General features: G+C 42.3%; 1 long non-coding RNA gene across 1 annotated transcript; it reads right to left on the bottom strand.

The window, feature by feature from the left end:
- Positions 1–26,763: 26,763 nt before the first annotated feature.
- Positions 26,764–34,854, bottom strand: LOC115486959. Its single transcript, XR_003947590.1, has 3 exons — positions 34,357–34,854; positions 32,729–32,808; positions 26,764–28,560 (listed from the first exon to the last, which is right to left on the bottom strand). It is a non-coding gene; the product is annotated as an uncharacterized LOC115486959 (long non-coding RNA).
- Between the last annotated feature and the right edge of the window lie 34,759 nt (positions 34,855–69,613).

Raw genomic sequence — 69,613 nt, 5'->3', positions numbered from 1 at the left:
CTATTTAATCATTCATTTACTCCTTCAAAACTGTACATGTGCTGGGCCACTGGGAAGTTTGGCAGGCCAAGCACACAGTCTTTGTCCTCAGAGAGTTTGAATCTTTAATTCATTTTCTATGAGAACAAGTATATTTTTAGGCTTGACAGATACTAATTTAAAAGCAAACTAATAGATAAAAGAAAACTAATAGTGAAGCTTTTACATGGAAGACAGAATGCAACTAGGGGAGGGGTTTATTGTAAACAGATGTAGGACTGGGGGAAGCCTATTCCTTAGGGAGGTAAGTATAGAAGGCACTATTCTGTGGGGAAGTGTAAAATTCCTAGATAAGCAAGAGACTAGTGAGCCATCAAGCAGAGTTTCTCTGTGATTCCTATTTTAAGTTCTTGCCTTTAGGATCTTCTGTCAACTATGTACTGTAACCTATAAGCTGAAACAAACCTTTTTGTCCATTAACTTGCTTTTGCTCAGGGTATTTTATCACAGCAAAAGAAATGAACCTGTAGCAGCCACCCTGCTTCCTGCTGTGTGTGCTCTGATATTCATCAGAAAGAAACTCAAGCATTGATAGGACCTCTATGCCTCAGGAGTCAGTCCCCAGAGGGAAAGGACCATCTCTGGAAGGTACAATAATGCTGCTGGCATCAACACTTATAACAAAAGGTAGTCCTATGTTTAATTATATTATTAATCTGAAATTCCAAAGAACAAAACAGAGCCAGGTGTAGTGGTGGCTGTCTTTAATTCTAGAACCTGGGAGGTAGAGGCAGGCAAACTCTGTAAGTTTGCAGTCAACATGGTCTACAAAGTAAGCTCTAGGATAGCCATAAATACACAGTGAAAACTCTCATCTGGCATCAGTGGGAGGGGAGGTGCTTGGTCAAGGCTCGATGGCCCAGAGAAGGGGGATGCTAGAGTGGGTGGGTGGGTGGGTGAGCGCCCTCTTAGAGGCAAAGGGGAGGGGGAAAAGATAGAGTTCATGGAAGGGAGACTGGAAATTTGTTTACATTTGAAATGTAAACAAATAAAAAGATTAATAAATAAAATATAAAAATAAAAAATAAACAAAACCCCAATCCCCGAAACAAACAAACAAACAAACAAACAACACAGAAACAATCCCCTAAAAAGGGGAAAAAATGAAAAGAAAAGAAAACAGCAAAACAAATAGAATGCTTTGTTCTTACTGCATTAATGGAAAGCCCCCTGCCACAGGGTAGCAATTGTATGTGGTACAACTGGGCAATGTCTATTTGGGAGAGGAAGTAAGTATGTGGGCACTGAACACACAGGATGCTTGAAAAGATGCAAGAAGTTAGAAACCAAAACACTATGGAAAACATTTTGCAAACAGCAACCATCAAATGAACTGGTATTGAAAAATAGTGCTTGGTGATACAGGGAAAACTGCAAGGAACTCTCGCTTATGTCATAAGATGAGGGGATCAGCTACCCAAAGTAAAGACAGAGATGATCAGATGGTCGACCAGATGACTAGGCTCAATATGAAAGCCTGTCCTGAACGGACTTTTCTTCTCTTCCTTCCCATCCACTCTCCTATCTTTTGCTCCCTCCTGTCTTCACTATCTTTCTTCCAAGAGATATGAATTAAGTGTTTTTCTCATAATGCTGCAAAGGAAAGGATAAGAGAAAGGAAAGAAAATCAGAGAAGAGATGTGATTTACATCAATTTTAGATTTTATTTTTTTTTTGAACACAAGGTCTCACTGTAGTCTACACTGGCACTCACTACATGGTCTGTGATGGTGTCAAAGTCTGGATGAGCTTTCTGCTTCAGCTTACCAAGGGCTCCATTTGCAGGAGTTTACCTCCATGCCCTGCTTTAATTTTAGGCACTCTTGAAGATGAAGAAGGAATAGTTGGAAGAAAAAAACCACTATCAAGAGTGTCATTTTTCTTGCATAAGGCTGGAAAGAAGATTAAAAAAACAAGAAGACTAAAACCGCCATTGTACTATAATGGAAGGTAATAAGGATTCACAAACAGAAGTATGTGGTATATGTTAGAACATGCAACAGCGTGTATGGGGTCTTCACAGGAAAACATGCAACCAAAACCACTTTCAATCAGCTACCTACTAAGGTTTGAATATGTTTTCCCATTCCCCCCCTAATTTCATGCATTGGAAAGTTAATTTCAACATTCAGATATTAAAGGTATTTGGAGGTGAGGCTTTTTGTAAATCATTGCGTCGTGAGAATCCATGCTCATGAATGCATTAAGGCACTCAGTGTTAGTGGGTTATCACTGGACTGGTTCTGTTGTAGAAACAAGATTGTACTGGCTCTTATTGTGTTAAGGTGGGAACTACATGTCTGTGCCCTGGAGACATAAGCAGGACCTTTCCAAGGGGTGGGAAGATGCTAACATCATGTGAATGGTCTTCGTAGTTTTTAGAAATATAAGCTAATAAGCCTTTGCCATTGAATTATCCAATCTCTGCTAGCTATAACAATGAATGTGAACTATGCTACTGCTGTTTCAGTATAAAATGTCTCTCAGAGGTTCATGTAGATGATCAAGGAGTTCTCCCGCCAGTGGCACTAATTTAGAAGGTGGTGGAAAGTTTAGGGTGAAGAGCCTTGCTGGACGACATGCACCACCAGGAAGGACCTTGAGTTTTCTCACCGAGATGCACTTTATGTCCATCTTGCTTCCAGACTAGAGACACCACCTCTGGTTCCTATTTCTATGACTTCCCTGCCGTGACAGACAGTATTCCCTCAACCAGTAAGACAGCTTGAATCTCTCATTCCTTACACATTTCCTTTGCCAGAGGTTTGGTCACAGTGATAAGTAACTACCAAAGAGTCATTATAGGTAAAACACACACATACCACACACACACACACACACACACACACACACACACACACATTTCACACACACTACACACATGCACACACACATATACACACATTACACAAACACATGCACACACATAGACATACATGACACACACTTTCGAACACACATTATAAATACACTACACACATATGCACACATACACTCACACATACACACACATTACACAAACACATGCACACACATAGACATACATGACACACACTTTCGAACACACATTATAAATACACTACACACATATGCACACATACACTCACACATACACACACATTACACAATACTATACACATGTACTCATACATACACACACACATTACCCATACACATGCATACACACATTACACACACAAGTACCACACGTGCCCAGACATTGCTCACACACCCATTACACACATAGACACCACACTTTGAAAGCAGCATCTTGAAAAACTTGCCATCTTCTTGAGTTCTTTATATATATTGAATATTAGTCCCCTATCTGATTTAGGATTGGTAAAAATCCTTTCCCAATCTATTGGTGGTCGTTTTCCTAGTCAAATTGATGGATCTGGAGGGTATCATCCTGAGTGAGGTAACCCAATCACAAAAGAACTCACAGGATATGCATTCACTGATAAGTTGATATTAGTCCAGAAACTTAGAATACCCAAGATACAATTTACAAACACATGAAACTCAAGAAGAAGGAAGACCAAAGTGTGGATACTTAACCCCTTCTTAGAAATGGGAACAAAATACCCATGGAAGGAGTTACAGAGACAAAGTTTGGAGGTGAGACGAAAGGATAAACCATCCAGAGACTGCCCCACCCAGGGGTCCATCCCATAATCAGGCATGAAACGCATACACTACTGCATATGCCAGCAAGATTTTGCTGAAAGGATCCTGATATAGCTGTCTCTCGTGAGGTTATCTCAGTGCCTGGCAAACACAGAAGTGGATGCTCACAGTCAGCTATTGGATGGAACACAGGGCCCCCAATGGAGGAGCTAGAGAAAGTACCCAAGGAGCTGAAGGGTTCTGCAACCCTATAGGTGGAACAACAATATGAACTAACCAGCACCCCCAGAGCTTGTGTCTCTAGCTGCATATGTAGCAGAAGATGGCCTAGTTGGCCATCATTGGGAAGAGAGGTTCCTTGGTCTTGCAAACTTTATATGCCCCAGTACAGAGGAATGCCAGGGCCAAGAAGTGGGAGTGGGTGGGTAGGGGAGCAGGGTGGGGGAGGGTATAGGGGACTAGCATTTGAAATGTAAATGAAGAAAATACCTAATAAAAATTGGGGGAAAAAGAAAAAAGAAAAACTTGCCAAGTAGGATATCAATCAGCACTTATTTGAAGGAGACAGAATCTCCTATGAGCTAGCCATGATAAGGATAAGGATTCAAATGAGTGATTTGAAAATGGAGACTATGGTATGAGGAGTTCTTCCAAGAAAATCACACAGTGAGCAAAATGGTAAATATTCATCCAGTTGGAATGCTAGTGGCTAGATAATTCTCGAGAGATGGTGCTCAATCATACACTGACACAAAATGAGATGAGAGATAGGGTACCAAACCAGCAGCCTCTTAAATACTCATCTTCATGAGTTAATAGCAACTCTGTCAAAAACAGAGAATTACAATTTCAATATAAAATAACTAATCCAGTGTCCAACTTTTAAAGAGGTACATTTCTTACAGATGACTGGAAAATGTAGATCAGAATATAAACATAGAATATATAATTATGAGAGAAGATGGTCAAACTAGATGGATGACAGCAGTCAGTAGCAACACTAACTTTTGCACTGGGAGCTATGTGTCAAGAGATTGTCCCTAGTTTTTCCTCATGTGCTCTGTAACCTCAGCCTTTAATTAATAAAAGAAGAACCAAGGCACATGTGGTTAGCATACATAGATAGCATGTGCTTGGTGCAGATCTGTTCATATGTGACAAAGGCATTGGGCTCAGAGTCCTTGTCTAAACCTTCATTGCACAAGAGGATGCATCTAAAGTCTATAATATGGGTTTCTTAGTTTTTCACAATAGATCCTTTTAACATCCCATTGTTATACAAAGAAAAACAAAACAAATAGAAACACATGTGACAGATATTACTTACTCTTCCAGGTGCCAAGATTGTACAGGGTTAGGGCCTCTTACGGGTCTTTTGAGTATTCTCAGAATACTTCTGTCTGTACAGTCTGGAGGCCAAGCTTCACTGAGGCTTTCCACACTGTACCAGAAGTGATATAGACCAAGAGCTGCGGTTCAAGCTCTGCTACCCAGAGGAAGCCCTGCAGATATGGTGCTCTGGCAGCCAATTCTAGGCTATACTTTAAAATTCTGATAGTATTTCCTAACAACTAGATATCTCAAGATTTCTATATTGTGTTCAGTATTAAATACTAGCACTGAATAAAACTAAAGGACAGAGGAAGCAGGATTTAAAATGTTATCAAAGAAATGCAAGAACACGGGAAACAGGGCTGGAAACATTAGTTTAGACTTTATTCCAAGCCAAATAATATTAAAGGAGACAAAGGATGTCATTTTACAATTCTCAGTGAGGATCAAACAGTCATGAAAATTTATGTGCTGAATAGTACTACATCAAAATATATAACTCCAGAAATGTTAGAAATAAAAGGGGGTATTTACAGAAACATGTTTACTTTAGGAATGAAGCAATCCTCCAACTGCAGCAAGTAGGAGAGATTGGAAGTCATAAATATGTGAGTCAATCTATTGTTTATTTATTCTTTTTTATATAAAGTCTAAGTATATAGCCCAGGTTAGCCTCTATTTCACAATCCTCCTTGCCTTAGCCTTCCAAGTGTTGGGATTATAGATGTGTGTTTTACTAAAATAATAAACTAGATTTATATAAGATAAAATGTTCTTTAAACTCTCGTCAGCAATTTAGAAAAGTCTACCTTATTCTAAGCTACAGAATAAGCATAATACATTTTTGCTGTTGTTGTTGTTTGTTTATTTTTGAGCAAGTTTTTCTGTGTAGCCCTGGATGTCCTAGAACTCACTCTGTAGACAAGGCTGGCCTCAAACTTAGAAGTCTGCTTGCCTTTGCCTTCAGAGTGCTGACAATAAAGGCATGCACCACCATGCCTGGCTGCATAACACATTCTTTAAAGTAAACAGTTTACAAGATGAACGATGTAAATAACTAAAAGTAAAAGCAAGGAACATAAAAAATTCACTCAAAGCAAAACTCTAGTGAAAGAATAGTGGTGTCCACACTAATGGTTGTTCAGATCTAAGATGAAGATAAGGATATTTTTCTAGTGATACATGTGGTATTGTATGTGCAGCTCTTCAAGGAGAAAAGCAAGTCAGTTCCTTATTAAGTAGGAAGCAACAAAAGTAAACTGTTCAGTCAATTTGAGACTGAGAACCCAACACCAACTCAGGGGAACAGATAAATGCAAATGGAGGAGATAAGAACAGAAATAAATTGAAATAGAAAATAATTAGTGAAGAGACTAAAGAGATAATTATTGCAGGAACTGGTATGTAATTTCTCTGACACACACACACACACACACACACACACAGACACTCAAGGGTGTTAATCAGGAATGGGGGAGGGAGGCCAACTGAGGAAGAGAGAGGGAGAAAGATATTAATAATATTAAGTATATCTAAAAAAGTTGTAGGAGCATATATTATTTTATAAAATTACTTTAAAATATGTATAAGAACAGAAGACATATTAAAAATTATAGTAGATTTTCAAATTTGCATTGGAACTAATAAAGAACAGAAAAGATATTACAGGAGATAGGATCAAAGATGTGCAGAGGGAAACAAGAAAGGCTTTGGGATCTTTCACACCTTCCTTACTAGAGTATTTGGGACATTTATTTTTGATGATTCAGAATCCCATTTTAATCCATGCTCCCCACCTTTCTCTCTCTCTTCCCATGTAATGATCCCTTTAGAAGCTACTGAGCATGAACAGGCTAGCTTTGTTTACAAATAGCCTAGCCTGCTGCACAGTTCTTACATCAACCTTAAAGCATAAATAAATATTCTCCCTCCCTAACCTCTGTGGTTTCTTTTTAAGCTACCTCTGCCCCTCTTCTTCCCTGCCAAGCATTACCCTTTCAACAGGACTCTTCTGATGGAATACCGAATGAAAGGCACTAAAATGACAGAGCTTAAAATGTGACACTCCCCACCTCCACGCCCCAAAGAAAGTTTAGCCTCTCCTGCTGTCCAACAGGTCACAACTGTTTTAGTTAAAGTTTATACCTCTTATGAACCTTAACTGAAGCTACAGAAGGAAAGTCTATAATGAGACCTCCTACTCTTTGGGTCATAAGAAAGAAAATAATTGTCTCATACTGTCTCATACTCAGGTCCTCAGCCTGGGATATATGTTCTTAGAAAGCAGGTGATGAGAATGCAAAATTGCAGATTCCTCCATACAAGGAGCACCTAGCAGCTTGTCTTCGGATGACCCACATTATAATACTCACTAAAAAGCAACCAACAAATTTCATTGGAAGCATATAAAAACTGATTGAGGGCAGATATTAAGTTTTAAAAACGGTGCTGTCACAGGCTGTGAAGAATTCTTTTTTTCTTTTCTTTTTTTTTTTAATGAGCATCAGTTAAGACTTGACAAACCTTACTCTAATACTTTAAGGGTATTTTCCTCTGTTTCTTTATCATTATTCACTCTCTTTTTACATGGTAGTTTGATTTAGTTATTTAAGTATTCCTGTATGTAAAATCACCATCATGAGTATCGACATCCACACAGCCAACTTTGAGATGTTTGGTAGAATATCAATGTGGTGCAGTCACTGGGTTTCTTCTGGAACAGATCATGAAAAATGGCTAAATATTATTTTCAACCACTAGCACTAATGGTCTATTTAAAGGGATAGCTGGAGCAGCTATGGATGAGAAAAGAAGACACTTATTTGTAATTCTCGGGAGCTAATATGAGTTCTCCAAGTCAAGGAAAGCCTGTGTTTGGACCTTCTGCCAAACTACTTTTCCTACAGCAGAGAATCTGGTCCATGGATCCTGGAGGCCTGACATCTCTGTTTGGTACTTTCCATGACAGAAATGGCAGTCGGGAGGAAGAATAGGATGACTTCTGAATAGAAAATGGCAGTTACTCAGAAGAAACAGTTATCTGAAGCCAGACTGCTGGACTTCTTTTGAGAGGGACTCTTCAACTTTTCATTTCAACTGCTTGCTTTCTAAAGCCATAGACCAGGTTGAGGATATGAGTATGGGGGAACTGGGAACTTGACCTTTTACAACACAAGAAGTGCTTTAGTTCCTGCCACCGGGTTAACTGTCTTGAGCTTCTGCCCCGACTTCCCTGCAGGATGAAATAACGTTTCCCCTCCCCAAGTTGTTTGTGTTCATGGACTTTACCACAAAAAGCAAACAAAGAGAAAGATGCATGTTGCTTTGGGGGGTAGTTTTGATGCAAGGACACATGATGATCTGACACACAGCCAGAGTCTTGTTTTATGGCTTAGGCAAAAATTGAAAAAAAAACAAAACATGAAGCAACACGACATAAAACCAGAGTTAGCAAGTTTCCTTGTCTTTGGGTTAGGAGGGATAGCGCACCAATTTCTGAGGCATGAGGCTCAAGGAACGTGACACACAGCACCAACATTATAAATTAGGATGGGTTTTGAGAAACTTTTAAGTTTAATTCCAATTCTATGTTAAAGAAAACTCGAACTTCCCCAGTTGTTTCAATCTGAAAGAGTCGATGCTCTCTATGTATGTCAACCTTTCCATAAAAGGGCAACAGCAATGAGAATTGGAGCTTGGGATGGGTTTAATATCTATTTTATAGATCAACATTAAAGTCTCATGGAAGTTTAGTGTTTGGTAAGACTTTGAGCTTCCAATGTCATGAACTGTAGAGAAGTTTTTCTCCAGCAACATGGTTGCTCTGGCAAGGTATAATCACATCAAAAATTATGATTTGGCCAGAATGCAGAGATGCTCTGAATTTCAGTATGATCTGGCTGGAATACATATAAGCCCTTAGTATACACCTTTAATCCCTCACAATGGAGGTGAAAGTCGTTTGGAGAAGGACGCAGCCATGTTTTAAAGTGATGAATCAGTGGAACAGCAGACAATGTGATGAATCGCTGAAAGAATTAACAGAATGAGTCAGAAATAGGCTATGCCCAACTCTCAGAAGAACAAGACAGGAAAGAAAGGCAAATTAAAAAGACCGGCATAGAAAGCAAGAGAAGGAGGAGGAAGTTTTACAGGTTACAGCTTAATGCAGAAAGAGCCAGGGAGTAAGAAGGAGCCGGTAGCTTAAACAAACTGCCAGAGTTAGTTTGAGGTGAAACAGAGCAATATGGTGAGAATCTAAGAGAAGCCAGTTTGAGTCAGTCATCTTGGAGAGGAGTTTGAGCCAGAACAGCTGAGTTGACCCAGTCAGCTGGAGATCAGAAAGAACTAGAAAGGGTGCGCTTATTCAGCAATAACCCTCTGAGACGACAATTACATCTGTCGAATAAAAGTTACATTTACAACCTTCCAACCACTGGAATGGTGAGAGGAACCAGAGGAGGGAGCCAAAGTTCTGATTTCTGGCTTGTGTACAAGAACAGTGAGAAAGGAACAGTGGGCCCCAACACCGTGCTTCCTAAAAGCCATCAACCCATTGAGAAAGCTCTCTCCAGGTATAATCTACCCACTGGGTAAGAGATGTCCCTGTTTCAGGACAGCCTGGAAGCATATTTCTCAGAACCACTGGTAACACGTTGCCTTTACAGCGCCTCAGTGATAGCTCACAAAAGCCCATCTGGCTATGCTGCACGTCACCCAAATCATGGCACTCTCCATCATTTGGTTCTGGTTTCAAATACTAGAAATCTGTCTTCGTGTGTCTAAAATGAGTGGCTATTAACTGTGTGGAAGCTGTCTCCAACAATAGGTCAATTAAAGGCTGCATTTTAAACAGCTTCTTTTAAAACAGCAATTAATTTCACACTGCATTTTGGATATTTCTCCCATGTACCTTATCTATTTGAAATCGCTGTTATTCTGGGAAGATATGGAGACTATTATTTCTGAAGGCTTTACAGATCATATTCTGTTTTTTTTTTCCGTAATGAATGCAGAGATAGAATTAGGCTTTAATTATTGCTGGCACCTTTTCACTAGTGGAAACAGACTTTAAAAGGCTGAAAATGAGAAGAATCCGTCCTGAAAGGAGAGTTGATAAATGCTCAGAAAGACTATTTATCCAAACATATCTTCAAATCCAAATGCTATCTGATCAGAAAAAAAAAAAAAAAGAACAGACTCCAAATACAACATGAGCTATTTCTGTTTACTTATTAATATTCCTTGCACTTTCTTAGTCTAATGGGTTCAGACTATCATAAGCCCTTTTTCTCTGGTGAAAGAGAAAAAAAAATCAAGGAGACTATTTTCACCCGTTCTTTAGGCATTACCTCAGCTGTAGCAACATTATCTTTGACAGGCGTCAGCTCTTCTGCCCTCCTATTTATTTTCTCCAACAAGCTGCAGAGAGAACGTGAGCTACGTTGGTCCAAAGGGCAGTGAGCAATAATTTCTCACTGCTTATATTATCTGAGTTTAGGAACTGGGCAAATGTGAGGTTCAGAGAACAAACGTTAAGTTGGGTTCTTTATGCTGACCTTGCCAGGACCTTCCTGGAGATATCTGATTCCATGTAATTCCTATACGTATGATCTAAGGCATTTGACTCTCAGTGCTTCTACCATTTGGACTGGGCAAATCCTTGGCTCTGCAGGGCTGTGCTGTGCACTGCAGAGTATTAACAGCATTGGCCTCTGCCCACTAAATGCCAGAAGTATCCCTCTTCCTTCAGTTTAGATGACCCAAAATGTTTCCAGACATTGCTAAACATATCCCCCAAGGAACAAACTTACTTTCAGTTAAGAATTAGTCATATATACACAACTAGTTGAGGCAGTAGATAATACCATGATAGTTAGGAAGGCACATGAGCAGGGAGCCTTAAATTTAACTATTTATGTATAACTAGATGTAAGAAGTAAAATGGCCGGGAAAGAGACTATGTATGCTTTAAATTTTAATTATAATTGTCAGTTTGCAGATAAATGTGGATAAAGCCATTTCAAGTGCTCCCAGCCTTCTGTATCGCCAGGCTAAATTTATTGTTGGCTAAACTAATAAAAAGAAAAGCAACAATTTCTTGCTTAAATTTGCATTCCACTGATATCTGTTAAGATGAATATGTTTTTTTCTGCTTCTTGACTTTTTTTTTTTTAAGATTTTTCACCTCTTTTCTTCTGACTCTTTCCTTTTCTTTATTGACTTTTCTATTTGGTAATTTCTGCATACAAATATGCTACGTTGTTACAGGAGAATATTCCTGGGAAAGTATATATTCCAGGAGCTTTTGGACCTTAGTATGTGTCTCTACCCACATCTAGATTTCAGACCAAGGGTTGTTTGTTTGTTTCCCAAGCAAACTTATGCATCCTCATCTACAGACTGGACTGACCCTGAACTTGGAAAGTATCCTGCACTAAGTCTGGTATACAGCATATACTTTAGCACAAATGGCTTTCCCCCCTCACATGCGGCTTGGCTGGTACTACGTGCGAAGCTTAGGACCCCTTTCAGCCATTCACAGATGTTCTACTCTCTTTATTTCCTGTCGGCTGAAAGACAAGTCTGACTCTGCTACACCATATACTGATTTACTGCTTCACTTAAAATTGCTTTGCTTTATAAATCATCTTAGCACATACAAAGATGCTCTCGTTAGAGAGCTTCAAGTATCAAAGATAAACTGTGGGTCTTCCTTGATGCCTTAACTCCAAAGCTGCTCCATCCCGAGGCAGTTTCCGACATGAAAGGCTTTCCCTCCAGTCTTTTTCTAGTGATTTGACACAACCATTACTTTGTGTATAAACACATGTTTGGGTCTCTTAAATGGTGATTTGTTATTGGGTCTCTCTGCAGTTTTAGGAAATGCATACCTGAAAGCCAAGCATTTAAATGGTCATTTGGCACATCACTGTATACGAATTTTGGGTCAGCTTTGATTTAGGATAATCACAAGCAATGCTGAGGGGAACATCTCTTCTTGATTGGTTCTTGAATGTTTCTCCAGATGCCATGTTCAAGAGACCGGTCCTTCAGTGTGCAGTGCTATAGGAAGTAGTGAAAGTGGTACCTCAAAGAAGTCAGACCATCTGAGGTATGCATTTAAAGAAGGTATTTGTACCCAGACATTATCCCATCATGCTTTGCTTTCCAGCTATGATGATGAGTGCCTTGCCTCCCTTTGAGTTCCCTGAAATGACCTTCCTGGTCATGGGTCAAAGAGCAACAGATCCAAGGACCATGAGCTGAAACCTGTAAAAGGGTAAGCCAAAATAATTGTTTCTTCTTTAAATTTGATTTATCTCAAATATTTTGTTACAATAATGCAAAAGTAAGACAACAGCCTTACACCTCACGGTCCATTTGCCTACAATACAACTGAACAAGTGAAACTTTTCGAACGGAAGTGCTTCATTCATTTTACATTTTAATGAGCACATTATTCTCTGAAATGGCTACATAGAACATCTTACAACGCTACCAGTATTCAGTAGCATGCCAGTCAGAATTACTTATAGCTGGGACAAAATACCTGGGGACAAGAATCTCAGGATTTTCAGAGATTCTGGTTCATCCTGGTTGTACCAAACGTGGTAGATCCAGGCAACTCCCGTCATGGTGTGGAAAACATGGTAAGCAGGACAGCTTCTACCGTGGTATAGAAAGCATGGTAGAGCCAGGCAGCAACCATCATAGTGTGAAAAGCATGGTAGATGGATTGGGCAGCTCCCATCAGGGGCATCCAGGAAGCAGAGAGAGAAGGCAAGCACGGTCAGGCTTTATCTTTTCTCTGGGTTATTTTCTCCCATCTCCCAGGCCATGGAGCGAAGCTACTTTTCACTCACAGCTGGTGGTCTCCCTTTAGTGCGTCTCTGGGCATGCTCACATAAATGCATGCAGAGGTGTACCAAACTCACCTCCTGGTGTTTCTTGATGCAGTCAGGATAACTATGAAGACTCACCTTCACCAAGTTAGAGTTCTAGATAATTCAATGGAAATATTAAAAAAAATACTTTAGTTTACACTCCAGTGGTTATTGTCAAGATGGGTATATTTTCTATATTTCCTGTGCTTGGCTTTTTGTCTCCACTTTGAGATTGGCTCCCTCCTTCCTTGTTCCCACTGCTGCATCAGTTGTTTTTCTTATTGATCTGTATGAGTTTTTAATATGCCCTGCTTATTAATTCTTCATCAGTTATCCATGTTGACGGAGACTCGAAGATGCTGCGCAGCGAGCATTTCAAAGGGCATCAGGTTAAAAAGCTTCTGTCTGAGATAATTAGTGAGCCTTTCCCAGCTGCACTGTTCCTGTCTCCTTGTCTCTGTTCTCTCCATTAGGATCTGGACATCCAATTACATGATGACATCACCCCTCCTCAGTGATGGGGTGGCCCTCTGAACTTCAGGATTTCCAGCATCCCAGAGTGTGCCCCACCTCCCTGCCTCTGAGCTCAGAGATCATGGCCTCTGTCTGCTCAAAAGAAAGACAACAATGGCCTTTCTTCTGTCCCACCCAAGTCTCTCCTTCCCCAGGGAAATAACTCTGAGTATGTAATACAAAACACTGTGTGTACAGAATATTAATAAATGTTGTAAGCTGAAAAAAGGTGGACACATAAGTTTGCAGCACGCTTAACTGAAACAAATCAAATAACTTTTTGCATAGCATGCCATTGTTTTTCTCTAAGTGCCTTTGTTATGCCAACCTGCTAAGTGACCCTCCAAGAGGGGCTAGCATCAGTACATCTCCCAAATGCATTTGACAAGACAGGACTTTTCCCTGGAGCATCTCTTAAGACCAATCACCGTGGAAGATGCTTCAGGGCATTTTGTTGTGATGCATGCAACAAGAATACACTTTGACAGCTGTCTTGTGTGCTCTCTGGAATGTGTTTAGGGAGAGAAGGGCATTCCGTGTTGTATTTGCCTTCTGTGTGCACGGGGTATGATGGATAATTTCGAGGGGTTTTTGTATGTGTTTATATGTGGATGTAGTGTGTGTGTGTGTGTGTGTGTTTTGAGAGTGTGTGTGTGTGTGTGTGTTTTGAGAGTGTGTGTGTGTGTGTGTGTGTGTGTGTGTGTGTGTGTGTGTGTGTGTATTCGCGCCCATGTATGCATAAGTCTAAGTCTGTGGACACCAGATATTGATAGCAGATATATTCCTCAATTGCTCTCTGTTTTATGTATCGAGGCAGGGTCTTTTAGTTAGTTGAACCCAGAACTCACTAGATTTTCTTGCTCTTGGGAATCTTGTCTCTTTTTTTCCTGAGCACAGGGCTGTCACCTGGGCTGCCTTGCCCACTTGGCACTTACATGGATGCTGAGTATCTGAACTCAGGATTGACTATCTACTACTGAACCATCTCTTCAGCCAGGTTTGCAAAGCCCTGGATTGGATTTAGAAATCTGAGTGTGCCAGGGCGGACCTCTCCAGAAAGCATTAACTAAAAGGGAGAGAAGACCCACCTTGTATGTAGGTGATGCTGTCAGATAGGTTGGAAACTCTAAATATAAAAAGGGCAAAAAGGAGAAAGCTAGACCATGCAGTGAACCCCCTCCCTCTACGTTCTGTCTGTCAAGAGGTAAAGGACTTGCCTCCTTTACCTGCTCCATAGTGTGTTTTACTGAATAATATGGCTTCAAAATACCATGGACTGAACTCTCTAAGTCTGTGAGCTGAACTGAATGCTTCTTCCTTTAAGTTGTTCTTTCAGATGTTTTGGTCACAGTCACAGACAACTAACTGACCCAGGAGCCCTGGAGCATCACCCATCGTAGACATTTCCTGGTAAGTGCCAAGTGTCAACTTCTGTTAAGACTCATGTGTGAACTGGGGTGAGGACTTCCTGAAGATGGGAAGAGATAGTTATATGACCCTCGGCAGTCTTAGGCACCTCCCCTCTCAGGGGGAAGTTGACAGATGACACTAGAATAGAATGATCCTCAAGGGCTTGGAGAAAAGCTGGATAAGCCAATAGGTGTGTCGGCACAGAGCAGGTAGTAGGATGTGCAAAAGCCGAATGGTTTGTTTGTGATTTCAGACTTGGCACACTGCAGAGTGTCAGAGAAAACCCAAATCCCAAGTGTTCACTGATGCCCCAGACAGTTTTCAGAGAAACAGACAACAAACACTGAATGTGGAAATGCTGCAGGAGAAGAGACTCCAGTGCTGTACTCTGCCCTTTCTCTGGGCTTCCTGTCAGCTCCTGGTCCCATGTGCGGTTCCATGTGCCACACCCTCCCCTGATGGAACAGCTCCTCCCCCATCAGTCCTAAACACCATGCAGTTTCTTTAGTATTTTCAGCATTGCTCCCATCACTGACTCTTGAGATGCCTGTCCCAGGAGGTAAGTATCAGTATCGCCTCTTCAGTCTGGAGCTTTGGGGTCCTCCTGCCTCTTCTCTCTCTCACCTCTTGCAGTAACAACTGCTTTCTGCAGCTGAATCAATTTGTTACTGGCTTTGTTCCCAGTGTTAAACCCTCCCTGTTCGAACAAGTAGTGCTACAGTTCAGATCTTCACTCTCTCTAGTGACCCATGGACTTAAGGCTTGGAGGCCAGCCTGCAGCACTGCTGGGATGTGATGGAATCCTTAGGAGAAGGGTTGCAGTGGAAGGAAGTTAGGCAACTGGGGAACACAGCTTTGAAGGGCTTATTGTGACCTTACTGCATTGTTAGCTGCTCTTGATTTCCTGACTGCCATAATGGAAGTTGTCCTCTTCTCCCTCATGGTAGGTGGAGCCATCAATGGCCCAGAGCAATGAAGTCAGTTGGCCATGGACTGAAATTCCAAGACTGTTATCCATACAATCTTTTTTTTTTCTTTTCTTTTCAAGATGATTATTTGAGACATGTTTGCCACAATTATGGAAAGCTGAGCAGAACAAAAATTGAGGGGGAGAGAGAGAGAGAGAGAGAGAAAGAGAGAGAGAGAGGACAGATGGACAGACAGATAAAACCAAGCTGGCTTCTGTCTTATGATTGGCTCTTTATTGTTAAATGAGAGGACAGAAATGGCCTTGGGGAAAGGAAAAGATTGGTGACAGTCTTCTGAACCCAGATACTGGTTCAGCCAGGCAGGCCATGTGTGACCTGCACAGTAAGTCTGAGCTCAGAGAGGATGGAGATAACCCTTCCCCAAGCATACTAACCTATTTACACTGATTGATTTATTAATCATGATACCTCTCTTCTGTGTCCTCCTGGGATTGGCTGTTGAGATGTGTTTTCCTTTAAGGCAATGGAAAGTCATCAGCAATTCATTAACGTGTTCAGGTGATGTTGATTGCTGTTCTAATGATCATTACATTATAACATTAGCTTATAGGTATTAACATTGTCTGTTTTATGGGATGTTGTTAATCAACCACACACAGTTGCAGAAGAAACTAAACCCAGTATCTTGATGCTTGGTGTCTGCTTGCTTTATTAGGAGTTTAGATGGAAAAAGAGGACTTTCCCAGGGTAGGGCTCAATAATGAGAAATTAGACACTTGGCTCATCTTTTACTTACAGTAAGCCCCTGGACCATTTCATTAAGCTCCCTGATCATGATCCCCAGTTCTCTGAACTGTGCATAGTAATACTGCTTCCTCATAGCTGCTTGACTGACTAAACAAGATAATAGAACTTAGGACACTATTTTTGAGAAATACCTACCATTGTGCCCATAAACAGTTCCAGATGCAACACATTTCCATGAGCTCTTTATTTATGCCCAAGTCCCAACTTTTTTTTTCCTTTTGGCTCCTATCCTAATTGGTATCTAGAGAAACAAGGGGGTAGAATTCAGCTTGGTGTGACGATATGAGCCTGAACCATTCTTGGCCCTGTGGAAGTACTTCATATTATCTGCATAAATCTATTGGTTGACTCACAGGTTTGTGAATAATAAAGACTGGAAACTGGGCGAGATGGTAGTGTTCCATGGCCCCCTCTAGTCAGCTATAGGCAGGGACAGCAACCTCCATCTTACTGTAGTGGATCCCCAGTAAGAATCTCTGGGAAGCTTCTTTTCTAATAACCATAGTCTGATGTCTGTCCCTTGGGGTTCCCTCCCGTCCAACAGGTCTGGGATGGGATCTTATAATTGTGTTTCACGAAGCTCCCAGGGAGCCTGGGTACTACATAGGTGTCCTGAAGAACACTCTTTAAGAACTGCTGTATTTGTATTCATTAGATCATGGTTGTGTGTGCAAGGCGTATGGCTAGAATTCAGTCAAGTGTGATTCATCCACTGGAAGGCCTTTGTGTTGTTATCCCAAATCAACATATGATTGATTTGATGTCAAGAAATTTAGGCCTGAATTGGGGGCTTCCTAAAAGCCCCAGTTGTGGGAGGTTAGAGTCATAACGTCATTCTTTTCTTCTGTGTATATCTGTTTTGTTTTGGTTTGACTTTTGAGGGTTTTAGTTCATGTACAAGTGTGTTTTTCTAAATGTATGCCTGCATATATGAACCTTCATGCTGCCCTCTGAGGCCAGAAGAATGATGCCGGATTTAGAATTACAGATGGTTTGGAGATGTTTTGTAGGTGCTGGGAATTGAACCTAAGTCTCCTGGAAGAGCAGCCAGTGCTCTTAGCCACCAAATCATCTCTCCAGCTCCTATATCCGGGTTTTAAGGGAACATTTTAGGAGTGTCTTATGAGAAACACCTTGCAAACCTTCAAATATCTTCTGAATGCTACCATTTAAAAGTAATGTATTGGTCTTTACATTGGTTTTACAACCATCTCCTCATTTAATGTTTAACAAGAATTTCTTCCAAATAAAAGGTAATTCATAGAGGGTTAGAATTAAGGGAGCCTACTCTAGGAACCACTGTAACCTACAAAGCCAGCCCTGATAAGGAGCACCGGTACTAAGGTTCATTTTAAGCCCTGAGGTGACAGATGTGAGGTCTGAGGTCTGAGTCCTGGTCCCTTAAGTCCCAGGCTCTGATATCTTCATGAGCCTCCACCCTCCCATCCCTACTCTCTAGAATGAGTCAGGAAGTGTTTCCCAGCCTTCTCTTGTGCCATTGCTACATGAGTCCCTGTGATGGGAACCACTGTTCAACCTTTCTAGAGCTGAAGCCTTGGAAACTGCCTTGTGTTTTTAAAGGGGTGGATAACAGGAAAAGCCCACAGTCTACATCAGACAGAAAAGCTCAACATTTCAGCACTTCTGTCCTTAGTAAATCGTCATAGTCTATCACCTTCTCCTACTTCCTTGTCTCGAAATGGTGCTAAAGAGAATATGTTTACATGGGTGATGTAATAAATGCATGTGACCAAGGAGTAGAAGAAACAGACATCAATTAAACACCTGTGTGTTCCGGCCCTTTGGCTATGTTAGTTTATAGGATCATGGAAGCCCAGTCTATGAAGGTTCTTGGTGTCTTCATCTTACTAAATCTAAGGATTACAAATTCAGGAATGCCCTTTCCTCACTGGAGGACTCTGAACCCCCAAAACAGGCAGACGTGCAGCAATGTTGTCTCCCACTGTCTAGGAACTCATCTTACTGGAAATGATGGGTGTGAGATGACCACCCACCAAACAAAGCTCATATGGTTTAGAAAAGAGAGAGCAGGAAACTGGGCCCTGCCTTCCTGATTCTACAGTCTATTCAGACCACACTTGCATGTGGGTAGCTTTGTTCTTCTTGCAGGGACCAGTTGAGCCTCACTGGCCTGCAGGAAGAGACCTGGTATTAATGGCTGCTCCCTGCCTTGCTTTCCTTTGCTTTGCTCTCTCCCTTCTGACTGTCTCTGGGACTTTACAGTCTCCTCATTAGAATGCAATTGCATGATTCATCAACATTATTGGAGAAAGCAGTTAGATACAATCAGGGGGGATTAGTATTTGCAAAGACAAGTGGTATTGAGCTTTCTACCTCATCAAGGGGCTAAATGCACACATGTTAGCCACACGCCCTGACTTCCAGAAATCCCCTGGAGTTAAGACTGGGTGGTGGGTTTTTCTTCCCATTCTCTTATATGATCTTTACATTTTGCCCACAGTTGTGAAAGCTAATGGCATCATTTTCATGCATGGACATGGGCCTGCCAGCTGACAGTGGTTAGCAATTCTTATTACAAATATATCTTCTAATTCTCAAGCTAGAATTGTAAAGCTTTTCTATAGTGACACTGAACCAAAATATCGAAATTGCTGAAGCCTTTGAAGAAAGCCGGCTAAAGGTTGCAGAATGCCTTTTCAGTAATGCTGCAGAGAGACTCTGCAGAATACAGATAGATGTCTTCCTGCCTTTGCCTGTCACCTCGGATCACCCGGGGACTCAGACTCCAAACTTCCACTGCCCTTGGCAGGGATTGATCCAGGAGCAAAAGAAACGAGGAAAAAAGAGATGGGGGTGGGAGAGAGGAACAGAGGCTTCTTTGAAAAGAAACTTCACTGTTTTGATGGCTTCTACTCTTTGGGTATGGCAAAGACTTTGTAGAATGGAAATGGAAGTGATAAGGAAGGCAGGTGTGTATCAGAAGCAATCTATGGGTCTCTTTGATTGATTGGTTAGCTGTTTGCAACAATAGGGATTGAGCCCAGGACCTCAAGCATGTACTATGAACTGCACCTACAGCGCTAGGCCCCTCCCTCTTTGGTCTCCCTCTCTCCCTCTCCCTTTTCCTCCCTTTCTTTCTCTAGCATCTTCATTTCCTGGTCCTGCTCACTGTGGTATCTTCTTCAAGATACTGTTCAATAGCTCACTATAACCAATAGCTCACTATTCAAAGCCAATACCTCACTATTCATAACCAATACCTCACTATTCATAACCAATACCTCACTATTCATAACCAATGCCTTTCTATTTATAACTAATATCCCACTAATCATAAAGAGCATCTCTTCCTCTACTTGTCTCCTTTGGGCATCCACTGCTAACTCCCAAAAGTCTATCAAAGGAAAATAGATGCAGGAAAGTGACACAACCTGGCTTTGAGGTTGGCCTAGGACTTAGAATTTGGGGCATGACATTTTTGCTCTTAAAGGATCACTTGTTTCACCCATCGAATGGGCAAATGGTGTGGGTGTGTTTCCTTTTTTTTTTTTTTTTTTTTGAACTGTTTGTGAGTTAAATGGACTGACAAAATAAAGATAAATAAATAAGTGTTATTTATTTGGTCTAAGAATTGAATCTTGGACCTTACATTGTGATAAAGTACATCCACAGTTCATTTTTTTAAAATTACTGCTACCATTATTATTTTAGAGATAAGATCTTGCTGTGTAGCCCAGGCTGCCCCAAATTTGTGAATCTCTTCTTTCAACTTTCTTGGTTTTGGGACAATGCAGGGTGTTACCACGCTCAGCTGCCATTTGCATTTATAACAACTGCATTGTGTGCCACCTTTGATGGCTGTCTTCTTTGAAGATGGCACTTGGGTCCATGGATTTGGGGGAGGGAAGATCAGTTAAGTGCATGCTGGAATAGCTACTTCCAATGTTTCCACTCTACTCTAAGTAGGGGTGGGAAATGGGTGCTGGTCCCCCTTGAACTCCAGAAAGTAGAAAAAGTGTTGCTAACTCTAAGATAGAATGAGATGCTAACACTTGCAAGTGGGGGTGATTCTTGGGAACTTAAAACCAAAAGCTATGCAATGCAAGGCAAATGATGGCATAACAAATGAATTAAAAGGCTAGCAGATAGATGATAGTGGATTTTTGCAACCTAAATGTGAGGATAGGGAGAATCAAGTTCATGTCCCAATGTCTCTATAAATGTAGACGACTTTATATAGCTTTTGACTTTGTCTGTCTGGGCTGGATGTCCCTCCTGGGCCATAGAATGTTCTGGTTGGATTAGAAGATCTCCAAGGCCCCTTCCAACTTTACATGCCTATTATCTCATGCTTCTGCTCATTAAAAAAAGAATTGTAAGCTAATTGAAACAGGACTCTTTTGACGGGCTCTGGAGGAAACAGTATAGATATCTATAGGTTAAATAGAAGGGAGAGCAACGGCAGGCTTTCCCCAGCTTATGACAACTGTAGATCAGAGAATGGAAAATAAGAAAGACTAGCCATTCTGCTCACTACTGTTCTGTGTAGTCTTTGGGAGACAGAAAGGGAGAGACATTCTGCAAATTGGCTGTGTGAGGATCAGCTTATTCTATAGGAAGGATGAGCTAGAGATGCTAGAGACAAGGATAGGCAGAGAGAGTATGCATTGGTTCTAATCAGGATTAAACTGTCCATATAACCCTGCATTTTGTTGACCATGAAGAAAACACCACTTAAAAAATAAAGGAACTTGGTTTGACATTGGTGTCTAGGATCATAAACCATTGTGATTCCTTTTAATGGTCTGGGCAGTGCATGCTATACCAAATATTTGCCTTGGAACATGGATGGGCCAATCTGAAGTTGGACAGCCAGAGTTTGGTCACACCATGTTTAATGTCCATCTTGAAAATGGACAGCTAATGCTTGGTCACTCTGTGTTCAATGTCCAACCTGAAGATGGACAGCCAGTGTTTGGTCACTCAATGTTCAATGTCCAAGCAAGAGGAAGGGTAGGGCTAGGATCTCACAGGTGGAATAGAGAGGTTGTCTTCAGAAGCTCAGTGTTCAGTCTCCTGTCCCTGCAGCCTTTGCATACTTGGTGTGTTACCTGGAGTGTCATAGCAGAGCTAAGTATCTGAGGATTTCAACAGATTTGAGTCTATGAGGATGAAGATATTCACAGCCCAAGTGGAATATGAAGGCTGTGGAGGTTTAAAGCCCCAGGGAGGGCTGAGGTCACATACTAGCTTTTCTAAATGATTTCCTGGTTCTGGGTACCTTCTCTTTCTCCCTTTGTCTCTCTTCTCTCTCATCCCAGGTCCACCTTATTCATTTTTGATTTACCTCTTGTGATTCTGTTTGTCTTTCAGTTTCTCCTTCTCTAACCCTGTCTATGTTTCTTTCCCTTCCTATCTTCTACTCTCCCACATTCCTGCTTCCTCTTGTCCATTGCTGTGACTGCTCTCTGTCTGATTTGTTCCGTCCTTTGTTTGGAGCAGCTGGCTCCACTCAGCTCTCCCTGCCAGGCCCATAACCATCCCTAGCTTAGGACAGCTGTGCTGTGATCTCTAAGCCCCATGGTAGCTGCTGCCTGACATCTCAGATATGGACATCAGAAGAGAGCTTTCAGATCTGTGGTTGGCCATTAACCAAGCCCCACCCCCTACACACCACACACCACACACCACACACACAGCCCTGCATGAGGTCCACTGAGCCCAGAAACATTGATGTTGCTATCATTCCCAAAGTGGCACATTGGAAAGTCATGGAAACTGAGGGGCAAGAAGCTTAGATCTGTGGGCTGAACTCCCTTGATTTCCAGGCCTTTTCTCTCCAGGGACCAACTTCCTTCTGCTGCCACCTCCCATGGTGCATGTGAGAGCCACAGTGGCCATCATCCATAATAGGGTTCTTAGTGGATGCCATTCTTGTGTACCCCAATACCAATTTCTTCCAGGGACACCCCTTTGTCACTCTATCCATTCTTGCTCGCTGCATTCAGAGAGCACTTGGTAAGCACTTGCTGTGCACTTGAGATAGTGTTATTGCTATCTAAAGACCAAGACTGTGGAAATAGGCTTTCAGTACTGTGCTCTGTTCCCTTGGTAAGATCATACAGGCAAGGGTCATTGACGATACCAAGGGATGTGTAGGCTATGACATGGGTATCATGATCAGGGCCAGGTGCCCACCCAGAGCCAAGTCTGAGAAGATTTCCTTTCAAGCAATGAAGTCAAAGGAGGCATTTGATATCCCGTTAAAGAAGTGGATGTATCCAAGGGTTAATGGGGAAGGTCAAGAATGTTACTCCCTTCCCTTTCCTCCTGAGAGAATACAACTTTATCCTTCGGAACCCAGCCTAGTCTTAAGCCTCCCTTTTCTACCCTTCCAGGAAGAGCTTTCATCTGTCAGAAGCTTGGTTCCCTTCCTTGGACAGAGGCTGTCTCATCTTTGACATCCCATAGCCTCAAACTTGAATTACTATCAACTATCAGTAGGGGTTATTTATTTATTTATTGGAGTGCCTGGAATCCAACCACGTGCCAGTCAGAGTTTCTACCACTGGGTGCTAAGAAACTCACAGTGGGAATTGTTAAGCTCTGATAGGTAGGTAGATGAATAAGAATAAATATATGAAAAATACACCAGGGATTATCTGAGCTCTAAGGCTCCGAAGCTTTCTTTACCCACCCAAGTTCCCTTAAGAAAACTATGTCCACACAATGTTCTGGGAACATGTTCCGTCATTCTCTCAGACTGGAAGGAGCTCCTTTTTCTCTGAAAAAAAAAAAAAAATCAAACCAACCCTCAAAAGTTGGGTGTGTTTTGTCTATGTTTCCTGCAAGCTAAGGCCCACATTTTGAGACATAATCAATTCCAATTGATTGGCAAAATCTGACTCGTATTCTCTGGGCCAACTTTGGATGGTAAAGTTCATTAAAAGCAGGCCTCTGGCAAGCCCGACACCCCTCAATGCTGCAGTAATCAGGGCTTCTTCATGCCAAGTAGCAGGATCTGCCCTAAAGAGTCCCTGGCACAGTTTTGTAGGGACTTACCCATCTGCAGCAGCACTTTTTGTAAATGAGTAATTTGACCATGATGGAAACCCATGAGGAGCTTTCCAAGCTTGGCTGGAACTGGATAGAGGGAACCGGCCGACGGAACAGATAGCTCTTGCCTGTGGGATGTGGAGACCTTCTTGCTTCTCCTTCCTGTGCAAATGTTGCTCTCTTGAGCAGAGTTATTTCTCTTGGCATTACTCTGAGGAATGCACTTTGGCCTCTGGCAGGCAAAGGGACTCCTTGGGAACGAACCTTAAGATCCCTTAAAGGGGAGATATACATATCTTTTGCACGGTTGTTTGCTTTCAGAGGCTCCAAGGAGCCAGGAAGGTATAAATTTTCTGAATCTGCATGGAGCAGCAACTTCTGGAAGTCATCAGCTCTGGAAGCAACTGACACGGGGCTCCTGCCTGTGCTTGCCAATCCCAAAGCAAGAGGCTAATTTTAACCACTATTTATGGGGTGCCCATCATGTGGCAAACACTGTACAGTATCATCAATGCATGGGGGCACTGTCACCTGCTTCCCAGCAACAACCAGAGCTGGCAAACACTGAAACCATGCTTTAAAAGCAAAACACACTTAATGAAGTGTCTTGAAAGTCCTAAATGGAAAATGTCAAAGTTTATACTTTTAAGAGACAAGGTTAGGGGCTTGGGAGGAATTTTCACAGCACTGACTCATAAATTTAAAGGGTGATATTAAAATAGTACTTTAAGAAATTATAGAAAATAAAGGTAAGAAAGAAAAACTAGTACCAATTCGATATGATTAAGATTTACATTTTTATCCATAAAGCTATGTTACATGACAAGCATGGATTTGTCCTAGAGTAGGTAGTACTTTCTGCCCTACTAGCATTTCTGAAGCCATGTTCCGTATAAGCCTGGTCCTGGAATGTCTGTTAGATGGAATGAGGGGATCCAAGTTTAGCAGAGGCTCAGCTATGGCATATGGTGAGCCTTCCAGAACTGATGGTTTACAGTCAGCTTATACAGGATGTTTATGTGCTTACTAAAGACTCTGAGAACTTGAGCTATCTTACAGAAACATGTGAACCATCTATATCTCCTTCCCTTTTAAATGACCTTGGGAAATCCATCCCACTAAGGTTATTAGGGGAAATAAATACTTCTTGTTTTCACTCGGTTTTCTCTAATTCATGCGACTCTCAGGACCCAGATGGGCAGGTTCAGTCCTGTAGTGGGAGGCAAGGGAGGAGGGACGATTAGAATTATATAGGAATTGTGTTTTAAGATTGAACGCCTCCATACACATATACACACACACACACACTTTTTAAAACAAATAAACAGGATTGAAAATGAAAGTACTTAGATGTGTAACAGCAAAAGTAAATGCAGGATCATAATTTGACAAAAGACCTCCAGGAACAGGATGTGGGTCATTTACCAGATATGGTTTTGATGTGGTTTTATTGTTATTGTTGGTGGTTGGTTGGTGTTTTGTTTTGTTTTGTTTATTATTTTTTGTTTTGTTTTTTGTTTTTTCAGTTGCCTGACTCAGGAGTGGCTCTGGTATAAGGCAGTGCCCAGATGGTCTGGATAGGAAGGCTTCGTTACTGGTGTGAGTAGGATTTCAGTGTTGACCCAGTGTAGAAACCATCTCTGACCCTGAAAGGTTTTTGTTATGTTTCTGCCCAGGCTTTCTGTCACCTGCCCGCTTTCCCCATGGTGTGTTAAGGCTCATTGCAGCAGAAGGAGTAGCTCTGTAACTTTCTGCATGCTAACTTCCATATGCAGGGTTCCCTCTTAATCTACCTGATAGCCCCAAGAGACCAACAATCAATCTTTCACACTCCAGAGAGGTTCCTCTCTGTACTTTCACAGTCAGGAGTCCAGGTCCTGGGGGCTCTTCTATATTATTCAAACCAGGCCTGACCGTTATCTTTGGTTTGTATCTTTAACCTCCCAATGCCTTTAGCTGCCCGAAGAATTAAAAATCTCAAACTGCAGGTTTCTTCTTCTGCCTTTCACTGAGTATGAACCAGATTTTAGGAAGCATCTAGACATTGTGTTGCTTGCGACCCAGATCAAGACCCTTGGAGGGGTGGGGGTAAGAAGATGCAGAGTCAACTGGACAGCACAAAATCTGAGAGTCGGGCAAGTGGCAGAAGCAGGCTCTTTCATTGCAGGAACTGGGCAAACCTTTATACCCAGCATCCCATTGGCTCTCAAGTACCCAGATGTGGCATTGTCTCTTTCTCATTGGATTGCTCCATCACCTGATTCAGCATCAGCAGCCCTAGCTATGCTGGCAGATGCTAGGTTGGCTCAGTGAAGAAGTGTCAGAGGTGCGTGTGCCAGCATTGTGGCTGGGCCTGCTTAGCTAAGTTCCTTCTACATTACATAGGGATCTCAAGGTGGTGAAACATCTAGCATTCCAGGGATATAGGTAGTTAGTTGAGCGAGGTAGAGATGCCCACAGCATAGATCTGAGGTATTAGAGATCTCAGGGCACTCCAGGGAAGAAGCAGTGAAGATGGGGTTTGTAGAATGATGATGGGTTACCATGACACACATAGGTATATTGATTTGCAATAGAAACCGTTCAGCTCAGCAGGTGGTTGTGGTTGTACTGAACCTCTGGGGCCCAATAAGATTGTCTATCTGGGGGAATCTATGGAATGGGTTGGATTCAAAGTCACAGTAAGATGAAAGCTGAGTGATGGGCTGGGGTTAGAGACTGAGGAAATGGCATGAGTAAATGCAGACACCAAAGTTTCTCCCTCTGCAGTGTGGGAGCATGGGCTGAGGTTCCCAGGGAATGAGGAAGATCTTGGTATAAGACAACTGCTCAACCAGAGGATTCTTGGGATTATGGAGTACTGCTGAGACTGCCCTGGGACAGGACATGCCTGGTTACTGGCCCTGTAGACTTGGACAGGGCACTATGACAGGGGAATCATGTGATAGAGTAGGTTTTTAAACTCGTAGCAGACAGAAAACAGAGAATACAAGAAGCAGGGAGGTCATGATACAGCCTCCCATGGACATGCAGCTCCAGTGACCTGCTTCTTCCAGTCAGGTGCCACTCCCTACTCCTCACTCACTGCCCGCCCCCCAGCACTGCCACCATCTTTTATTTCTATAAAGAACCATAGACTGATTAGATAAGAGTCTGCTGGACCTAGTGGTGTTTAGAAAGGCCTTGAGCTACCCCTAAAGCTGTGTTTTATTAATGTCCCAGGTGCTTCTTAATCCAATCAAGTTGGCAGATCAATGAGCAGACCACAACATCCTTTGAAGTCTTGTCTCATCTGTTAAATAAATGGTGGTTTTATTGTGTTCTGTTTTAAAACCGAGTCTCAAAAGGAAGAAATGAAGTACAGGACAGTCAGAGTAACTCACTGTCAGTACAGACTAGAGAACACTGTATCCATAGAGAATTTAGCATCAGTAGCAACAGAATGTTCTTGTCAGTAAAATGGGTTTAAACATTCAGCCACCAAGCTTTCTGACTAATGAAGACTATTGCTGTTTGGAGAGCAAGCATGTTACTACTTGTATTGCCTCTCTTTGAGTGATCTGCTTAGCACAGATTTGAAGGCATCTGAGCTACTTCCTTACGAACATCTTTAAGGTCTTCAGTACCTTCTTGCCCAAATACCCTCATTCCTGGCCTGAATCTTCAGATTCCAGAATAAATTGCTTTGCAGTTTGGAGAGAGCCTTGCAGCTTTTTGCCAGCCAATCTTCCAGCACATAATTGTCCAGGCCTCTAGCCAGGAGGAGACATAGCTTCTCTGCACCAGAGGGAAGGCACTCCTAGGCTCTAAATAAACTTCATAAGTCATGCAAGGCTCCTTGACGGAGCCTGGAATGCTTGGCCTTTCTCAGGGATAGCAACACTAGCTCCTGCAGAAGATAAAGTACGGCTCCTGTGGGTGCTGTGTCAGGGCCTCTGGGTGTTCAGGCCCTGTAATGAATGGAAGGGGATTGGGAGAGCAAGTAAGGGCAGTCCTTGCTGAAAGTACCATTAGACCAACTTCCTCCAGGTTGAGCATAGAACCTGGCAGTTAGCCCACACAGAACTCAGGGACAAGGATTTTCTCAGCAAGGGCTCTGAGGTTGGACTAGAAATTGCCAGATACTCAGGCAGTGTGAGGGGCTAGCAACAATGGCTTCACTATGCTGACAGCTGCAGGCCTCCTGCCTTCTACTGAATCACTCAGATCCTGATTTTGTCTTTAGTATAGGGATGGTGGTGAATGAGATTGGGAAGGCATGCAGACACAGCACAGACACCCAGTGATATGGTACCCACCGGGAAAACATTCCAGTGCTCTTCCTCTGTGTACTGGCTGGTGTTGCGTGTCAACTTGACACAAGCTGGAGTTACCACAGAGAAAGGAGCCTCCCTTGAGGAAATGCCTCCATGAGATCCAGCTGCAAGGCATTTTCTCAATTACTGATCAATTGGGGAGGGCCCATTGTGGGTGGTGCTATCCTGGGCTGGTAGTCTTGGGTTCTATAAGAAAGCAAGCTGAGCAAAACAGGTGAAGCAAGCCAGTAACATCCCTCCATGGCCTCTGCATCAGCTCCTGCCTCCTGACCTGCTTGAGTTCCAGTCCTGACTTCCTTTGGTAATGAACAGCAATATGAGAAGTGTAAGCTGAATAAACCCTTTCCTCCCCAACTTGCTTCATGGTCATGATGTTTGTGCATAGAATAGAAATCCTAAGTCACTCTATTTTTAACTCATACCTTCTGCATCAAATAGTGTTGGTTCTCTAGAGAATGTCCTGACTTGGGGCTGCAGCTTCTAAGTTACCCTCTTGTGTAACACCAACACATCTGACCTGGATCTTTAGACTACAGAATAAATTGCTTTGCAGTATAGAGAAAGCCTTGAAGCTCTACATCCATCTCTCAGGTGCCACATGGAGCCGGTTAGAGGTCAGAAACAACAACTGTGCCATATTTTTGTTGCTGTAGTCTGTACCTGCAAAGAGAAAAGGTTGATTTGGGTGTGTAGTTTTGAAGGTTCTATCCCCAGATCAGGCAGAGACATTACCTATAGGCTTTGGGGTTGAGGGAGGAGGCAGTATGTTGTCATGCAAGAAAACATGATGGAGCTGAAATACTATAGCTGATACTTAGAAAAACCAAACAACTAAACAACCAAAACAACAACAACAACAAAAAGAAAAAAAAAGAAAAGAAAAAAATGAAAAAGAAAAGAGACTTGGGTTTCAATATCCTCTTCTAGGACAGGTCTCCAATGATCTAAATGTCCTCTAAATGTACAAAACCCTATCTTTCTGACGATTTCTATCATCACACAGTAGTGCCCAGCTGGAGACTAAGCCTGGGAGGCACTCCAATGGTTTGTGGTCTGCAGATGTGGCATTGGCTGTTGATGGCTAAACAGAAGTCATCGTTGGATCAGCCTGTTTGTGCTGCTATTCTTTCTGATAGTTCTGTGCATTCACACTCATCAGAGCCATGCAGAGATTGCCTATCCCCTAGAAAAAGCTCCACCTTATTCCTAGTGTTTTGGCCATGGCAACAAAAATGGAAATGGCATCACAGGGTTGCTTGAAATCTTGTGTCCTGATAACCAGTGAAAATAAATAGACTTCAGTGTCACCAGCTATTTATGCTTCCTTGTCTGTGAATTGCCAGTGTGAATCCTCGGTCATTTTTCTGTAGGTGTGTTTGGGCCTTTGCTTATTGATCGAGACATTTTTTAAGGTGCTCCCATTATCAATCTTTGGACTGCTGTGTATTTTGAGTATGTTTTCTCATTTAATTTTGCAATCCAATATTTTGTTCTTTCCTTTCCTAATATTTGTGCTCCAAAGGTCTGGTGTTATTCAATGTTATAAGTACATTCCTCTTTCTTCTAGCCATTCAATATATTAACTTGTTCAATCTTTGACACTTTAATAATTCTGGAACTTTGTGAATGGTATTAGGTAGGAACTAGGTAGTAATCAAATCGGTTATGTCAAATGAATAGCCAGGGGCTCTCAATCATTCACTGAATTGTCTAACATCTCTCAGTTGATTTGAAACACATCCTTAATAATGGAATATGTTTCTGTATGTGTTTTCTGTATTAAATGGATACAATATGTGTGTGCGTATATACACTAATATATGGCTTGTGACTTTGTATATTAATTCTCAATAAAATTATAGTGGAAGCATACATAGGGAATGGGTAAAGGAGGTGCTGTGGTATTGGTGCCATTTTAGGCTTTCCCATAGATTAATAACATGTATTATCATACATTTTTGCTAAGTCTATATTACTTAGTAATATATAGGTGGTCATGGCTCTCTGCCACTTGAACGTCAATATTCAAGAGCCATGTTTGAGAGGAAAAAATCAGGTTTGTCTAAGAGCTGACAATTTTACAACTATAGAAAAAGCCACTGTCTCAAAAGTGAACATTAGGGAATGAATGAGTTTGAAAGGCTTTTTAAATGAGTATATATTAATTACCATGTTTTTTGTTATAACATTTTCTTATCTATATAATGTATTATAATGCATTTTGATAATATTCCCTCCCTGCTGTCTTCTCCTATCTTCTGCTCCTGTTGATCCTTTTCCTAGCTGGTCCTAAAGCTTTCATGTCTTTGTCTTTATTTTTAATGACCTGTGTGTTGGGAGAGAAAGATGATACAGCTAAACAACAGGCTGGAAAGCTGTGGACTGAACAGGAAGCTGGGGGTGGGGGTGGGGGTGGGGGTGGGGTTGTCTTCATCAGCAGGGACTTTATCAGGGGACCCAAAGGCCCTTAATACTTATTCTCTGAGACATGACAATGTAGCCTGACTTCTTGATGTTAAGTCTTGTAGTTTGCACACAGATACTTTCAGAGAGCTGAAGACTAAGGAGATACGTTATGAAGTATTGGTATACGCTGGGCTCTGAAGACTTAGAGAAGGGTTTAACAATTCGTTTGAACTGTGTAGGCAGGATGGATTAGGGGAGCTTTGGTAGCCTATGGAATTCTGTTAGGATATAATTCTGTTAGCCCCTCATAGCAGCTGATCTATCGCATATGTTTCATGACCACCCACCTTCTATTTATTCCCAGGGGGACTTCTGGAAATTCTCATTACCCAGTGAGTGGACAAACACGGTGTTTCAAAAGTTTGAAGACTTAAAATAATTAAATTAGTATTTAATAGTCTAGATTGCATCCTAAAATAGGAAAAAAAATGTAGGTAGATTGGTGATATCAAAATACAGCCTGTAGTGTGACCAACAGTATTGTATTGACATTAATGCCTTTATTTTGCCAAGCCTTCCACAGTTCTAGAAGAGAGTAGTGTAAGGGAAAACTGGGTGCAGGGCCTGTGAGAGCTCCCCTGACTAAAACTGCAACTTTTGAGTAAATCTCGATTATTCAAAGACAAAGGGTTTATTCAAACCTTTTATGAATTGGCATGTAAGTTTCATGTGACAATGGGTATGCAGACCTGAGCTCCCTTCCATGGTCTGAGAATCTCAGAAGGGGTGGCATTGGAAGTGAGTGGCTCCTCTGAGACTCATCATGGCTTTCTTTTAAGAACTAGTGGAAAATGGAGAGTGACCTCTCCCCTTCCTCCCATGCTTTGGAGATCTGGCTGTTTGCTCCGGCAGGAAGTCCTCAGGCTCAGAATCTTCACTTGCCTGAAACTTACCTGCTCAGTAGATGCTCAACGCATTGCCCTGCCGAGCAGGCATAAGCAATCAATCCCTAGTTGTGAAAGAGCAAGGGCCTTGGCTCTGGAGAAAATTGTTAGAACCAGCCAAGTGACCAGCTTCTAACCTTTGGTAGTTAAATTCTCAGTGTGCTCCTCTGTACAGTGGAGATGATGAGTCCACGTTGCCAGGGCTGTTGGGACAGTTGAATTCAGAAGCATGTATGGAGAGCCTTGCTTCGGGTATTGGCTTGTTGCCAGTGCTCAGTGAGCACAATTCCTCCCTTCCCCTACTTTTGCAGCATTTAAACCCCATTTGAGTGAATGCAGCCATACAGCATCCCTAGTAACCAGCTGAAATCTCATTTCGACTCCATCATCATCATCATCATCATCATCATCTTCTACCTACTCTGTATAACTCAGTGCTTACATTTCATTCTGGGTACCAGAACAATAAAGAAAAAGAGATACTTTCTCTGTAATTGGAAGTGTAATTTGTCCAGGATGGTACTATATGTGGATATTTTTTTTTAAGTAGGCTCACTGTTGCAAATAAAATGATGAGAAATAAAACTAATAGTAGAATCAAACTTCCTAAAAAAGTGGGCACTGAGTCCTGGCAAGCACTTGAAGATACCTCCGCTCTGTGTAATGTGCAAAGCAAAGGCTTAGAAGCAGGAGTTTATAGGTCCCATGGCACACAGCCCTGGGAAAGGGGCACCAATCTGTGTGGCCAGCAAAAGGAGGCATGGGTTCCTGGAATTATATAATGTACCCCTTCCAGGGGCGAGGATAACCCAGGTCTGAATCCTGGCTCTGCTAAACACATGTTGACAGAGTGATTTATTTTAATCCCTCGAGGCTTAACATCTATGCCTGTGAAATGGGGACAGGAGTCAATGAATCACTAAGATCTATAGCATCCAATGAAGTATAATTTTTTAATGAATTTCATTAAAATTAGCTGCATGGACTATATTGCTAGGAGTCAAACTCTGAGAGAGCGGCACTCAGAGTCCAGCATGCTAATGACGATCTACTTCTCAAGGCAAGGGGTCTTCACGTGGGCCTGAGGTTTATGATTTTGTTTTATATCTCCTCTATTCCTCATGTATATTTCATTTTGCAAAATCTATTACATAATTTAAAGAAACCCAAGGCAATCGTTCTGAGAGCAAGTTTATGTTAACAAGCTTATTGAATGGGGCGGGGGGGGGGGCGGGGGGGGAGGGGAGAAGAGAAACCAAAACATCATCCATCAGCAGATGTACAAACAGCAAAAGACACAGAGTCGCCATGCAACATTAGGTTTCAGAGACCATTTTCGGCTAGGTGTGTTGGTGCACAACTGTAATCCCAGAACTTGGGAGGATGAGGCAGGATGACCACAAGTTCAAGGCCAGTCAACAACAACACACCATTCACACTCAAGTGAGCAGGGAATTAGCTTGCCCTCTTGTGTCTACCTCTGCCACCTTGGCATAGCGATGAATCCAGCTTAAGTTCAGCTTTGCTGGGTTCCAAAAATGCTGCCGTAGCTCCGGTTCTGACACAGGAATAGAGGTATTAGAATAGAGGTATTATTTTGACCAGCAAGTCATCACGTAATATTTTCTTTTTCAACCTATAGAGGAAGAATAGCATGGCTTCTCCTCTAATCGTTTTTTTCTGTATGTGCAATGCCCATGCTACAAACCTTTCTCTCCTATTTCTTTCTGATTTGCAGGGTCTTCTAACTTGGACTCCCCATTCTCCACAATAGCAGGCACTCAATAAATGCTCCAATACTCTTCCCTTCTTTGGCATACTTAGTCTCAGTTTCTCAGTCCTTAAAATGGGAACGACAATGCCTATTTAATGGCGATAATACAAGGAGAGAGCTAATGTTGTTGCCCATGCCCTCTACCCTGCTTCCTTGGCTCTCTGGCTCTCGAAAGCCATTTTTGCCTTTGAGGGCTTCAAGCTTTGCACCCAGTGAACACACATACTCTTTGGTTCATGCATGGATCTTAGTGGATGACAAAACGTTAAGACCATATTAAAAAAAAAAAAAAAAAAAAACACCCCTGAGAACATTGCAAAGGAACGGGCAGAAGAGTTATAAGTATCAGAATAGCAGGAAGTCTTGTGTATAACTGCCTCTCTTAGAAATGCCTGCGTAAACAAGACCTGAACAATGGCATTGTCAATAGACATGCTAACACAGAGGGGTGAAAGTCCCAGGGGTCCCACCCCCGGACAGAGAACTGTAGGCACCTAATGATGCTAGGTGAGAGAGAATTAGCCTATGTGAGGATGAGTTCCCGATTGATTATTCAATACAAACCTTCAGTCCTGAAACCCTGTATGCACGAATAGGATTTCTTCTTACTTGTGTTCCCCACTCCCCACAACAGCAGGCACTCAACAAATGTTCGAATAGTCTACCTTCTCTGGCATGCTGAGTCTCAGGTTCTCAGTCCCGAAAACATACAAAAATATCCATATACAATGAATTCAGTAGATTGTGTTCATATGTTTGTTTATATCTGTCCCTATCTTTATCTGTCCTCATCTACATCTCTCTGTCTGTCTGTCTCTGTCTTTCTCTGTCTCTCTGTCTCTGTCTCTCTCTGTCTCTCTGTCTCTCTCTATATATATATATGTATATGTATATATATATATATATATATATATATATATATATATATTAGATAAAGCAAAAATAAGCAAAAACAAAGGCTATCAATTTGAGAGTTAGGGATCCATAATATGCATAATATGGGTTGTAAGGAAGGGACATGGGGAATGCTGGAGGGAGGAAAGGAAGTAACAACTGATGTACACACATACACATGTGTGTGTATGTGTGTGTGTGTGTGTGTGTGTGTGTGTAAACAAGAAGCACCCTAACTTCTAGCTGAGACATAAAGACCCCATCATTTACAAACATCTGTCCACAGAGCTTTCTGATGTCTCATGTGTCCCTCACTTGGTTCTGGATTCATTTGCAGAAAGGGAAGCAGCGTTATACAGACAGACACACACACACACACACACACACACACACACACACACACACACACCCCACCATGGCCTAGACACATCCATTTACCTTGCCTTCTGTTCAGCTGCTTGGCTTCTACGTAAAGGCTGAGATCCCAGGTACAGAATCCAACTAGACAGAAGTGCTCTGGGGAGTCTGTCATTTATGAGCCAAAGGTCAGAAGAAGGTCACGGCCTCTTTCTCCTGCTTCCTCTCAAAGCCTCTGAGAGCAATCTTCCTACTTCTATTGCTGGTCCCAGGTCACCAAAGCAGAGAATTCTTCTTGTTCCCTGCCTGTGACACTTGACACGGCTTGCGACATATGGAAATCAGCTTCTGCCTGCCTGCAGAAATAGTTTTCAGTTTTCAGGCCCAGCCAGTGTTGGAATGCAGACAGGTCTCTCTCTCCGGCCCTGGAGAGTAGGCTGTGTTCACAACAAAGCTCTCAAGTAACTTGTCAAAATCAGGAAAGGGAGGAGAGTAAAGGACCACCTGGGGCTTGTGGCCTAAGGAAGCAGAGAATCCACACAAGGTGCATGCTGGGGGAAGATGGAGTCTGCTACCCTTTCAGCCTTTCCATTACTGCCTGCAGGACGCCTCACTAATTAGACTGCCTCCCTGTGGCCTGCCACATTCATTTGATCTATCTGTTCTGCCTGGGCAAAATTTAAGCTGCATGACCTTGGACTAGTGACCTACCTCTCTGAACCAAATGGCATCACCTGCTAAAAGGGAGAGGGTGGGGGCCAGAATAAGATCTTTTGAGTTAGTGGAGAAGTGAGAGCGAAGGGATATTACAAGGGAAGAAAAGCCATTTCGTCTGTCCCTTGTTTCACTTGTGTCTGTACAGAGACTTCCTTTAACAAAAGACAGATTAGTATGAGAAAAAAATAAATAGATTTTTAAATATAAGACTGTGTTCTATATGCATGGAAAATAACTAAGTGAAATAAGTGAATCTCTAGAATAGATCTCAAGGAGCAATCTTAGACTTCAGGCTTGAATACCTCCTTCTTTGAAGCATGCTCGGGTGTGTGTGTGTGTGTGGGGGAGGTGTTGTAGGGAGGAAAGGGCAAGCCTTGATTGAGACAAGATGACCAGGAAAATAAAAACGAGGCTTGTTATGCAGCCCTATGTTCGTACCTTCTCATGGTCATGGTCTGCAGTGATCTAGTTCTTTCCTCCAATGGACAGAGGACACATTCTTACAGTGAGGTCCTTTATACATGTATATATATCAGCCAAAGGAATAACTTCCCCAGGGCCTATTGTGTGGCTGTAGCATTTCAAAACAGAGGCCCAAACTAATCTATATACCGTGATATATTTGCTGAGTCTCCTGTAAGTCATATCTTGATGGGGCATGCTTTTGAAGTTGACTTTCATTTTCTATCTGTCCCCACCCCTCCCATCCCCACCTTGGCACCACATCCTAATTGCTTAGCTAGATTGATTTTGGCTCCTTTTTGGGTGACATGCTAGATTCTAAGGAAGATGTTAACTGCTAAATAATCTTTAGTTTTATGGAACCTAGAACGTGGGTTTTGGTAACTTCGTAACTCCCCTGTTTGGTCTTTGGTTCTGTAAGCCAGTGTGAGGTTTAACTGGTAGAGAAGCGATTTAAGAAAATATAGAACATAGTTGCATGGTGAACGTTCATTACAGTGTTTCATGCTGTCAAAAGAAAAACCAAACTGTAACAGTGACACAAGCCCTGCTGTCATATATGAGTCCCTCCCATTCTAACTGGATGTCCTTGCCCTCCTGAGACCCCAGGATGCAGATTTAAAGCTGAGTGACCTCCATCTTTTCAAATTGATGCCCACTGGAGTAAATTTGATGCCTTACTACTAACTTATCTCCAGCCTGTGTTAGACTTGGGGGATGGAGAGGAAAGGGACTAGGTAAGAGAGAAGGGTGCTGAGGTGAATCTCTTCCAGGAAAACATTGTTGACACAAGGAATAACACAGAGGAAGACATAGAGGGGAGGAACAGATTCATGGGAGAGATTTCAGCTCTACGATTAAAGCATGGTTTGCTTCTTATGGGGTTTCAATGGATGGGGAGGTTCTGTGCCACCAGACTGCAGGCTTAATGAATAAGCCATAGTAGGTGGTCGGGTTGAGACTCCCAGGCTACAGAGCAAAGGATGAAAGATTTCAAGGGCACTGCATGTGTTCCCTGTCAGCTCTTCCTATCAGGTAGAAGGGCAGAGAAGACGTGGAGTATGGTCAGCCCATGGAGCCCCAGCACCTGCGACGTAACTCTAGCAACATCTTTGGGTAATACTCTGATCCTGATTAATGTGGAACTTCTAGTGGCTTGCCCAAGACTTAGAATGCTGGAGACACATCTAGAGTTATTTTTTATGGCATTGTTATATTCCCCAGCACATGGGGCCTCCCTTTTGGGACACAATGTATGTACTTGATGATTCATTATTGTTGTGTAATTTTAAAATCCTCAAGCGGGGAGGTAAGAAGAAACAAAACGCATGGGATTAAGTCTCTGTGCTTTTTGAATTTGAGACACGGGTTCTTATTTTTAAGATTCATAATACCAAAAACAATAGTCTTCTGCTCCTGTCATGGGGGTAACATCTGTTCTTTGAGTGGGCTCTTGAAGGCAGCACCTCCTTCCATTGTTAATCTCCCCATTGCAGACGCATTGCAAGCTCACCCATCTGCTCTGTAGACCCTGACCCAGAGAACAAACAAGTTCGATGCAGAAAGCCTGATAACCACACAATGTCAAGGTTGTGCTCTTGCTACTGATAGATAGATGAGGTCAGGCCACACTTTGCATATTTATAATGTGTTTTATCCTAATTTGCTACCTTGTAACAAAGGAAAAACCAAATCACATCCTTGTTAGCTTCAGAGGGAAATACTGATGTTTGGTTGGGTTTTTTTTTTCCTTCTTTTTCTCTGTTTCTTACATTGGCAGGAGATTTCATTTTGCTTAAAGGAAATTCAGATGATGCTAATGAGACCGCAGTGTCTTAATTTGCATATTAGATGAGATAAATATTGAGCTAATTAACACCCAGGATGAATTTTATTGCTTGGACATTGTTCTGTGGTGATAGTGACTCTTTCCTGGAGTCACTATCCAGGAGCAGAACAATTTCAAAGGAGACTCACATTTCTACACAAATACTTGGGGTCAACCACAAATCTTTCTAGGAAATCCCACCTAGGATTTGTCTTTTTTACTTCTAATCAATGATGAGTCTTCTTTTGGGCCAACTTCAATCCTATTGGCAAGTGACACCAACTGAGGATCTGTATCTAGAACAGAGACTTCCAGGGGTCTCTGGCAGGGGACATGTATTTCATCTCGGGTTCTGGAGCAAAATATGGAAATGTATAGAGAGGTTGGAATGTTTACTGATTCTAAAAGCAAGGCAAACTTGCATACTAATGAAATGCAGAAACTATATCCACTGCTGTTTGTTCTATCCCAGGGAGATAGATTGTTCAGATCCATTGGAATGCATAGAGATTGCTATGGTGGAGCTTTACGGTAGGATAGAGATACAGGGTACAACTGTAAACAGATAATAGATAGCTAGGAATGAATACTGAAGGGATAGAGTGGTTAATAGGCAGAAAATAACTATTTGGAACTATTAGAAGAAAGGGGAGGTGCTAGTTTGCTTTTTTGTTACAATAAGACATTGATCAAAATCAAATTGGAGAAGAAAGTTGCTTTTGTTTATAGGTCACTAGCTAGGAAAACCAGAGCAGAAGTTCAAGGAAGGAACCTGGAGGCAGGAACTAAAATAGAGATCATGGAGAAAGACTACTTACTAGATCCCTCCCTCCCAGGCTCAGGTTTAGCTAGTTTTCTTATATATCCCAGACCACCTGCCTAGGGTTGTCACTGCCCACAATGTACCCCCATATCAATTAACAATGAAGAAAATGTCCCTATAGACACGTCCATAGGCCAACCTGATAGAGGCAATTCCTTGAGGTTCCCTCTTTCCAGGTGTGACAACTTGACAGCCAAGATTAGCTGTAACAGTGAGATTCTAGCTAGCTAAAAGACCTTCATAGAGTTCCTGCTGAAGACAGGCCAGGATGCTCATCAGCCCTCCAAAGATGCTGGTACAGATGCTCACCCAAGTTTCAAGGGCATCTGCTGGAGTTCCCAGGGTCTTGGGTCCCAGGGCAAAGAACCGCACAAAGGATAGGTGGTTGGGTATAGAAACAAGAGGACTTACTAAGACAAAGGAACATTCTGAGAGCAGGAATAGGCAAGTGAGCCAAGGAAAAAGCATGTGTTGAAAAGTGCTGGGTCATGAGATTCATGGTCATTTATAGGTCATTGATGCGACACCTGCCACCTGCCTTCTCTCAGGCTCCTTTTTTGTTTGTTTCCTTTTTTGGTTTTGTTGTTGTTGTTTTGTTTTGTTTTTACAGACAGTCCAGGTGAAAAACAGTTTGCAGTATTCTTGATCAACCGTCTTCTTTTTTTTGTTTGTTTGTTTTGTTTTTTGAGACAGGGTTTCTCTGTATAGCCCTGACTGTCCTGGAACTCACTTTGTAGACCAGGCTGGCCTCGAACTCAGAAATCCACCTGCCTCTGTCTCCATCTTCTTTAATATGTTAATTTGACTCTGCTCTCTCACAATATTTCTGATGCAGTGGTATAGGCTTAGAGACCCAGCCAGACATCAAGGATGATCAGATATCAAGGATGGATGGTTCTTGTTAAACTGACCAGGCAAACTCCTTGCCTGACACTGAATTTCAAAGGTTGGCCTAAGAGGATATTCAGCAGTTTACCCAAAGTTTGGCCAAAGCAAGAATGTTGGCTATTGTAACTTAAAATGTGGGCTCACAGAAAGAAACCGACAGTGTCCTCCAGAAGAACTCTGGGAGGCTGTGAGGGCTTGAAGAAGATGAGAAGGCCTTCAGGTCCCATTGGAGCTCCATTTGGAGAGATGGGGATACCTAAGGGAGTGACACTCTCTACAGTTTCCTGGCTAGATAGAATACCATGGCCTCAGGCATCAGTGACGGGGAAGAGAAAGCCTTCCCTCTCAACCCTGAGAACAAAGGGAGTTGCCGACTCCTATAGATTTCCAGGAGCACCACAAGTTTCATACCAAGTAATCTAGTCTGGCAAAGCCTATGTGCTAATGGGAGTAGAGACAGGAACAGGTAGGACCATTAACACATTCTACAACTGCAATGGGGAAGGGTGGATGGAAAGGCCACACAGCACAACTTCTTTTCTTTTCAGTTCTCTTTGCCAGAAGGAGAGAGAGGAGAAGGACGGACACACACACACACACACACACACACACACACACACATACATACACACACAGAGAGACAGACAGACAGACAGGCAGACAGAGACAGAGAGACAGAAATAGAGACAGAGAGACAGAGACAGAGCAGCAGAAGGGGAGAGAGGAAGAGAGAGACAGAGACAGAGACAGAGTACATGTATGAGGGGGTCATGGCCAGATTGCTGAGAATGGACTAGAGACACCTAGAGGGTGTCTGTGATCTAACAATCAATGATGTGTGTTGATTGTGTGCCCATGCAGAATGGAGGTGCAGGGCCCCTGGCTCAGAGGAGGTTACTTTCAAGAAAGTGATAGCAGAATTTGAGAGCAGGTTTGGGGGTTCTTACAAGCAGCGCCCTGTTTCTCTGCAGAAACAGTGTACATCCTTGTGAATGTTGGCCTTATCTAAAATATGAGCTTCACTGAGGGGGGGGGGAATAGAAACAATACTTCCTGTTTAGCTCCCTCCAATGAACTGAATGAATGGAATTGAATTGAAGTGGAATTGAAAAAAAACCTGAATGCTGGGCACCAAGCTCGAGGCCTGGTCTGTTTGCAAGCTTGCTTTCAATCCCTACTCCCCGTATTGGTTTCCAGCCTTCAACAATGCTCGCTCAACTTTCAACTTCCCGAGTGTTAATCTTTGCACTGCCTTTTGTATTTTAATTGCTTTCTCTCTTGCTTTTAATGAGCAATCAGGGCTATTTCTTTATTGAGGACCTGCTGGCAAATTTCAAGCAGAGAGTATGCAGTATGAAAGGGAACAGGTGAGATCTCAGGCTACGGTGTGATTAGCTGTGGGAAGGCCCAGAATAGCCATCCATCTAAGGGAAAATATCCACTTAACTCGCAGCCTTAATTCAAAGGAAATGTCAAGTCCTCAACTATACACTCTGTGGCAATTGAAGAAAAGATTGGAAGGAAGGTTAGCGAAAATTACTGAGACTATAGCAACAGCGGGGAAATTAGCTTTGGTAGGCGTGCATGCCTGTGTGTGTCCATATGCGTGTGTGTTTAATGTCTGGCAGCGTTCAACAGAATCATCTCCCTAGCAACAAGTAAGCAGGGAATACAGGTAGTACTGTAGACTAAATGAGGGGAAATCCTAAAGGATTGTATTGGTGCAGGCCATGCTTCATAGTAGGATTGCCTAGAAGAAATGCCCCCCCCCCCTCTATATCTTGTTTCTTTTGGTTAAATGGTAGCAATGTTGCCAGTTGTTTCTTCGGATTTCTGTTTGTTTCTCCAACCACTCTTGCTACTGCTTTGCAATTTGGTTAGCTACCAATACTTGTGAATTGATTGACTGCCAAGAGGTGTGGTGGTGTGTGGGAGGGTTCTCAGAAAGAGTTTCTTCTCTAAAGGCCAGTAAAGCACGTGCCTCCAATTAGTATATTTCTCGGCTGGGGCCAAGATGTTCTGTATGACAAAGGCACCAGTTACAAAGGGACACAGGGAATTGTCCCAGCCACACCACAGATGTCACACATATCCCAAGCTCTCAGAGACAGCTGAGCTCAATGATAGCAAGCATGGCTGTGTGTCTGTGTCATTTTTAGGAAGCTCCCCAGTGCCCTGAAGGGCAAACTTCTTGATTTAAAACTTTAAATAGCCATTGGCTCAAATGGACAATTTGACTACTTTGATAAAATGAGCAAATGTTTTCTATGAGTTAATTTTAAACAAGGGAAAGAGAAACCATCAAAGTAGCAAATTATGATATTTTCTAAAGGGACGTTCCCTGTTCTCATTATTCCAAAGCTGTAGAAAAATGACTTATCTCTTTCCAAAGAAAACTGGACATTTAGAAAGTCCAAGTATCCCATTATATCAACTACAAACATGTCACCTGTATGTATGTGGATGCCATAACAAAGTGCCATAGCCTGGGTGGCTCATGCAGAGAAACTTTACAAAGTCTTAGAGACCATAACCCCTGACATCAAGGCATGGCAGGGTTGGCTTCTTCTGTGTCATCTCTTACTGGTTTACATATAACTTCTCTTTGTGTCCTCAGCTGTCTTTCCATCTATGAATGCCAGTGTGCTAACTGCCTCTTCTTAGAAGGACACCATCAGATTAGATAAGATCCTACCCAGTGCCTTATTATAATTTAATTTACTTGTTTAAAATTCTATCTGTGAATACATCACATTTTGAAGTATTGGGAATTGAGGACTTTTTAACACATAGATGTAGAGAACACAATTTAACCTATAACCACCATCATGCCATCTCCCTTCCTATTTCCAAATGTAAGTTGTCCAGGAGTAGAAAAACACTGAGAGATGATTGTAAGCTCATACATCAGGAGCCGTACATGTGGTCTCACTTTGCAGGGGCTCTGTCATTTCCCAATACTGATTTAACACAGAGGACCCTTGAGTTAAACACAGTAAACAGCATCCAAACCATAGCAAAGGCAGAGCCTCTCTAGGCTAAGATGACTCCAGAGAGGACAGAAAGGCAGGCAGGCAGCTGAACTTGAGCCCAGCTCCAGCCCCTCTGCTTTGCTACCTCTACGCCTTCAATGCACACTTCCTAACAGCGCATGCTCAGATCCATGCTGGGCTTAGAGGGTCTGTTTCTATAAATCAAGTATCAAATAAGCAGAGTGAAAATAAATATCTAGGAACAAAAACTCTCTCACCCAACCCCAGTCGGCTCACATGTTCTTGTTTGAAACAGTCCCTCCCCGCAACTTGAAAAGTCATATAGCCTTGTATTGTGGTTAACTTTCATAGGCTTATTCAGTGGGTTATGTATATATGGCTGTTCCTCAATATATGTGAGTGCTTGCTTCCAGGGCACCCACAGACACCATAACCTACAGATATTCAAATCCCTTTATATAAGAAGGTGTAACATTTGCACATAACCTATGTAATCCCCCTCATATACTTTAATACACCTCTAAATTGCTGTGATATCTAATGTAATATAAATGCAATATCCATGGTGCTTTTACTATGCTGTTTGGAGAGTCTGTATATCAAAGATATACATTTTCCCCTATATTTTTATCCATATTTGGTTGGATCCATGGATGTGGACCCTGTGGATAAGGAGGACCCAATATGAACCTTTGTTTCCTACCAAAGCAGTTATCTCTAAGAGTGGAAACTCACCTCCTGCTGTCAGGCCAAAGCTGAGAAGAATAAAAGCTCCTGATCTACAAATTGATCAACTATTAAAGTCACAGCATGGGCTTTGTTGTGTTTAGTGTCTGCTTTATTGGTTGGAATGGCAGTCCTTCACTTAAGCTACCTGAGAAGTGCTTCTTGATGAGTTATGTCATAGAGAGTCCAATTTGTGGGAAAGATAACAGGTGCTCTTGGGGAGCATTAAAATGACATTGTTGTGAAATATTTATGCTAATGAATAACTGCATTGATCACTTAGCTAGTGGCTTAGGGATGGCTGTTCTTGCTTAAGGAGTAACCTTCTTCCTGACTTTGTTTGTAAGGCAAGAGAGACTCTGGCTTCTCCTACTCACTCACCTTCTTTTTTTGATGCTGTAAGACATTAGTTCCATCCTCCAGCAAACTCTGCATGGAGCAGCAGCTATCTCCAGTGTGGAGATGAGGAAAGAAGGCCAGAAAGTTAAGTGGATGATTTGAAGTGACCTAGCTATTGATGACTTGGAAAAGGGGACTTTTCTCTCTTAAGAGTACATATTCCCTCCTGGTCATTTAATTCCACTCATGGGTTGTCAAGTGTGTTTTCTGTGATGCAGAGAGGGAAAGGACTGACAAAAGGTGGAGTCTAATTTAGATATGAGGGACTCATGGATGGTCCTGTCACCATCTCATCTCTTGACAAATCTGATTTCTAAAGATTCCCACAGACATGGTATTAGCAGAGATTGGTGAAAGAAACTGGGAACAGTTAGTATGTACTAAGCATTATCCTGTGTGCCATTTAAGGACTGGCTACTAAAGTACATATTTATTACTATTTATTTTATGAACATCGAAGTTTTGCCTGAATGTATGTATATTTATGCCCAGTACCCTCAGAGGCCAGGAGTAGTTGGATCCCACGAAAATGGAATTACAGATGGTTGTGAGCTTCTGGGTGGTTCCTGGGAATCAAACACTGGTCCTCTGGAAGAGTGGACACTGCTCTTAACCACTGGCCTATCTGTCCATCCAGCCCCCAAACTAACTTTTTAAACTATCGAAACAATACAATTCAGAATATTTTTTATTTTTAAAATTTAAAGACTTGTGTGTATGTGTGTGTGTGTGTGTGTGTGTGTGTGTGTGTGTGTGTGCAGATAAGTGCCTGTAGAGGGCAGAAGAGAGTAGCATCAGTCCCCTGGAGCTGGATTTGCAAGTGATTGATTGCTCAGTGCCCGAGGTGGGTGCTTGGCAAAGAAGAGTAATGCTGTTGACTGCTGTGCTAACTCTCTAACCCCTAGTGGGGAACATTCTAGAGAGGATGAAATCGTGATATAAAACCATTAAATGAATCACTCCAAGTCATCAGGTAGCCAGGGAATGAAGTTGGGACTTCAGATTTCTCCAATCTCATCTCCAATCCAAACATTTCCTGTTGGATTGCCATGGTAGGGACAAAGACAAAAAGACAGAAACTTCTGATCCAATTCATCTACATGCGGATGATAGGGAGGATACAGACCTACGGAAGGACAGTCTGTGAGTATGGCTATCTCGTGTGAGGTTGTCAGAGACCACAGAGATGGCCAGCGCAGAAGGAGGGCCACACTCTAAGATTGAAAGGAGAGTTAAGAGACTGTCTCATTTTGTAAGTGAGGAATAAGAAATACTGTGTTCCATGGATCTCCATGCTTTTGAGGCTCTTACATACCCAACATATGAAAGAATACAAAATGATCCTGAAATTTTCCTTGATTATTGCCCACTCTTTTCTGTCTCAGCCTGCCTTCCAATATCTTGAAACCAGTCCTGTGTTTGTTTGTTTTATGATGACCTGCAATAAAGACAAGCTTGGATTGCAGCTGATGGAATCTACTTTGAAAAGTATGATGGGAAAGCAAGTGAGTGTATGTGTTGTGTTCTATGGCCTGATATTTGAGAATTAGCGATTACAGCTTAGATCATGGTTCACATTTTTGTTGGGACACTGAAGACTGCTCCATCGGCTGCCCCATGGCTACTCTGGAGGAAGTCTAACAGTGTTACACACAGGCTGGGGCATGGCTCCTTCAAGGGAGATTCAATAGTGTTAGACAAGATAGATGTAGCCTCTGTACTTGAGGCTTCTGATAGAAAATAGGAAGTGATTCCTGCTATCACAAAGGACTGTAAGTGGAAGGCAGAGGCAGAAATGGAAAATTACCCCTGAGCTCTTATGAGAAATACAAAGTGGTACTAATCTTGAGATTAGCCCCCAAACAAGCATAAGCATATTGACCATAGATGATGAGCAAATCTTAAGTTAGAGGCCTGGTTCTGATGCCAGAAGTGGAGTGTTTAGTGCTTACACACCACAAGGAAAGTGAGCATCATCAGGTGTAAACATTCATTGAGATTTTGCCCAGGGCCTATTAAAGTTGAGGTGAAAATAATGGCTTTGCTTCATAGAGCCCACATTCTAGTACTTTAATTGTGGCCGGATAGGAGCTGTAGTCCCCATTGTCTCTTCTGAACCTCCACATGGGTTGCAGATTATAGAACGCTCTCAGGAGCAGCAATTTTCAAATGGGAGGCTTGTTAGAACGGAGACTCCAATTCAGTAAATATGGGGCACTTAGGATAGCAGTTATTTTCCCAAGTCCTAGATCATGCTGCTGTTGCTGGTCACACTGTCCATTCTACTGGCTCATCTGTTTCAGTGTGTGAGCTTGTCATCGTTCCAGTTCTCTTCCACAGACTGAACTCTGCCATATGTAACAGCTCTATGCATCCTCTGAAAAGCCAGTTGGAGGTGAAAACAGCTGTTTAGAGTATAGACCAGAGTGAGACAGAGTCTTCTGCACATCAGAGTCAAATCTCGGCTCAGGAAAAAAACCTTTCTCTAATTTGTTTTCTGCTAGATTTTTGAGGGATAGCTTTAAGCTATATGGAACATTGAACTTGGTCCAATTTGACACTAACATCATCTTATTGGCTTTCAGGAAAAACCTCTTAGTCCCCGCCTTCCTCCGTGTATCTCAACAAACATGATTGTCTGTGTTAGTGTTATTACATGGATTTAAACATGGATAGCTGTCAATATTCTGAATCATCTCAGCTTTTTGGGAGCCACTTCCATCCTCAAACCCTCAAGCTCTCAGCTAGAGGCTGGGATTTAATACTTAAGCCTTCAGCCATAGGGGATTGAAACACATGACTTCACATGTATGTGGTCTGCTCGTCACTGTCACCATCTTGTGAACCTCCTGAGGTTACTGCATGTGGATCTGAAAAGAGGGATCTCTGAGAACTGGAAATCGGTTTAAGATGAGGAGCGTCTCCCCTTTCTCTCTCAGTGCATGCTATGGAGCAAAACTGTTCTAGCATCAGAATTACTGTGTGACTAGAAACCACATAGTGTAACGGACTATCAGGAGGTTGAGTTTGGAAATTAAACATTGATGCACAACGAGGAGGAGAAAATACGAGCTTTTTATTTTTTATTTTTTTTCCCAATTTGGCTAGACACCAGAAATCTCTGCTTCCTAAGAGGAACCAAGAGATCAAATTTCATCACAAAGAAAGGGGACCCACATACACCTAGAGGATGACTCTCCCAGACGACAAATGCAGTCTAGGGTAAATGCCATTTGCTCTAAAATTTGAGCTATGAGGACAGTAATTGTTTAATCATCTGGGGCCTTTAAGTATTCGATTGTTGCTGCTCTCCTCACTCGAGTTCCATTGCCTCTAAGCTGCCCACCTGTTCCCCTGCTAAATGGGCATGCGACCAAGTTCATAAGGCACTTAGCCAAAGATCACATAGAAAAGAGGGGACACTTGGGCTGCAACAAGGAAGGCAAAATAAACAAACAAGACACTGGGATTTATAAAGTACTATTTTGTGAACATTTTTATTTTCAATAAAATGTGCCTCTGTGTGTGTGTGTGTGTGTGTGTGTGTGTGTGTACATTGTAACATCATAACATCAATGGTAGTAGAACACAAATACCACTTTCCTGTTTCTCCAATGAATACAGCTGCAGGGTGAATGCATGCTGGAAACCAGAGGACTCTTAATTAAAAGTCTGCAGATCTTTAGATTTCTCCATCGTTAAGTTTTAATAATTGGCATGCATTGTGCCATCAGCGGAAAAGTGGTATGTAAGTTCCTGCGCTTGCACTTCTTTTAAAGTGTCCCCAACAGTGCCCATTTCAGGTTCTGCCTATATAAAGGTGGTTGTTGGAAACTGGATGACAAATCCAGCCTCCCCCTCCTCCCCCTTTAAGAGAAACTCTTAATAAAACCCCCAAATGCTTCAGGATGCCTGAGCCGTGTTTAAAAGTCATTTACAGATAAGGAAGACTCTGTCATCCGAAGGAATAGAATAAATACTAGACACCTTTATTAACTGTCTAGATGTTGGCTTGAGATAACAGCTTTTACCAGAGGTAAATACTTAGTTATCCAGCCCAGGGACACCTTCATTGTGACATACCAGGAGTGATTGGTTGGGGGATGGGGAAGTTTGTATCTCTTTATTTGCAGTATCATGAACATTGCACTTATTCATTTGTTCCATTATTATATACAAGATTTTAGCCATTACACACACACACACACACACACACACACACACACACACACACACACACACACCTATAGTATATAGACATGTTCTGGGAGTACATGGGAGACCAAATGACAGTCATAACCATAACAAAGGCTGCTAACTTTGCAGTAACTTTAGTTTAACATGTGAACAATCATTGAACAACCACATGAGTAAATCTAAGGTGGCAGCCTGGTAGTAAACAATAGTGACTTGGTACTAAAAGATTGTAAAATAGTGTGAGTTGACTGGATTAATGACTGGGGAGGTTACTGGAGTCATTACAATCTTTTTTTTTTTTTTTCAACTGGTGAAAGACAACACTTCACTTTCCTCCCTGTCTGAGTGTCTCATGACTTTTTGTATTTTTCTGTCATCCTCTGGTCTCCTCAACAGATAAACATTGAAGAAGTGACAGGCCCCATGTCACAGTTGCAGACAATGAAGCACAGAGAGGTCAAGTGGAGCCCCCATCACTGGTGCACGCTGACATCTCTGATGTCACTCAGCCTTGTGGAGATGGCTTCTGCTTGTGTTCACTTCCTTCTGGGACATGCTTCACCTATACAGTGTGGTCAGAGTTAGCTGTGACTAGCCTTTTGAGCCCCCAAGCTCTGAATGACTGTAATGAAATATTTTTTGGCTGTTTTATCAGCTGACCCCAAAAAGCCCCACTTCTGAAAGTTGGAATCTGGCTGTCTCTACAGGATTAAGTACATCCTCTCCCACTGAGACCAGAAAAGGCAATCCTCTGCTTTATATGTGCCCGGGGCTTCAGACCAGCCCTTGTATCTCTTTGGTTGGTGGCTCTGTCTCTGGGAGCTCCCAACTTTACAGGTTAGTTGGCACTGTTGGTCTTCCTGTGGTGTTGCCGTCTCCTTGAGCACCTTCAATCCTTCCCCTAACTCTTCCACAGGGGACCCCAACCTCCATCCAATATTTGTCTGTGGGTATCTGCTTCTATCTCAATCAGCTGCTGGATAGAGCTTCTCAGCGGGCTTCTATGCTAGGCTCCTGTCTCTGCAGGCTGTCCCAAAAAGACTAGCTAGGGTGGTTGGTGGATCTACCTGGGATAGGCTGTTGGGTAGTATTCCAAGCTGATTAGTTTTGGGGCCCCTGAAAGTTTAAACAAGGAGGCAGAACACTCTCGAGGTCCCACAAAGAAACTCCAGGGACCATACATGCCACTCACCTCTGCCACCTGTTTTAGGTAGACCAGGTGGGATGGAGGGTGGATCCAACAAACTCGCTAATGAATGGATCAAGCTCAAGCACATGAGAGCTTCAGAAGTCTGGGAAAGTTAATAAGCCATTTACAAGTACTTACAGGAGAAGCAACTGGCACGGTGCTCCCAAAAAGTCCAGACTTATAGTGCTTTGGGACCTCAACCTTGTTGATACTCTGAGCTGGGTCATTTATTTGTGACTATTATGTCATGTATTGTGTATTGCAGAATGCTTAACAATCATCTACTCTAAATCTAAGAACAACAATAACAGCAACCAAGAAAAAAAAAAGTCTTTAGACATAACTAAATATTTCCCAGGAGCAAAATCACCTCTGTTTAAGATATCCCTCTAAGTCAATAAATAATCTTGGCAATGTTGCCAGCAGGACTTTGCTGTCCTCTCTGTTGGTGGTGAAACTCGGGCTAACTGTTACAACATTGGTGGCTGTGAATATGGAGCTTAGAAATCACATTTGTTCCAAGTCTATGTAAGAGTCTGCCCTATTGCCCAGGGCTTGGAGGGCTAGGGAAGGCTCTTGGACTGGTTTGCTGAGAGCTTTGATCTGTTCCCTCATGCTTTATTGCTTGCTCTTGGCCAGCACAGCTTATTCAGACAGGCAGAAGTGCCCCGTGCAGAACATGAGCGAAGTGTTGGATTTAAATCCCTTTAGGCATGCCCTATTAATGCTCTTGTGTATCACACTGTGAGCAGATTCATTCATTCTCTAACGTTTGCTGAGCCCTGTCTATGTCCTGGCCACTACGCTCAGTGTTGGGTACAGAAGGGTGAACAGATGACACCCTGACTCCTGCGGCTCTGGATTTGATTTTGTAGCATGAGGCAGATGAGCACAGTAGCAAGATCACAGCCATCAACAGCTGCCTCAGATGCCAGCTGTGCACACTGGAGACACAGAATGAGAAAGACTCCTGGGAAAACTGAGGCCTGATAGATGAACTGAGGTGGGCTGTGGGACTCTGAAGGGAAGAGATATTTCAGGCAGAGGGGACAGCCAGTATGAAGAGACTCGGCTGAGAGAGAGAGCTTGGGTCTATTTTAAGAAGGGAAGGGTGTCTTGGGGCTGCATTTGAAGAGATCTTTCCACCATAACCTAAGTAGTGATCATGAGAAGTTCCACTCACTCCATGTACAGATCTTCAGTACAATGATGTCTTCAGCCTGGGGAAGAAAGAGGATGACCTCATGATGTTCTTTTTTTCTTTTTCTTCCTCCCTCCCTCCATCCTTCCCCCTTCTCTTTTTCTTTCCCTTCTTTCCTCTCTTTCTCTGTATCATCTCATGAATTCTACGATGATCTTTATTTTGATATGTAGGCAAAGATGACCTGGAACTTCTCATTTCCATTTCCAAGTGTTGGGATTTCAAGACTCCATGAGCATGCTTGGTTTATCCAGTGCTGGGGGTGGGACTGGGGGCTTCATGTGTGATGCATGTGTTTCACAAATATTGTATTCCTAGGGCTTTTTTTCTGAAGCCAGGCATATGATACTACTCACAACTTTTAAGTCTATGTGTGGTGTGGGCATCTGGAGTGGTAGCAGCATCTTCATGCATGGCTTTGGGACTCTATCCTCCCAGGCTTTGTGTCATTCAAGGCTTACCTTTTAACCACAGTGCTTGGGCTTTCAGACTCTAGCTCTGACTTTTGCCAGTGCAAGAGGACATACCTACTGATGAGTAGGCTCCTCTCACAGTCTCCATTCCATTATTTGCATTGCTGTCTCTGTGATTCAATGCAGTGGATATGCATTGGCCTGTAGAGGCCTCTTGTCTTATGCTCCCATACCAACTCTCCTCCAGAAATGAGGCTGTGAGACCATCTCCTCTTTTGTGTTGCTTTCTTTCTTCCTAGACTTCATACCTTTTCCCCGTTTTATAGTTTACATAGAATGCCACCTATTCTGTCGTGAGAAGTTTCTTTAATATGTACATATTTTAACTGAGCTAGAATACTGGTACAAAGCTATAGTAGCAGGGATCCAGGAGATGGCCCAGCTGGCAAAGTGCTTGTTTGCCATGCAGGTAGAACCAACTTAGAGTGTCAGCACCAATAGAAAAATCAAGTGTGGCGACTTAGGTTTATAATCTCAGAGTTTGAAAGGCTAAGGCAGAAGAGTGCTTGAAGCTAGCCCAGTTCTTGAGCTCCAGATTTAGTGAAAGACTGTCTATAATAAACAAACAAACAAACAAACAAACAAACTAATGAATGGATGAATAAAAGAATAAATAAATAAGAATAGCCAGCATGGTCATGTATGTCTTTAATTCCAGTACTCATGAGTCAGAGGCAGATGGATCTCTGAGTTTGAGACCATCCAGATCTACATAGTGAGTTCCTGGACAGCAAAAGCTACATACTAGAGAGACTCAGTCTCAAAAATATTAAAATGATGATGATGATGATACTAAGATTAAATGAGGAAGACATACAACATCAAACTCCGGCATCTATGTGCATCTGTATACACACACACACACACACACACACACACACACAAGCATAGACACACTCAAAAATTAGCTATAATGAATGTCATTATTCATGGTGTTTCTTAAACAAAGGGGCTATTGAACTTCAGGCAAGTCTACAAGTCTCCTGAAATTTGTTGTATCTATGTGCACTGTATGACGTGTGTGTGTGTGTGTGTGTGTGTGTGTGTGTGTATGTGTGTGTATTCCTACATGTGCACACAGTAGTGGTGCTTGTGACTGAGTGCTTGCAAATGGACACTAGTGCCTAGCTGTCAGTCCAGAAACATTTTCTTTACTTTCTGGAACCCAATGGTAACTTTGCCATCTCTCACCCCTGTGTCTAGGACTGTTTCTCACATGGGTGTAGATAGCACTTCCGCTGGCTTCATCCTCCTGCTTCTCCAGTAGAATGCGTTCATGTGGGTCCAAGTGCAGGCATTGGTTCTGTAATTTCAGACAGGCAGCTCACTCTTGCCAGGCTTCTACATCCTCCTAGGCAAAGTGAAGATAATACTCCCTCCTCGGGAGCATTAGGAATGTTTGAGAGTCAAAGATAAGATGGAGGCCACCGCCTACGCTTGATACTCAGAGCATGGTGGCAGAATTATGGTCTCCTTCCTTCCCTTCCTTCCCTTCCTCCTCTTCCATTCCTTCCTGTCTTCTTCCTTCCCTCTTGCCCTTTCTTCCCCTTTCCATCTTTTACTCCTCTTGCCCACCTTCTGAGCAAATCAGGCCCAGATCACTTGAGGACATGCATCCTTTGTCTCCATGGGAGAGCCCCCTCTCTTGGCTTCATGTAATTGTCAGCAACAAAGTTGGAAAATACAGACATCTAAAGCAGCTCTCCGCAAGGCAACATCTGCACCAGACAAAACTCAAAAAGCCCTCAATCCCCAGTCATGAATGCACTATAAAAACAATGTGGCAGAAATGAAAATTGTTCCATCATAATATTTCACAGTTCTTTTTGACAAAAGCCAAGCCGCCCTCATGAATACACATTCCCCAGAACCTTATGCATTATGCATCAGCCTATAGCAGGGGACCTGGGAATTGCCAGTCCCTAGTAAAGGGCCTTTGAAAGTGCCTATTTTGTAAACAAATGGAGCCCAGACCCAGCACTTGGGCTCTTTAGGTAATTTAAGACTGAATCCTGCTGCCCAAGTGGGAACACACTCATTTGGGGGTTGTAAATGGCAGAAGAGTCTTCAAGATTCTCTAGATGGGAGTGGTAATGTTTCAACATGTGGGCTTCTAATCTATAATTTCAGAATATCTAAGACAGTCAGGCACAGAGGCTGGGAGAAGTCCTGCTGGAGCCATAGTTAAGCCAAATGTCACCAGAATGCCAAATATGCCTGCCAAGACTGTCACTGGCTGTAGGGTCAGACAAATTAGTTAAGATGTCTCACTTTCAGGAACTTAAAACCTGATTGAACCTCTGGATGGATCTGCTGCTGGGGTGACTAAGGCTGTGTGGGCACAAATATGGTTGGCTTGTCTCAGCAGGGCCTTCAGGAGACATATTTGTTTGCCTCAAGCCAACATATTAGAATTTTATATTGCATGTATGATTGTCAATGGGAGGGCCCTTAAAGTTCCTTAATGAGTTCCCGTGTTTCAAATACAGGGAGCCTGAGGCCCTGAAAATTTTAAGGAATGTGTTCAAGGTCAGGCTGAGAGTGAGCTGGCAGGTTGGGGACTGCTGGAAGCCTGTCACTTTCCCCCAGTACCTCCCACTGCCTCAATCACAGATTGGCAGTGCCTACAAAGACCAGAAGCAAAATGGTTGCTGATTGTGGTGATTTGAGAAAGGGCAGATTGAGATTCTTCAAACAGCTCTAAAAAAGAATATCATCCAGGGCCATTTCGTGTCATTTGCAATCTGTCCTCCCTGGTAGGCTCATTTTACATAGCGACAGACAGAGGACAGATATCGTCTGTGTCCATTGTATCTGTTGCAATAACAAGATGGTGATTGATTCCTTGCTATGTGTATTTATTTCATAAAAAAATTCTGTTTCCATTAGGGTTCAGAAGGGAACGCCTAGAGAGTAGAAATGCAGAATTACAATGTGGACCATGCCCTGTCCACTTCTGTGGCAGTCACTTGCTTAGTTCTCTTAGAGTTCAGGAAGTGAGGTGTCTGTGTGTGTATCACAGGTACAGGGTATAAATAGGACACAGAAAAACCAGGCAAGGAAACTCCTGTTTCCCTATTGAGGCGCCTGCAAACCCAGGCTCCCGGATGAGGGAGGAAGGGAAGCAGAGTGAGAGGGAATAGGGAGCTTCCTCATTGTTGCTCTAGTGCCTGATGCAATCCAGCTGGAGGTCCCACTTGCTGATTGATGCAGTCTGACGAATGAAAACAGCAACAGCTGAGGGCTGATTAAGAGGAAGCACCTTGTTACTCTTCAGGACACCTGGAAGAATATACTTAGGCAGTAAGACTGCATCCAAACTATCCACTGACCCGGAGAAATAAACAAGAGGACAGGGTGGGAGATAGAAGGAAGAAATCAGGATTGCCATCTACCATCAACATTGAGAGCCTGCCTACAAGTCTCTCAGCCTTGGATAAGTGGTTTTCCAGCTCTCCATGTGGTTTTGTTAAGATGTCCCACCGGTGGCATCTCTGACTTAGAAGAGAGGTTTGTCTGTACATGTGTGTATGCAGAAAGAAGCATATGTATTTCTGGTTTTGCGTGATGCTGCTGACCTAGGAATTATACTTGTAAAGCTACTGGGCAAAAATAGTCTGTGTAAAAAAAATTGTCCATTTTCATATCTCAGCATCTTCCGTGTATTCAAAAAATGCTCCCAAGTATTCATAAAAAGTAATTTAAATTTCTACAACTGGCACAGTAGCGAGTAACGAATGTCCCTGGGTGCCACAAATAATTCTTGATTTGGTTGTAAATCAAGAAATAATTTCCTCTGAATTAGGAAAGTAAAATATTCTGTTTGGGCACATTAGAAATTCAAAGAAGTATAGAAATGAAAATAAAGTAGAAATGCATTCCATGAAGATAATAGCTGTCTACAGACACATTCCCTGCATTTTTGACTAGTGAATGTGTGACTATGGATTATCCAGCTCTTGGCACTCAACTTATGCTGTTTTCTTAACCTTGTTCTTTGTGAAGTTACCTATTTTTGCAACAAGAACAATAGCAATAAAACTAGAAAGAACAGCAATACAAAGTGTGTGTTGTGAGATTTATCCCAGGTAAAAATCTACAGAAAATACCCTAGCTATATTGAAGAAAATTCAGCTTATTCTCTCATGGGTACTCATTACAGCAAATGTTTTAGAGTAGGATGTTCTTCAGTGCTTCAACTGGTTCAAATGTCCCCACTACAACTCATGCTGAGGTTTAATCCCCATTTTGGGAAATTAAGAGAAAGGCCCAGGTAAGACCTCTAAGAGGCAAGAAGGTCATGGGGGTTTTACCTTCATGGATGCATTGATCAATTCACGGATTAGAAGGCTAATGGACTATCTTAAGAGTAGCTCTCTCAAAGAAACAACGTGGCTCTGTCTCATGAATGTGTTTTTCTTACTACATAATGACCTATATTAATGAGGGATGCTGGAGAAAGTCCCCACTAACAAGATTAGCCTTACCAGTTGTGAAGGTCCATCTTGATTTTCCACTTGATGGGATTTAGAATCACCATGGAAACAAACCTCTGGTGATGCTTGTGAGTGATTATACTGGTTAACTTAATTGACATGACAAGAACCACTTTAAATAATGTGGGTGATACCATTCTATAGGGTGGTATTTAAGACCAAAAAAAAAAAAAAAAAAAAAAAAAAAAAAGTGAGCTGACCAGGAGTACTCATTGGTCTCTGCTTCTTGCCTTGTAATCCAGCATGATCAGGCACCTCAATCTTTTGCCATCATGATTATGTTCTACTATATCCTCAAACTATGAGCCAAAATGCAAACTTCCTTCCTTAAGGAAGTTGATTTTGTCAGTTTTGTTATAGCATCAAGACAAATAGCTATTACAGGAAATTGGTATCAGAAGTGGGGTTACCGATGCAATAAACTCAGCTATGTGGTTCTTAGATATTTGAAAGAGGCTGTGGGAGGGATATAAAAGAGTTTGAAACTTTGGGCAAAAGAGCCCTAGCATGCTGTAAGCAGAGATCCATGAGGTATTCTGGTGGATTACCAAAATTTTGAGAAAATTCTTTTTAGCTCATTGGGTTTTGGGGGTGGAGGAATAAAACCTCTGTTGGGAACTGGACCAGAGAGCATTTGTGTGATATTCTAGAATCGGGCAACATTCTTCCCATGTTTTGAGAACTAGAGTAAAGTTGAATTCAGGAATAATGAATTAATTTGTTTGGTAGAAGTAATTTTAAGACAGGAGAGCAATGAGTCTGTGGTATGATTACTGTTTACTGCTCTCATCAGGGTCTACAGTGAAAAAGAGCAAACTGTGAAGCAGAAAGATGCTAATAATGTGAAGTGTGGAGAGTAACAGAGTATAAACAAGTTTAAGCCTATAGATAAATCGGGTTTGAAAGCATTTTTAATTGTTAAAGAGAGTAGCTCCGTTAAAGATAAATTTGATGAGCTGTATTGGGACACCAGCAAAGATGACTTGAAAGCAAGCTATTACTCATCAAAGACTCCATAAGTGAGAATGCAAATTCATTTGAAAGCAGAGAGACTAAACAGAGTATCACCGAAGGTGTTCTTTGTTCCTCAAAAAGCAGTTGTCCAAGGAAGTGTTTTTCCAGAAGCTGCTGAAATTGTTGTCTATGAGGGTCAGGCTGCAAGCCAAGCTGACAGCAGAGCTTGGAAGCAAGATTCACAGTTAAAAAAGGATGCAGATTGAGGAGGTCATGGAGTCTTGTATCACAGTTCCAGAGAGACAGACAATATGTAGGAAGGTTAGAGAAGTTGTCAGGGTGAAGCCTAAGTGAATACAGACGATTGGAGATGCCAAATCATGGGGCCTCCAATGAGCAAAGCTTTAGGCATGGAATAAAGGCAGCCTAAGAGGAAGGCTGTGGTTGCTGTAGAAGAGCTGGCAAGGTGGGTCTACCTAAGCCACTTGGAACCCTGATGATTCTGTCATGATCCTCAGATGCTGAATGTAGAGCTTTGGGTTTGGTACTTCTCTTTCTTTAGTGCAATTATTCCTTGTTATTCCTCCATCCTTTCATTTTAGAATAGGAATGTCTATTTTATGCCGTTGTATATTGGCAGTAAGTATGTAATTTGGTCTCCTTTTCTTTCTTTTCTTTTCTTTTCTTTTTAAATTTTGAGGTTACTGTTAAGATACTGCCTTGCATCTCAGATGAAACTTAAACTATAAACAATATCAGAATTCTTAAAGACTATTTGAACTTTAAGTGTTGGACTTCATGCATTTTACAATATGGGATGGTCATGAGCATATGAGGGCAGTGGGCTGAAGATCCATATAGCATAAAAATAATGTATTTGGACATCAACTTGGGGTGAAACTTTAAGAGTCAATACAGAATGTCAACTTGGTAGGACTTGGTATTACCATAGAATAAATCTCTGGGTATATCTGTGACAAGTTGTCTAGATAGGTTCACTGACAGAGGAACACAGATTCTAAATCTGATTTGCATGATTCAACGGGAGGGAGTCTCAGACTGAACAAAAAGGAGAAACTGAGCTAAATACTGGCACTTGTCTTCTGACCATGGATGTGATGTGACTAGATGTTTCAAGATCCTGTCATCATGACTTCTGCTTATTGGTTTTGCTTTTACATTTCGAGTCAAAATAAATGCTTTTTTCCTTAAGCTGCCTTTGCCAGGTGTTTTGTTACAGCAACAGGACAGCTAACATAACAGATGTGATCTTGAGCCTCTTAGCCTTCAGAAACATAAGACAAATAAATTTGGGGGTAAGTAGACCAGAGATTGGACTTACAACCTTTTCGTGTGCTAAACAAGTTCCCTTTGACCGAACTGCATCACTAAAACTTTAATTTTTAGATAGTTCCTACTAAGTTCTCTATCTGGACTTGAACTTACTTTGTAATCAAGGCTATTTCTGAACTCATGGTCCTCTTGCTTCAGCCTGTGGAGTACTTGAGATTGTAGAGTTAAGCCAACAGTCATGGTGTCAAATTAAATTTTATCTTTTATGATCAACTCAATCTGCTATATCTAGTGACGGCAAGAGAAAGTGGAAAAGGCAGATCCTAGACAAACTACTCCATGACTCGTGTTCTTCCCCATTTTCTGCCCCAAGATTTTTAAGGGGAAACAGTTAGGAGAAATGCCAAGAAAAATGAAAGGAATTTATCATGTATATAAAATAGTACATGGTGTAAATCTGCTACCATATCTCTCAGTTGTTCATTTTAGGTTTTCAAAAATGAGATAAATGAGATTGTTAAAACTCCAATAACTGAGCAAAAAGTGCCCCCCCCCCATTACCTAAGTTCAAGAGACATCCTTACATGCTCTATGGCTTTGACCTTTAATGTCTCACAAGTAATGAAGTATGTATCCAGCTCCCTGTCCAGACGGCAACCCCCTTGAGAACAGGATCGGTTTCTCCTAGGTCTCTGTTCTGAGCATCTGCATACAAATGTACACTGGATGTGGTAGTAAGCTGTCTTCCCCCATCCTTCCTCCTTTCTCTCTTCTTCACTCCTTCCCTCCATCTTTCTCTGTGTTTTCTATTGTGGCAGTCATAAGTGGATATAAGCCCATATACATACCAGGTAAGTACCATTTACTAGCAAATGGTATCCCTGGTTCTTTCTTTATTTTAAATTTTGAAGCAATTGTCTTGTTAGGTTGCAATGTTCATAGTATCTGCTAAGAAGCTGTAATGAACCAAGTTCTATGGAAGTCATGAAGGAGGAGGAGATATTTCAAGGTCTGGGAATGATTAGATGTGATTGTAATCCTTAAGGATGTTCAAAGGGATTCTTTTCTCCATGGTGAACATTTTACTTATTATTAAAAAAAACCATGAACATTTGCAAAACTCCTTATCTTGGCTGCTGTAAGTGCCCTTTGACTATGGAAGAAAGCTCTGATCTGTTCATCATCTGAAGGTCCACACTAACCACGTTCTTAACACATTGCCTTGGCTCATTCCAAAGATCCTCTGGGTTTCTGCAGAGGGCAAAGGATATATCTCCACCGAGTCTTTACCTAAAGTATTCTCCATGAACATTTCAGATCTGATTTTGCTGAGACTCAATTACCTCTAGCCCTCTCATGGCCCTTCAGATTCAAGGATCTAGTTTCAAGAGGTAATTTCATCAATCAATGCTGGGCTGAGCACTCTGTCTGTGATCTTGTTCTTTCTTTGCATTCAGAGGATTGTACTTGCCATAGCTTCCACTTCAAAGGCAGAAGGAATAGTAACTTGTTATAGTTTTCTCAGCTCCAGAGAATTTGAGGGATCACAATCTCGACCATATTCATTCAGCAAATGGGATCTCCAATGTCCCCAAAGAAAACACCCTTTTTTGTGGGGTTCTACTTCTATCAGTGAAGGCTAAATTCATGTTAGCAACCAAGACATACTTCTGGCCAACACTGAGTTTAGGTCCCTTAAAGGCCTTTGAGCATTTTAACATTGCCTTCAGATGTAGTTTGTTAAAACAGCAGCAGCAGCAGCAACAAAAAAACTCAACTTAGACTCTTAGGTACAACCAGCTAATTATTCTGAGTTCACTGTTTTGACTTGTTTAAAGTGTTTTTGAATGTTGGGCTGTTGATAACACTTCTTAAGCCCTTTTGTTGTGGTTTTGTTTTTGTTTAAATTTAAAGAAAATAAGTTCTTGCCCCCCACCAACCTTCCCTTGAAGATTTTCACTCCTGATTTTCACACTGTGTGATTTTACAGGTTTGGAGTAGTCCCTGAACTATTCTGTCTGACCGAAAAGTGACAGGTATTTGGCTGGGTTATTGCCATAATTAGACACACCGTGTGTGAACTGCCCAGCAGAGCATCTGACACACAGAAAGCACTTGAGGATTGTTGTTATTTATCAGGTAATTCATTTGCATTCAATGGTGCCTTCTGTAAAAGATACGCAACCAAGTAAACAGTGCTATTTCTGAACTCTCACTCTTGTACGAGGTCTGCTTTGCTTGTAGTTGATACCCCAGATTCACATTACTAATAATATCCTTAAGACTCTGGTTCTGTTCATCCGTGCTGATGAGCTCTAGAGTATGCTATTTAGCACAGAGTTCTTGGGTTTCTGCGATAGGCAATGGCCATGAATTGGGCATTGTGTTTGGCTCGTAAAGAGTTAAACCCATAACATCTTCAAAGGATAGACTTTAGTGATTACCGAAAAACCACCATGCAAGACTGGATAAGCTTCTCATTTCTCTTAACCCTTTGTGTTCTCCTTGCCAAGATCAGAGACTATTAGAAGGAGACTGTTTGTCATGGACATCGGAAGCGTGAAGCCCCCTCCTCCTTTCCCTCTCTTCTTCCTGCCTGTGGATACTTCCAAACAGCTCCGTTCCAGGCATGACAGTTCACCCAGGCGTATGGGCTTTGGGAACTCAGGCACCATTTGTCAGGCAGGCTTCCTGTGGCAGCAGCTCTCAGTTAGCATGGCTGATAGAAGGAAGCAGCAGGGTGTGGGTGACTTTGACAGCATGTGTTTAGTCCTTACAGTTCCACATACTGGAAAGTGAAACATCAAGGTTCCGTAGATTTGACTCCTAGTGAAGCAAGAATTCCTGGCTTGTAGTGATCCCAGGGCCTTTCTAGGATACACGCTAAAGTTCTCTGTATCTTTTTCTTCTTATGAAGGCTTTCATCCTATAGCAAGGGTGCTATCCTTAGGATGCTATCAAAATCTAACTGGAACATTTGCAACATGCAACGATCCCATTTGGAATCATTGCAAGAAACCAACTAACCTTGATGAGACTGATCACATCTGTAGAAGAGAAACAGTTGTCCCCATAGAGTTCCAGCTGCTGTGAATGCATCCTATTCTTGCTGCCTTCCTGCTCTCTCTCACAGGATCCATTCCTCCTGCCTGGGATAGCCTCTTTTACCAATCACTCCCTATTTACCCATCTTAGTTTTTCTGGTCCTTCAAGGTACAGAAATAGTTATCCAGAGCAGGCCATTTATCTCCATTTAATCAGTTACCACATTGTCCCGGTTCCCCCTTCCCCTTGCACTTGGCTGGGACACAGACTGCATTTTCCACCTTATTTTATCCCTCATCTAGCAGTAGAGCATACTATGTGCTCCATGGGTAGCTGAATGATGAATAAAAGGTACAGAAGGAGGAGACAGAATGGATACACCACTTCAACTCCCAGTCTATAACACAGACACATATCAACAGAGAATACCAGGACTTAATCCAAATAGTGAAAACATTGCTCACAAATGTTCAAATGAAAATTCCTACCACAGTAGCTTGAGGGGTCAAACCAAGGAAAAGGAGTTCAGATGGCCATCAGCAGAACAGGCACTCAGAAAGCTGGGTGTGCTGCAAGGGTCTTCTATCTGCTTCAACATTCTCGGTGCACACGGAGGTCCTAGTGGAGCAACTATGTCTGATGGATGCAAACTTGCTACCTACAAATCACGGAGCTAAGCATGAGCCCGAGTGGCTAATGATCATCTTAATTAACCCACGAGACTTTATGCATGGCCAGTATTCATCCAACCTTTTGATCCTAGACAGGAATCTATTAAAGTCCGTTGAGAGAATGAAAAGACAAAAATCTAGTGAGTGTTTTTACCTTGGTGGATATAAAAGTTGGCAGGTTCGATAACTCTAAAAGTGATCTATTTGCCAATAGCAATATTACATTAAGTTGGGGAAACATCATTCTCTTAAATGCAAGCCTAGCGAGCACTCTGAATAACGACGTAAAATTCCATGTGTCCGGAGCCTGTTGAGGCTAGAAAGGACAGAATTCACATTCCTGCTTTATAAGGAACACATTTTCTGCAGAGAGGTAGCCCCAGATTTGTTTGGCATTAGAAACTATTTGGGGAACCTAATAAAATATCATGGACTCTCTCCTAACAAAATGCTCGTGACTGGGCATAGAATGCTCGGTGTCTCTCGTGGGATTCACAGACCTCTGAGATAGTCGTCTGTGGAGTCCAGTCATGAGTCCCAATGCCTGGGAGCCTGAATGGTCTCATGCACAGGTTTCTAACTGTGAGTGTAAGCAGCCTTACCAGACAGCCGATTGAAGCTTTTCAAAGTCCACATTTGCCTGCTGGGAAGTGAATGTAGATCCAGGTGGCCTTCTAGGAGGAGGACCTTAGCAAAGCTGAGACTGGAGAATTTTGGAAGATACTCCCTGATTTTCTTTTCTCTGGTCTTCCACCCTCTCCTTAAGTAGAATTGTCAGGAGGGAAGACAGAACAATGGGCTCGGATCAGAGATGCAAATGCCAAATCAGCAGCTTCTTCATTCTATTAGCCTGGGATCTTTGCCAGAAGACTTTCTCTGTCAACCATTTCCTGACTTGTAAGTAGTCATTGCTAAGTCTGGATTGACGGGTATGCAATTTCTGACGCTCCTAAGGTGAATAATATAGCTTCATTCCAGGGTGACCTCACGAAGGAGGCACCAGACACTGGCTGCAGCTTGTTACTCCTTAATACCTGATACAAGATGCGCACAATTCTCCATGTTGTTCTCAAGGGTTGGACATTCTCCTGAAGTGTTGCTCCATTCACAAATATCTGCTAGAAATGATTAGACCCCATTGTCTAATAGATCAGAGTACATGGTCACTTGCCTGGTTTGGCTTCTAAGGAGATTCTGAGCTAACATGAAAGTCGTTAAATTTAGGTATTGCTTTGATTTTTTTTTTAAATTAGAGTTGGAAGATGATTCAGGTGGGAAGGTGCTATAGGACTCTAAGACCCTGCTAACAAGGGACCAAAAAATGGGTCTCATGGGACCTGAATCTCCCAAGTCTTAGTTTCTAGTCTCTACCATGAGAATTTTCGTCTACAGAGTAGAGCTAAATTGGTGTCAGTGGTAGCACTGGGTACTGGTACATACAGCTTGTGGTCATGACTGTCTAAGACTCAAAGGACTTTAGGTCAATGGGTAAAGGCCCTGGGAGTAAAGGCTCTCGCCACAGACACCATCCTGGTTACCTGAGTTCAATCCCTGAAACTATGTAAAGGTAGAAGGAAAGAATGAGCTCCACAGAGTTGTCCTCTGCTCTCTACACATGTAAGTAGCATGGCATTTGTGTCCATGTGCCCATCTCCAATCTCTCTCTGTCTCTGTCCGCCCCTCTCCCTCTCTGTGTTTCTCCCCAAAAATCCAGAGGACAAACCAAATTAAGTCTTGTAGGGTACCCTTCAGAACCAAAGGAAGAAAACCCAGAATAGAGGGAGATGAGGCTAGAGATGCCAGAATCAAGCAGGTAAAGAAGCAAGCTGGAATGGAGCAAAAATACAAGACCTGGCTCAGGCATTGTTTGCATCTCTGTGTACTTTAGCCCCACCCACTTTCAAAGGATGGTGTTCTTCACCTACAGCCACTAGCTGACTTGGAATGTCCCCATGTACCAAGACACCCTTCAGTTCCTGCAAAGCCAAACAATAGACTTCCCTACTTCCACTCTAGGTACCCATGAGAATCCGGTACATGCAATCCATGCAATTCCCATGGAAGACTGTACGGTGATTCTTATAACTCTTACAGGGCATTCTCAAGTTTAGCCGTCTCATGCTCTTATCATAATCTTTGAGGGTATCCAAAGAAGCTTCACTTTTAGATTTCAATCATTAGGTTCCTTAGGCGGTTCATGCTGAAAATGTTAGAACCATAATCTAGTTCTCTTTTTGTGTATGTGTGCACAAGTTGTATGTGTGTGTGTGACTGTGTGCGTGTGTGTGTGTGTCTTATGTCATTCTCACTTGTCCTCCACCTTATTTTCTGAGATAAGGACTCTCATAAAACCTGATCCTCATTAATTTAGGTACTGTAACTGGTCAGCAATCCACAAGGCTCCTCCCATCTCTCCTTCCCCAGCAATGGGTCTATAGGCACAAGTGTCACCATGCCTGAGGATTTTATGAGAGTTCTGGGAATCAAACTCTGGTGCTCAAAATTCTATGGCAACAATTTTACCAACTGAGCCATTTTCCCCTACTTGTCTTGTTGAAGCTCATGTAACCAAAGCCAGGCATCCCAGCTTATAGAGGATGCTCACAAGCACATGCTGAGTGTGTGCATGCATGGGATATTGCTTCAAATTTAAATTCTCTTGATTAGAGCCTGAAAGGATTCCTTCAATTTAGTTTCCCTAACTTCTCACAAAATCAAAGCACGATTTTTGGGGTTTTACTCCATCTAAATGCATCCCATAGAATTATCTTTTCTCATGTCAGTAGCTGCATGAGGTATCTGCAGTTTTCTTGAGATTATTTCAGAATAACTCAGCCTATCACATTTTTTTTTGTACAACACACAACAAAGGGAAATTTCTTTTTGTTTTTCCCTTTGGAAAATTTGGCTACATTGTGCCAGAAGCCATCTGAAGTTCTGAGAGATGTAATGGCCAATGTAGCAACAGTATGCCTTAAATATTTTCTATCTTTGATGTTGGCATTCACTGGTGTTTCAGGGCTGGCAAGTGAACCCAGTGTAGCCTTTATGATACACCATTGCTCTTCTACTGAGCTATATCCCCAGTCCTTAGCAACCATACTTATAAGAGGCACATTTGTTCTTTGTTGGGCCAGGACAGAAAACCATGATACATTTGGGAGGGGGGGGGGGTGTTTCATGGGGATTCCATTAGGTTGGAAACTCCTGGAAGAGGAAACAGTAGCATTTCTTTTGTTTCTTTTTCCTACTTTTTAAAGGGCCTCTTATATTGATGGGTAGTATACCTACTAGAGTGACAAGAAGATACTGGGCATGGCTGAGATCCCTTCAGTCATGATAGGAATCCAGGTACTCAACAAACCCCTTGACACACTCTTACTGTGCTGCCAACAAAAGTGTATAGGCTATTTCATAGAGTTGATATACGAGTTTACTGTTATTGTTTTATTGCTGTTGTAGTTATTATCATAGAAAGCATGAGCATGTACCTACAGACCTAGGGCAGTTCTTCCTTGAGCAATGAGTTCATTTTGTGCCCTGATCCTCCACCCATAAGGCCATCTTTGTTCCCTGATTGTGTTTATGACTCCAAATGTTCTGTTGATGGGATAATGGCCCTAGCTGATAATGTCTTGAGATAATATAGAGAGAAAAATAAGAGAAAGACCATAACAGAAACGTGTGAGTTCTGAGGATATGAATAGAAACAAGACCAAGAGCATTCGGGGGGAGCTAAGAGATGAATGAGATATGCTTCTGGGGCATATAGGAGAGGGTGTATCCAGAGAAAATTAAATCATAAAGGATTTGACCTAATGAATGGATTAATCCGTTGATTCATTCTGCATGGGATGGCGTTCTTGGGAGGTGGTAAAAATTATAGAGATGATTTAAAAAGGTAAGGATGCAGGGCTTAGTTGGAGGGGGTGGCGCCAGGGTGGTGTTCCAGAAACAAAGGGAATGTTATTGTTTCCTTTTCCATATTTCCCTTGGATTCTTCCCATCCTTTCCTCCTCTCTCTGCTTCCCTGCCACCATAACGAAAGTCCTTTATTATGAGCTTCAGTGGCTGTGATCTACCCAAGCTCATGAAGGCAAACAACCATGGCCTGAATCCCCGAAAACCAGGAGCCAAAATAAATCCTCTGTCTTTAAGCTGTTCTGTCAAGTGTTTTGTTCCCGGGGGGAGAGCTAAAGTAACCACACCACACATTGAAGTTTAGGATAAGCTCACAGTTCATTGGTTTGTGTCTAAGCTCCGCAGGATACAATCTGCTTTTCCCACCCTCTCACTGGGCTGTGTGCTGTCCTCACTGTCAATTGCTTGTGTTGGCTCCAGACACTCTGCTGCCTAGAGGGTCTCCCTCTGTGCTCTTCCAGACTTGACTCCTTGCCGAAGGAAGGTTCAGAACGGAGGTCCTTTCTCTGGGGATCCTCTTGCTGTGTTCATTGTGTGTTTTCAGGCAGCTTTATTTTCTGTCTAAATGTCATCCATGTCCAGGCTGCATTGCCCCTTCCCATCCCTCTCCAGTACTGGACCTGCAGTCGTGTTTGCTTCTGGTTTCTGGCGGGTTTGCTAGGCAGGCAGATCTGCTCCCTGGTGAGGGTGTGCCCTGCCTCTCTGCATAGTTTTGTTGAAATTTCCAACACATTTCAGATCCTGAGAAAAGGTACTTGTTTTAACAAGGCTTCTGGGCAGAGGTCATTGCTTTAGACGAGGTTCCTTTTCTTTCTTTTTTAATGAACTTAATCTGTTTTAATATCTTTTCCAAAGCAGACTACATTAAATGACCCTGACTTGGCTGAAAGCCTTCTCTTGAGTGCTTTGGGAGGATTAGAGGAAGTTCTTTTACAGCCTCTTAGCATGATTGGCTGCCTTTTCTTTTCTTTGAGTTACCAGGGACTGAGATTTGATCCTAATTAATGAAGGTGGAGCCCTGACTCTTGCAGTTTTTGCTTTTGGAGAAAGAGATAGGGGTTGATCTCTTTGGGGAAGTGAATATGCCACCTTCCCAGTACCTCTTGAGCTCACTATGGCTGGCCTGCAATTTGAGATTCTCCTGTCTCTGGAGTGCTAGGATTACAGGTGTTCAGCCTTGAGACCCTGGCCGGCATGTGTGAGCAGGTGGAGATGCTGATGAGGGGCTTTGGAAACAGAAGCAAGCACCAGAGAAGAGGAGAGCATGTTATGGACTTGACAGAGAGCGATGCTATCCTCCAAGTCACCTCTGGCCCCAGAGGCCACCTTTAAATGGAATCAAGAGGCATGCCATACTGTACAAATTAAAACTCAGCGGTGACATTTTTTATTGTCCAAAGATCATAAAAAAGGGAGCAAAACTGGGACAAACCAATTAACAGAGTAATGACAATGGGATGTGCTCCAAAACAACTTTGTTCCTTATATTGCAGTCAGATTCCTTGCTCTGCCTTTTGGGGAGTGGGGTGAATCTGTTTGAATTTGGAGAGAGTCATGGGAAAGGCAGAAGGTCCACTTTAGGTTGTATCCACTGTGGATCTCATTAAGCTGAGTCATGTTCCCTTGTTATTTCTGGCCCTGGAATATAACCTTGCTGGCAAGAATAAGAGAAAAGGCAGGGTGGTGGTGGTGGTGGTGGTGGTGGTGGTGGTGGTGGTGGTGGTGGTGGTGGTTTTGGTGGTGATATTAGTGGTATTCTTTTCCTTATGTCTTTCTCCTGTGACACACAATGGGCTGCTGCTTGTGTAGTGCTTATAAGGACTTTAGAGGAAGATGCAGTCAGCAGGAGAGCTTCCTACTGGGTCAGGATTAATAGATGGAATGGCTGAGGATGACTTAGACCCGCTACTCCTGATTTCAGCAACTGGAGAATCCTTTCCACCACAATATGCTAATTCCACAAAGCAAGCAGCAGAACCCCACATATCCTGTCCCTGGTCTCAGAGAAGGAGGGCAGGGTACTGAAAGATTTCACAACAGAACTCAGAATGTATATGTCCAAACATTCCAAGGCTAGCTTTCCCTCAAGGCTTTGCCTATTGCGTTGCTGATGAAAGCCTTGCTCAGAACATAGCATTAAACATAGCATATTCTGTTCAGCTGCCCTGTGCTCCAGGAATACAGTCAACCGCAGCACTATTTTTAAAGGCTCATCTGGCTTTATTAAGTAAAGAGAGGCTTCTTCTTGACATGATTTTGAGGATTTGCTGTCTTAGGAGCAGGGCTTGGGTGTTGCTATCCTGGCGGAAGTTTTTCCATGTGTATTAATAGCCCTGGTAGCATCTGGTTCTTAAACAATGCTTTAAGCATCCTTTTTCAGTCAGTTTAAGCACTCCAACCCTCACATTTTCTTCTGAATAATGGTGATTAAAAACTTGCCTCTTAGTTCATGGTGAGGATGAAATGCTGTGCTCTCATAGAGAAGTGTTCCTTGGCCTCCATTCATTTATTCACCCAGGGTCAAGCCTTCTAACACCATGCTGTCGAGGCACCTCCTGTGGACTTGTCATCCTAGTGCCTCTTTTGGTTTGTAGATACCAGTAAGTTCTAAGACGGTATTGACTGATGAGAAATCGACACGCTGAGATCCAGCTCCTTTGATACACTTTCTCACACACAGCCACATAATCCATCAGCTCTTGCCCAGGATTAAGAAGTAGATACAATGATCCCTCCATGGAAATGAAGAACAGAGTCTTGGCCAAAGGAGGAATCTTTGCATCTGGATAGATTTATTCAAATCCCAGATCCACTGCTTACAGGCAATGTGTAGGCGAGGTACTTAGTCACTGAAAGCCACATTTCTACCATGTGTAAGGAAAGATAATCCAACCCATTGCAGAAGGCTGCTGGAAGTACGAAGTGCCATACAACCAGACTATGGTCAGCAGAACATGCTCTTATTCACATGGAGAGTCTGTCAGGCATGGCTGGCATTGAGGTGCTGGTCTCATCTCTGGCTTGCCTTCAGTTCTCTTCACTTAGAGCTCTTCTTACCTGCTTAGGTGCTTTTCCGTTGCTCTGTTGAGACGCGATGATCAAGGCAACTTACAGAAGAAAGAGTTTATTGGGGGTGGGGGGCTTATGGTTTCCGAGCCTGGGTCCATGATTCTTCATGATGGAAAATGTGGCAGCAGGCAGATATGGCACTGTGCTGGGGCACTAGCTAAGATCTTGCATTGTGATCTGCAAATAGGAGCGAGAGAGAGAGCGAGAGAGAGAGAGAGAGAGAGAGAGAGAGAGAGAGAGAGAGAGAGACTTGAGGACAACTGAAGAGAAAGGGAGATTCCTTTGCATAATTTTGATTTCGGATCCTGTGTTCTCCCAGTGACAACTTTATAAAGTAGATGAGAGTATCCTTGTGATGCACATGACCAGACCATTGTAGGTCAAATTTAGACATTTGTCTGGAGCAGCATGTCTAATGAGTGTCCCCAAACCTAGATTCTAAGCCAGAGTTCAGCTTTTCCAAAGACACTACCTCTTTGCAAGATTTTATGAAAATTCACTTTGACTGGTGATTGAAGGCAAGTAGTATTCCAAAGTGCCTATGAAGAAAGCTTTGTCCAGGTTGCCCCCATGAGAATTCATTACCTATAGGGGTTATAAGGCAGTGAGTGAGAATTAAGCCAGGTTGTAAGTTTGAGAGCTCCATCCTATTGCTCCTGAGCTATGTAGCTTGGGGCAAGCTATGGGTCTTCTCTTTGCCTCCAATTACATGTCTATAAAATGAGGATATTGCAAGTTGCTACCTCAAAAAAAAAATGTGATGTGAAGATTAAACAAAGAATATATGTATAGCACCCTGCATCGCATCACGTATGGAGACGATATTTCTTGAGCACTTAGTGTTATAATAAAACTAAAACCCCTTGGCAGGTCTGACAATCTAAGAGCCAGGTCTTGTCACTTCAGCCAGCACTTTGAATCAAAGATCTTCGAGAGCTTCTAAATAAACGTAACATGGCTGCTACCACTGCTACTCCTTTTTTTGGAGATGTCTATTAGAATTACGATTCAATTGTCAGAAACAAAATATTCTTAAGATGTCTTCAACCATACCCTCAAATTATATGACAGTGTCTGGCTTTAATACCCATCTAAATAGTTATACTGTTGACAGGTTTTGAGAGCAGCGTTTGCTCTGCCATTCCTCTCATTAACTTACGTAGCAACATCATAACTCTCTGAAAGGGTTTGGGGGGAAAAAGCACGCTGGCATATTCCATCTGAATCATTTCATAGAGCGGCTGTGTCAGAGTGTTTGCATATGAATGAGATGCCTTGCCTTGGAGTTCCCTCATTAACATGGGAGCTTCGCTGTGACACACACACACACACACACACACACACACACACACACACACACACTGACAAGTTCAGGTTCAAGAGTTTGAGGGGAGAGAGGGAAGAAAGACTGGAGGCTCTGTCCATCCATTTGAGATTTAACTGTAGCAGCCTGGTGGGTAATTCCAGTCTTCATTAGGAATAGAAGAAGTTCTATCTTTTGCCTTGAGGGTAGAAATCCAACCTTCCGGTTCTCCCACTCTCCCCACCAAATAGAAACCTGCATTCTAGCAACACAGTTTAGATTTTCTTTCTTTTTCTTTTTCTTTTTCATTAGTACTTTGTGTATATAAATGTTCCCCTCTAGTCAATGGGGCCTCCTTTCCTGTCTGGCAGGTCTTAGCAACTTGGCTGAATCACAATGTCTCTAAATCTTTGCTCAATTTTTCCAGGCATATATAGGCACTTCTTCTCTGGGCCCCAGCATCAGATGGGCACGGATGCACTGACCTTGTGCTCCAGTGTTCTCTAAGCTCCATGCACCTTTTGTTTTATTTTATATTTTTTTTCAGGAGTATATGTAGCCCAGACTAGTCTTAACTCCACTTTCTAGTTGAGAATGGCCTTGAACTCTAGATCCTTCTAATTTCACATCCAAAGACTTGAGACTAAATGTGTGAGGTGCCACACTTAACTGGGTCTCAGGTACTTTAAA

Source organism: Mus musculus, chromosome 8 (assembly GCF_000001635.26).
Source record: "Mus musculus strain C57BL/6J chromosome 8, GRCm38.p6 C57BL/6J".
Taxonomy (NCBI): Eukaryota; Metazoa; Chordata; class Mammalia; order Rodentia; family Muridae; genus Mus; species Mus musculus.
This window is presented reverse-complemented; position numbering and strand designations above follow the sequence as displayed.